The sequence below is a fragment of the Tyto alba genome, unplaced genomic scaffold (genome assembly GCF_018691265.1).
Source record: "Tyto alba isolate M040663 unplaced genomic scaffold, T.alba_DEE_v4.0 Super-Scaffold_13, whole genome shotgun sequence".
Classification (NCBI taxonomy): Eukaryota; Metazoa; Chordata; class Aves; order Strigiformes; family Tytonidae; genus Tyto; species Tyto alba.
In genome coordinates this window covers 18044688-18111650 of record NW_024881275.1, presented here as the reverse complement: position 1 = coordinate 18111650, position 66963 = coordinate 18044688, and the positions used below count along the sequence as shown (strand labels likewise).

Here is a 66963-nt window from a genome sequence, read left to right as displayed (position 1 = left end):
GGTTCGGCTTCCTAGGGTTAAAAAATTGTCTTCACTCAGCAGTTTAGTTTTAGAAAGTCAAGATTTAGAGGGGACTGACTAGATGCCTCATTAAAGCTTGAAAGGATGAGGAAGAATGAAATACATACTTTTACTTAAGGGGGAAGGTTAAAATATGCTAGGTAGGCAGCAATAAAGAAGCACAAGAACTGCTGCCAGGCACTTCACTAAAGACTATCATAAAGCCAAGATTTACTTTAATAAAGTGTGAAGAAAGAAGAACCTCTGCTCAGTTGTGATAATTATCAGGAAATGGAAACTTGCTAATCACATCCCCAGTTTCAGTCTCAATTGCATCATAAACCCATTTCCTATTGCAGCGACATTCTGGTCCACATTTCCTGGAACTGCATTTGGGGCAAGGATAGAAGCAACCCTGGCAGTTCACATCTAGGCAATCACACAAATCGGTGTCATTAGAAAGCAGCCTGCCATGTTTGTCATACTTCTTTGTAGCTCTGCAAAAGAAAAGAAAAAGTGGTTCTCAGAAAATGCTTGAAGATGTTTGAAGACTAAACCAAACAAGTGTGGAAAACACCCAGGAACAAATATTTCCTCTTTAACAACCTCACAGCATAGTGAAATACTGGCATTATATCTTAATTGCAACAGCCACTGTTCTTAAAAATGAAAGTGTGCCAAAGAAGTAAATCAAAATACTGTTAAGTCACACAGAAAAAGCTTGTTTTCCCAGCACAGCTTTCATGTGTAATAAGAAATCTCTCTGCAAAATATTAATAATTTTATTTTCATCTCTATTCAGTAAAGAACATACCAGCCATTTTTTAAAGTAAAATATATAATAAATTAGCACATCTTACTTCGACTTAGAAAAAAATTGTTTCGGCCCCAACACATGCTTTTTCTTTTTCTCCTCTCTAATTCCAGGATTGAAGTCAGCCACCTGAGGTCTTGGACTTTGGAACATTAAGTTTTTGAATTGCTTCTCGTCTTGCACCTATAAATTAACAAACAACAGAAGGTTTATAATTAGTGCAATCAGAACAAATATTTATTAGCTGCCAAATGTCCTCACTGGCTTTCAAATTACATTAAAATTAATATTCTTGATAAATTAAAGCAACATAGGTAGGAAAATAAAGCAAAACTCAACCTAAATTAGGATCATATTGTTTGAAATGTTTGCTTGTGTAACTGTTAATTGAGTATTCCTTTGACCAACTGTTCATCATGACAGAAGAGGGAACAACCATGAGTCTGAATACATGACTCTGCTATAGTGGCATGGAGTTTGAAAGTTGTCTTGTGGGAGGCAGAGTCATGTATTTTTTGTCTTCAACTTTATTCATAATGTAAAAACACGCACTATGATTATAAACATCTCTAACTGGATTCACCTTTATTTTCACTGTTCCCTCAGATGCCTAGAAACCACCTTTGTCCAAACATCCTCAGGGCAAGAAAATTGTCTGGAGGATCAACTATTGCAGGAAGGAAACATTTGCACAAGTGAGAAGTATAAAAAAAGCACAGACCATAATAAAGAAGCTGATGTAAGCACAGTTTTTGAGAAACAGGAGGGAGCATTTTCATGCCTATTTTATGAAATTCGTGTTTGCAACTAGATGAAACTGCCAAATAGTTCTGGAGGTTAAAACATCAGTTTTGTGTATTGCCATTCCACGTAGCCCATGTATGTTGACAGTCATGTCTAAAGTCAATGAAAATAAACATGACTGGGGACACTGAACATACACTTGCCATTCATTATGCAAAGACACAAACGTTCATACAAATTTATCTTTTCACCTCCTAGGTAAATGGAGGTGACATGCCACCCTTCAGCTTCCCTGGAGGGTGTTACTCCTTCCAGAGTTCACAGTGATTTTTCACAAACAAGTGAGTGCCTTCATTATTTCTCATGGGGAAAGCAGTGGTAGTTCTGTCCAATCTGTTGATACAGTGATTTAGAAATATCTGTGCACTTGAGTTCACGTATTAATGAGGTGGTTGATGCTGTGCATCTTCAGTTGCATCCTCCTGAAAACCTATAAGGCAATCTCATGCACTGAAAATATTAAGAAATTTCTGCTTTTGAGTCTCGGGTAGCTTTTCACTGCAGAAATTATGCTTCAGCATCATTATCCGTGATCATAAATTATGCAGTTTCTAGTTGGAAACAAATAATAAGTTATTGAGACAGTCCTCCCTCTAAGAGTACTCTTCTATTTCCGTACTTACTGTATAATTTGAGCTCAGCAGTGCTCTTAGCCCGCTAAATCATTGCACTCCAAAGTGGATTCATTTCACAGTTGCTATTATTGATACTTCCCTATTGACTACATCTCTTTATTTTTGTAATTATGGAAGAAATTGAAGGCAGTGATAAGTATTTTGATAATAAAAAAGTACTGGAGAAGTCATACCAGTTGGTTTTGTCCTACTGAGCTGTCCTTTGCAGGAGGGACATTTCGTCCCATAGATGATTTCCGGGCAGTATTCTTTTTCTTGGAAGTTTTTGCCGCCTGATCACCCATTTGGCCACCCTTGTGAAATACATACATATGTGTTAAGACATATACAGAAGTGTGTGATCCACAGACATTTAAGTGAAGGTTTTAAGGTGAGCCAGTGATATCCATACCAGGTGTTTATGTATTCTCAAGCAACAGCAAATGCAGAAGAAAATGTGAGTCAGTATCTCCCTCAATTTTAAAACCGTATTAAAATAATATAAGTAACATAAACAAAAGCTGTATCACCAAATCCATTCTATAATTCCTTAAGCAAATATCAGAAAATCTCTAGTGTCTGAGTAATACAGAAATTGAAAGAAATGCTGTCCTCTCTGATTCTGTTACTGACACCACCAGATTGTCACCTTTATTGTAAAGATGAGAAGTGGTGCTGGCACAGAACACACAGAAGCAATCGGCCATATGCAGTGGAAATGAAGGCAACAGCAAGCAGTCATTTCGCTCACCAGCAGGTGACACTGTTGTCCTTGCTGAATTTCTTTGCAAGGCTCCAAAAGCGAGCGGCCGCGGGCGGCAGGAGGGGCCTGGGCACACCGGCTGACAGGCACCCAAAGCCTGTGTCAGAGCTGTGACCATAACAGCTAGGCTATTCCCTGCAGACTCACAGATTTCTTCCTGAAGACTTCAACTGATGGACTAAAAGTAAACTGCCTGTCTTTTAAATCTCAGTCAGTCCTTAGCTCTGAGAAAGATTTTGTGTATAAACAGAATGTATAATTTGTAGGTTTAATAGGAAAAAGTGCATCACTCGCACTGATAACAAAGCACCCAGGGAGGACTATGGGCTCTTTGAGTCTGTCCTACTAATGCTACCCATCACCTCTCCCCTGTCACACAGAAGTAGTGGTGGCAACTGTTCAGGATGGATATTAGTTACTTCTTATCCATCCTGTGGAGATACTTAGTTAAAACTTTTTATGCAATATATGCAGCTCTAGTGCCTCAGACTTCAACCCCAAACACCACCAGAAATACTGAGGCTTTTTTGGAGTTCCTCCAACCCTTCCCCGGGTGCTGCCCAGCCTCTCTCATTGCTTCTGAAAGCTAGTGCAGTGGTCTCTCCCAGGTTTCCCTGCACTTTGGGATTGTTGTCCACACCCTGTCCCAGAGAAGATCATTTCACCACTGCCAAAGGGCTTTGAGAGAAGCAGGAGAGAAGTGAAGAAATAGGTCTCATCTCTTGTAACTTGTTTCCTAGAAAACTGATAAACATGATGACAGAGGAGTGGCCCATTCTGTGACAGAAGCCTAGAGGAGCAAATCCTGCCCTCTCCCAGTAAAAGAAAATAAATCCTCATGAGTCTTTCCTCCCAAACCCGGGGCCTTTCTGCTGTACCTGGAAGTGAGGGATCCTTTAGCTAAAATCTAAAGAGATGATAATAAAATCATGTGCATCTTCTAGTTGTCATGCAATAGGCAGAAGAGATCTGCCAGACTGACCTCCTGAAAACCTGCAGTTCTGAAAGGCATATGTTCGGTTCAGAGCAGATAGCAAGACAGAAAGGAGGTTCTCCAGAATTTTAAATTGTACTTACCAGAGGAAGGGACTGGCTCTGCTTAGGTTTGCTGCTGCACAATTCCTCTGATAGTGGAGGTGCCTCAGCCATGGAGTGACTGAAACAGAAGACAAATAATCAAAATAGTGCTCCCCAGAGAAGCAGGCTGAAGACAGTACCAGGTAACCACCTTAAAGGACCTCACACTTTCTATCTCGCTAATTATGGTTTTTAAACAGTACTTAGCACAAAGAGTAAAAATAGAGAAATGATACAGACTGGGATGAAAGACCTCATTTATTACTTGCATCTGTGGTATGTTCACAGAGCAAATGTATTTCTGACAGCTTTTTTTCTTAAAAGTAAGTAAACAAAAAAACTGTAATAACTACTGCATTTTACAAAAAAATGGAGGTGGTTTTTTTTTTTAGGACATGGATGTCGTAAAGGAATATTTCACCGCTTTAGACAAAACATTCTGGAATCTGTTCATCTCCAGCAGTCAAAAGTCATCAAATAAATATGATCCCCAGTAGCTAAAGGGACGATGCAACTTCATGGCTCAGCTTGCTGCCTGTCAGGATTGTTTGTTGCACTAGTGGAGACAACTCAGTCTCCTCCTGGTACCTCCAGATGCCAATTTCCAGCATGCTGCAATCACTTCTGACTTTCATTACTCTTGCCTAGAACACAGCTAAATCCTAATAAACATCTAAAACTGTCAAGTCTTATAAATTCACCTGTTGTGCTTAGACAAATAGTTCAATGTGTCTTTTCACCTTCATCAGCTGTATGCACCCATTCTCTGAGGTATTTCACAACCCAGTCTGAAGGCAAGTAAATTTATTGTTTACCATACTATTTTCTTTCCCTCCAAACACGTTTAAAACCAAAAGCTGATGTAACATTCTAGCAGCAGACCTCAGCTAGGTGATTTAAATGCTGCTACACATACCATCATTTTGTTCCACAGACTGTTTTTCTTGTCATGAAAAATAAAACACAAATCCCTCAAGGGAAAAAAAAATCCACAATCTCCAAGGTACTCATACAACATCAAGCCACAAACAAAAACCTACAACCTGTTTTATTCTCCTATATTTTTTCCAAAGTTCCTCTTACTTCTCCATATTCTACATAATGGAGGAGACAGGAATTATTAACTCTATAAATAAAAAATTTATAATTAAACCACCTTATGCTTAATATCTCCTTTTCCTTCCATTTTGCTAATACTTACACATGTATATCTGAACATTTTCTGAATTGTCTGTACATGAATTATGATACTTGCTTATCATGGCATACATGATAACATTCAGCCTGCGAGCTACTCAGAATAATTTTTACTGTGTGGGTGTTAAGCTATGACAATGTATACATGGAATAAAATCTTACATGACATTTAGTGAGATTGATTCTGATGGTGAAACTCCTAACATTTCCTACAGGGACAAGTTTTCCTCATCATGAACAAGTGACTAAGTACGCCTTAGGAGATATGATACAAATGTCCCTACCGTGTGGGGGGAGGGATGGAGAGGGCAGGGTGGAAGAAAGAAAAGCAGAGAAATGGTTACAGATTCATTAAATTTCTTTTGGCTATTATCCAATGTCAAGCTAATTGCTTCTTGTACACCTTAGTGCACTCTGCCGCTCAGCGTGCTCAGTAACCTGCCACAGCCAGTACAAACGGAGCAGCCGAAGAGAAAAAAGTGCATTTTTCAGTGTTTAAATTAATCTGTAATATTCTTATCCCATGGGGAAACAGTTCTTTGGGGCTCTATGATTTCACTCTTAAAACGTTAACACAGAGTGAGGTCTTAGTGGTGTTCTTCCCATTTTGTAATTAATTCCCCCCTCCTCCTCTTCCTTCCACCTCCATTTTTTCTAAACTGCTAGGGTTATCGTGTGTTTCTGCCTTTTTACCTTTCTAGGTGTTCAAATCAGCAGTGGAGGGGAGTGGTGGGGTGGGAAATGAACGGACAGACGGATGGGACGAGACCCAGCAGAGAACTGACAGGGGGAAAAACACATGAAAGGCAGGGAGATGATTTTAGTGGATGAGATGCCACGGAGAAAAGGCTGTGAAAGGCTTGTGTGAAGCTCGAGGGGAGAAAAAAACAACTTTCTCCAGAGAAGACTGTAAATCCCCCGTGTTGACCAGCCTGGTCTTTCGCTTATGGGTGGCTGCTCACTCCTCTCCCCCAACATAATTTCTTGCTGTTCCTCCCCCACTGTCCCTCCTGTCCCATATAAGTTATAACAGCACTCACTCTTCAGGCTGTATCTCCCCCTCCGTACCGGGTATGTCCTGGCGCTGGCAGCAGGATCTGTGCGGAGGTCTGCAGGCGGAGGCCAAGGACGCCTCTGTGCAGGTCACAATGGTTCCAGTCAGCTGCGGGACACTCGTGAGCTCCTCAGCCAAACTGGTGGCACCTCGGAGAAAGAACACTTAAGAAAGGGCAAAAATGTCAGGTGATCAGAGGCGTCTTCATAAAAAAAAAAAGGCACAAAGTGAGAAACAGTGCGAGCACCAAGGTCAGTGAGGCAGGCGGGGGAGGAGGTGCTGTGGGCACCAGAGCACGGGCTCCTCCCTGCAGCTGTGTGAGAGGACAGCAGCAAAGCTGGTGGATGTACCCTGAAGGAACCATGGCCTGTGGAAGGGGGACCGTGCTGGGATGGCAAACAGCATGAGGAGGAAAGAGTGGCAGAGAGAAGCAGTTATGAGCTGACCTCAAAACTCATTCCTCCTTCCCACTGGGCTGATCAGGGACTGGAGGTGGAAGATTTGGGAGGGATGATGAACGTGGGAAAGAGGGAGGGTGGGGGGGAAGGTGGTGTTTTAATTATTGGCTTTGTTTCTCACTATCCAAGTCTATTTTATAATTGGCAATAGGTCAATTTCCCCAAGTCAAGTCCATTTTGCCCATGATGGCAACTGGTAAGTGATCCCCCAGTCCTTATCTCAACATGAGCTTTTTTACCTCATTTTCTCCCTGTGTCCTGTTGAGGAGTGGAAGAGCATCAGGATGGGTGTTCTGCAGCCCACTATCCCTGCTCAGCTCCTTGCCTCAGAGAACATCCTATCACAAAGAATGACAGACCAGAGCCCATTGTTCCTCTACCATAGAGAAGATTCTGACCACTTAGAACCACTGCCAAAGGTAGCAGCAACAGTGGTTTTATTGAAGGAAGAAACTGTAAAAGTAAGACTTAACAGATGGCAATGTTCACTCTATTACTTACTGCACAAAGGATGTAGTAATGATTCAAAGTTAACAATACAAAATCTTAGTGTACTATAATACAAGGTTATGCATGATATTGGTCACTTACCAGACATCTGCAGTTGGTAAGGGGTCTTTCAGCCTCAAGGAGCAACCCTGAGAGGTGACCCAGATGAAGGGGAGATCACCACCATGCAGCCAGATGCATGGCTGGGGGACTCAAAGAAGTCCCACTTAAGCTGTCATATGTATGGAATAAAGTAGCTGGCTTGCAGTCAAATTACATGCGATGGAGAAGGTAAGCATGAGACTCCTTGTACACACAACTTCCTTTGTTCCTTGACAAATGAGTCCTGGAAGAGCCACCTGCTATTCTTGTGTTAATCACATGGTCAGTGTTCCAGTTTCCAAGCTCATATGCATCAATGCTCACCATGTCACCCTGTTCCTACGTGGGCTTTTGGAGAACATGTTGGAGCTAGATAAGTTCTTGGCCCAGTAATGGCCTAGGTCTTTCAGGCCTTTGGAGCCTGGTCCAAACTACCACTAGTTTGTTCAAGGAGTCAGGCCCATCCATCACACCCAGCTCCAGAGAACCCTCTGCCCCTCTGGTCCAAGAGATGACGAAATGACAGCTCTTTTTACCCTCTGTGAGTTACTGCACAACAGGACTGTGATGAGGCCACATCTCTGTTCATTTATGGCACTTTAGGCCCTGTCCCCTTTTCCCTACCCCATACTCATCCTCCTGGGACTTGCAACAACCCTGTGAAAGGAGCAGGCTGCTCCACCAGCCTCGCCTGTGTGTGCCATCAGTGCAGACAGGTGGCATGGGGCTCGCACCTTGACCATCCAGGCCCCACAACCAGCTGCTCTCTCTTCACTCACCTGGGAGGCTCCTCGCAGGGCCAGGGAGGAAAGGGGGCACGGACAGAATGTGCAGAGGAGCGGTTGGCTGGTGCTCTTTGACCTTGGTCTCTCCTGCTGGGAACAGCTTGACTTGCAGTGGCGGAGAAACTGGCAGGGAGAGCAGATGGCAGCAAGAGGGCAAGCAGTGACACGGGATTTCCTAGTGCCAGTCCTGGAGTTTGGAGGAAACCTGGAAGCTGTGTGCTGTACGACAGCTGGTGATGGCAGCTGCAACAGAGACTGCGGGACTGTGTTGATCAGGACTGTCAGGGCTTAGGGAGCAGGAGCTTTTGGTGGGCCAGGAATGGCCCTGTGCCCTAACAGCTGTGTCTAGCTAGCTCACAAATAGACAAAACCAGAACTGCAGCCAGCCAGGGGAAGACGTGGTACCACTGCTCAAACATATTTAAGAAGGAGCAGTAGGGGAGCAGGAGAAAATTAAGGAAACTACCTGGCCAAGACATGTGGAAGACATTGGGGACACAGATGGAGATGCACACTTGGGAGAAGGTGCTTGATGTCAGAGGAAGGACACCTCCAAGGTGACTGTGGCCTGTGGGCAACTCGCACCAGGTCAGAGACACTGGTGAGGAACTGCTGATGACAAGCACTGGGGCAGGAACACACCTGGGAGGGTATCAGCCCTGTTCTACATGAATGACACAGGATCCAAAAGAAAACAACATAGTCTTTCAGAATACCCCAGGTAGAGTTTCTTAGGGGAGAGGAAGCAGAGCAAAAAATGCACTTAAGAGGAGCCTGAACTTCTCCCTCTTTACACTGTTCTCCTCATCCTCCTTGGATCTTGCCTTGCCCCTGCTGCTTCCCTCATTTGCTTTTTCATCCTAACTCCTCTTTGGACCCCTGGCCCTGTCAGCTTTTTGCATCCTCCCTTCTCAACTATTCTAGATTAAATTTCCCATAACAACATTTTACCCGTAAGACCAGGAGTCCAAACCATTTCCTTTCAACCATGAGTAAATACTCCACCTCTTCCTGAGTTCCTAATTCTTTCTCACTCCTTCCACTGCACAATCTCTTCCCCATCATTGCCAGCAGACAAGTCTCTTGCCCTGTCACACAATCCTGCAAGCTGTAAAGGCAGAACAAGTGTAACTTTTTGACTTCCACACTCTCAAGGCAAAAAGCTGGTCTTTTCCCATCCTGTCTACTCTTTTTTTTTCCCTCAGGGATTACTAAATGCATCCTACCAATGACATATCTCCTCTCACTGGAAATTGCCCCGTACACACACAGGTCTTCACAATTACATGCCCCATAACACCTGCACAGTCTGTGTAAGTACTGTAAAGGCTCATTTCCTGAAGTCCCATCCATGTCCTCACACTCATTTTGAATTAATGTCATTTCACCTGAATTCCCACTGCAATAAAGCATCTTTCCCAGCTTGCCCTGGATTCCTCCCATGTACTCTCCTTCTCTTGCTGCTGCATTTCCCCATTGCCATGCTCCAAACCTCTGTGCTCAACTTGTACTCAACAGCAGCAAGAACTGCCATCATACAGCTATTGATGTTATATGCCACCAAGTGCAAATGCGTGGACTCTGGAAACAAAAGTGATTCAGATCTGCTCCTACTCAAGCAGCTTGCCTAGCAATCACCCTCACCATTTGCCTCTGCCATGAAAACTGTGCTGCTATTCTGCAATACAGAATGTGAGGCACACATTAGTCAGAAGCCATTATTTGAAAATAACTTCTTAATTTAAATTGGTTTAGTAATTGTTTATATATTGACATTTCTAATTGAGAGTTTTGTTCAGTAGAAAGAAGAAACGTATAATAAAAGAATAATAAGGAAGAGTGGTTAGAAAGGAAGAGTAGTTACTCATGGTTGGAAGAAAAGGGTTTGGATCTATTGAGCTTAGAGTTAGAGTGTTGTTACAGGAAGTTTAATCCATAAATCCTGCAACAATGACTTTCCTGATCTTTGTTTAGTCCACCCGAAGAGGCATGCAGAGCAAGTGACTAAGCAGAGGGAGTCACAGGAAACGCTGAAGCAAAACCCCTCTAACTCATCACAGCCTCAATGTTTTCCTCCACTTTCTGAATCAGCTTGATGAAGACTGTCAAGAATGCATACAATTTTCTTTGGCACTACCCTTAACTGGATCAAATGCTCAAGAGGTCAAATGACTCCAACTGCTGCACCAGCTGGTAATTCCCACACACTAAAGCGATCCTCAGGTAGTCCCAAAATAATTACAATTTTTCTTTGCAGGCATGGTGAGCAGAGGAGATTCATTGCATCCAAAATGGCAATGTTTTCCTTAAATATATTTAAATGTATTCCTAGATAAATTTAATCCAAAAAGAATCCAGTTCACACACTCCAGGACTGTACTGCAGGTTGAAGCATGATAACAGAGACAACTGAGAAGGTCTCTTCGAAAGCATATTCCTAATCAAACACAAATGTGAACATAGACACATTAAATACAGATCTATTAAGGGAAAATAAAGTATGAATGACAAGACATTCATTTATTACAATTAAAATTTGAGGTTTCTTTACTCCTTTCCTCCCTACAGCTCAGAAGCCATTCTCAAGTTCACATTTCATGGCACTGTTTTAAATGATTGTCCTCTTCGTAAATTACAAACACAGAGGTGGAGAGAGACATAGTGACTTGTCCAATGTCATAATACAAATCCTAAACAAAACAGAATATAAAACTTTTCTAGCTTCCTCATGTGTATTTGCCATAAACTTGTACCACACATTTCATTCTGATATTCAAAAAAACTAAAGGATTAGGACTGTATCTATATGTTAGATTATTATTAGCAAATGCATCCTCACTAACTACTCATCCAGTAGGAAATTAATTTAGATATAATATGAAAATATATCTCTCATTTCTTTTGCTGAATCTTTCTTTTCTTTGTGAATTATTTTAGCCCGACTCTCCAGTTGGGAAGACAACCACAGGACTCATAAAAATGTGCTTTATCTTTAATTACATATTAAAATGGATACCAAAATGATAGTGAATCACACTCTAAAATATACTGGAAATTTACCAAGTCAATCATCTACATTTTTCTGTAACCAGTTGGCAACTTTGATTAGCAGTTCCCTCCTTTCCATATTTTCATCTTTTGTAAACTCCAGTAGTAGAGTAGCAGCCACTCTTTCATCCTCTTCCAATGTAGCATTATAAAAGACTTGCAACTGCAGAAATAAACACATGATCTTAGTTCACATAACTTCACCTGCAGCAAGCAACTGTGTACCTGACATGCTTTAGACAGAAGGGTACAGAAAAGGAGGAGATGGCACAGACTATAGGCAGGATGGGGAAAGCTTTCTGATTTACACTAAGGTAGGAAAGCTCCTTGCACATCAGGCATGTGTCCTTTTGCTGTCCCTCTAAAAATCCTTTCAAATGTAGCCAACTTCACTAGTACTGGTGGTAACATACAGTGTCTAGGACTAGCTGGGTAGCTGTATCCTCTTGTGCTGCCTGTTCTACAATGACAGAACAAGAAATCTTTCCCATCAGTCTAATGAGCAGAAAACAAGAGAGGACTGAAGAATAGGAAAAAAAAAAAATATGGGGGGAGCAGGAAACAAACAATAAGAGAAATGAGAGAGATGTCAGCATGACAACCAGCAACCTAACATGCCAGCAGCCCAACTTTTGGTACGTTTCCTGTAGATGTTATGGCAAAGTTAATCTCTACAGACAGATTTTAAAGAGAAAAATGAGACAGCTTTGGTAATATTTATTGGGACTCAGTTCCAAACCTGAAGGTTAATTTAAAGGCTGGCACTGGACTACTGCGTTTGCCATCCTGGGCAGTTAACTTGTCTCTAAAGAACCAAAGATGAAAAATTTTCATGAATGTTGAAGAGAGATTTCTTTGATCTTAGGAGCTCTCTTCATTAAGTACCCCTTCTCAGTTACTTGCTCTACACACGTATCAATCAACAGCAAAAAAGGTAAGCAAAATTTTTCCTCTAGCGACAGATTCTAGCAGTTTGGGGCTGGCACAGAAATGTGGATCACATGCAGACAGCACAAAATCTGAGCTGTTTATAAAAGAAAATGATATTTTGGGAAAGAATATGCGGTAACTTGGACTGGAAATGAAAGAACAAGAAAAGAGTATGAAATGAGAAGTGGTAGTTACTAATTTGTCACAGGCAGTAGTGTGTATTATTGTGGAGAATAAAATAAAACAGCATACATCCACCTGCCACATATTTCCACCTTTCAGCAGGTTTCCCAAAACCCATCCTTTTTTTCCAGATGCACGGCAGCCCAATTAGAAAGCATTGTTCATGGGCTCATCTGGGCTGCCATGCAGTCAAAAGGAAAGACCTGTATCACACGTGTAGGCCATCTGTTCAGCACATGGGCAGGCATCCTCTTACAGTGCAACCATGCAGAGTAGGACAACATCCATCCCTGTACAAAAGCTGGTTTTCATGCCATGGTTAACAACCAACTGCAAACACAGGCTGCAGGGCTGTGGGTTCATGTTCATATGCTTATTTCTCAGACGAAGAAGTATAATTTTTCTCAATGTCTCAACACAGAAACTTCATACAATACATTCTGTGATTGCTTTAAAAAACAAAAGATTTTTAAAACTGTTTTTAAAAACTGGCAATAAAGTGAAAACAAACTGCTTCTCTGTCTTACCTCTTGGATCTGTACATCTGTATTGACAAATCTTCCCATGACTTTTAATACATCGTGTAATAATTCCTTCCCATATCTGTAAAATTAATATAAAAGTCCTTCAAACAGCATGTTAGCAAATATACTAAAATTAATCTCATTTGAAAATACTCCCACTATTTATTTATTATTTACTATATTGGGGATACCAAGTAAGCTGAAGTTTGCAATTGTGTACTTTTTTCCCCCTTTTAAAGAAATATCATTGACATTCAATGTAGATATTTGAGCAAGATGAAACACACTAACTCCTCTTCATTTCCATGTCCCAGTAAGATATGGTATTTCTACTGTGGTAACATGAATTCTTTGCTTAAAACAGATAATATGTGTGAGCCCATACAGATAAACTGAACTAGAAAGGCTAACCAATAATGATTCTAACAACTTGGAGTTTCTGTTGGTGTCTTGAGGATGGCACATAAATTAATGGCCACACTATTCTTTTAGTTTGAAAATAACGAGTCTCCCTCCCAGCAAATTTCTCAACAGTATGGAACACAAAAAATCTCTGTAAGGGAACAAGTTGGTGTGACACAAATCTGTCACAACTTGACTTTTCTAGTGTTAGCAATGAAGATACACATTTGAATGCTCCCAGATGGCTGGTCTTGGTTATGCTGCCACTACTGGTTCCCGATGGGCTCCTCTGCCACCAAAGGCAGCAGGAATGTAATCTGTCACAGCCCTGTTGCTTTTGACCATTTCCAACTAGAGAGGGAGTCTTCAAACAAATGTCAAAACACTTGCTGTTCTTGAGACAGGCAGCCCAGGCTAGTCTGCAGTTTACCTGCATCAGCGCGGGTGGGCTGGAGATGGGTTAGGACTTAAGTCTGGGAATAATACTGTAGTTGGTCTCTGAAGCACTTGTAAACCTGTGTGCTCCAATCCCCCATCTCTCCCTAATCTTTGGAAAAGAGGTTACAATCTTACTCTGGCATTTTACATCCAAGCTTGTGAAATGCTAGTGGATAAACCTATCTCTAGAGCCAGATTTTCCAGGAAATTTAGCACTTAAAAGCACTGAAAAATTCATGAACAGGCTAATTTTTAAAGCATTCTGTGTCTGACATGAGATCTTCTTTGACATTAAGCCCTGACTAGAGCTGAATCCACTGAAAACCCTGCTCTGTATACTTAAAGAATTGCATCAATCATTACAAAAAAGCCACCTCTGGAAGGAAAATCTGCACCTGGATTTTACAGCTCAAACATAAAAATGGAGGAAGAAGCCAAAGAGCCACAGAAATAAAGGGAGCCCAAAGCTGGTTGCTTACCATACCTTTCACTTAAAAGTGGCCAATTTTCTGTAACAAATTCCCAGGCTATACGGTGCCCAATATCCTTAGTCACCACATATAAAATGATGATTGAAGTACAATTGGAAGAAAATAATGTATCACTGAGTCCATACTGCAAGTATCTGTCAGGAAAGAAGGTAATAATTGTACCTATCACTTGCTGTTTAACAGTGATGATCTGGAAATATCATCCAGTTCATGAAAATTCCTGTCTCAACAAACACCAAAATGTGGAATGTTATACCAAAGTTGGTGTCACTCTGAGCCACATATTCAGCTTGAGTTTTGTCCTTACACTGGTGAAATCCCCTGTTCTTGCACACTGACTCTCCACTTCTCAGTAAAATGAGGGTGTAGCACATTAGGTGGATATATGTGCTTTTCTTAACTGTATTATGGAAAGATAACCACTCCTACCAGACAACCCTGTGGAAGGGCAAACTCTTCCTCAGTTTCTGGAGACTCATTTCGCTGTGACATAGATGGAGCCTAGAGAGTAAGACAGCAGTGAGACACTCTTATGCAGAGGGGACCTGTTTATAGGGTATCCTATAACAAAACCCAATAATAAGGGGTCTTGGATGTTTTCTTGGGGCTAAGTCATCATTTCAGAAGTCCTGTAGGAGCCACCTACCAATGATGTCAGTGGCTGTGAGTCCTGAGTATCTTGAAAAAGAAACTAGTTATTCTCTTTTTTGCCTCAGTGTATCACTGTGCACGCTCATACTTTCAAGGGGCGCTATTAAAAGAGTTACCTTTTCATAAGGTCTTGCAGGCAGCTGCTTTAAGGGTAGAGTAGATAAGCTGGGCTTCTTCCATTTGCATGCCACCACCATGCTTAACAGAATGGACAAAACATACTGAGGGCCAGGAAAAGCCCAGCTCAACATTCCTCACCCCAAAAGACTTTCAGGGTGGCATTCAGAAAAACAGATTGGCTTATAAGGCACAGGGAGGAAGAAGGTCATCAGAACCCCCTGAGCTTTTCAGGGACCAGTGCTAGCTGGTGCCAGTGACAAAGTCAATAAAGGACCATATGATAGGTGGAAAATCAGCATAGCTGATTGGACATTCTTCACAACCCATCTTGCCTTCTTCTCAGACATATTTATGCTGTCTTCTCAAATGACTGACATCTCAAGACTAGGTGGCTGGTGAGAGAAATGTCTCTGCTACTGTTAGAGCATTAGACCCACTGAGTTTATGTCATTTCTTGAACGATCATTCTTTAGGCCATCACTGGCAAACTTCTTGTCCTTTGATGAATCCTTTAGGTTACGTTGCCATGACAAATTAAAGAATTCACCTTCAACATATCTTTAAAGTGAAAAGACTTTATACAGATGCCAGTGAAAGATAATAAATACAGTATTCCAAACTGTGTTCAGGAAGTGTTTGAAAAACATTCTTAGATATATGGCTTAACTTCTAGTTTGCCCCACATGCAGTCAGGAGTTAGACTCTATGATCTTCATGGATCCCTTCCAACTCAGGATATTTGATGATTCTATGAAGCTAGAAATTTTTGGAAAATTACTATTCAGTGTGAATCTGCACTTCAAATGGTGAACAGCTTGCTAGTAAGCCTATTCTCTTTTTGCCTTTAACCTGGCTGATTTGGCTTCCACAGAGAGGCTAAATAGACTATGACACTTCCGTTTAGAAACAAAATAAGCAGGGGAAAAGGAGTGTAGGAAAATTATATAAAATCATAAATGGTAGGGAAAAACATCAAACCAAATTATGATAATTACTGTTTCTTATAGTGCAGAGATTAAGGGCAGTCAATGGGTTCCAGGCTAAAAAAAAAAAAAAAACCAACATAAAATAGGCTTAAAACAAACCAAAAGGAAGTATGTTTTTATACAACATGCATATATATTATGGGATGTGTTGCCATAGTTTGCTGTGAAGCCTGAAGGTATCATTTTAGTTCAAAAAGATCGCTATATTGACAGAAGATGGGCCCAGTGTTAGACACGACACACTAGTTACCAGCTCAGGAGATCCCTTTCTCAGGGATTACCAGCATCTGGGATGTTATACTCACAGGAGAATCATTCGCGTTTGCCCTGTTTATCATGCTTTCTCCATAAAAATACTCTTAATATTCTTCCATTGGTCTGTAAGACACATGCTTCTGGGGCAGGCAAACTTCCATCAGGTTTGCACAAAACAGTATTTGTGTTCTTATGATTTACTTCCATATACATAAAGCTATACTTTGATCAAGGTCACCTGTAAAGTAACCACGAGTCTCTGGCACAGCTCATGGCAGAGAGCAGGATGTCTTTATCTTCCTTTGTAGAGTCGGTATGGTTATACATTTCCCATGCAAAATTCCATTCTTTATCACTTCCCACTGCAACACCATAGCAGCAGACTGTTCTTCTAATTAAAAAGGGAATTCTGCAAAGCAAAATATGATTAAAAGGTACTGTATTGTTGTAAAGTCAAAACCAGCTGTTAATGCATAACTGACATTTACAGGTAAAAGATGCACAAGAAATGAAATATAAAATAGCAATCTAAATTAAAAAACTAAGAAATTTGATTGCTTTATTAATGATTTGAACATTTAAAAAGCATGCAGTTTAAAGGCAAACCAAAGATGTTTTTTAGAACAGTTGGACCAAGCTATTTTGTGTATGTACAGTGTCAATGCCACTCTTTCACATCACAGCCTAGGGCTTGGATCACACCATTAAAGAGTGTACAGCTGCATATAAGCATCATCCCAGATAAGCCTTTTCAAAGTTTCTTCAGTGAATGTATACAGTAGAAAGAGCCATGTGCAGCACAAAAGGAAACAGAAGGGACACTTCTCCATGCAATAGGCAGCCTCCTATTACTCCCACCCCAGGGGAGAGTCCTCAACATGGCAATAAATTTCATAACAAAAACTAAATGCAAACATTATCAAGTATAATAGTCCGTGTGTAAAGGCTGAACAGAAAGCTTCTCCCATGGCAATGATGTGATCCTGATGTTGAGACATTGTCAACACTTTCCAGTGACAGAAATGTATTCTGCTATGCAAGCTATCTGAAAAGTTGAAAATAATGGTATTACGGACTAATTCTCTATAGGAGAACGGGTCACATTGCTACAAATGAAATGTTTAGCTTCCTAATGGCATACTGTTAATCTGCTTAGTGTTACATAAAACCAAGATTGTAAGTAGAGCTGTAAAAACTATCTTGCATTTAGATCAGGAGATAGACTTGGAAAAACAGACAAGTTTCCGATCACAAAAGCAATTCTTCAGGACCAAAACTGGAAGCAGCAAATTCAAATTTAAATATAATTTGAGAAAAAATCCTTTGAGTTTCAGTTGATCATCCTAGAGAAAATGGGTGTGATACCAGCAGAAAGAGAGGCAGTATTAGCCAGAAGGAAGGCTATATGACAGCAGTCTTCAAAGCAACAGGTAGAAATGAGTAAGTTATAAACTCTGGAAACTAAGGAGTAGCAGGAATGAGGGAGAGTTGGGTGTTTTGCACGACAGACATCACTTGCTAATAAGTGAAAATGCAAGATGCAGGGATTTTGATAGTCCTGTTGTGGGTGGGGGACTTCACTAACATAATAACAGAAAGGGTGGGCATGTTTTATATTTACTGCAAAAAATGGATTCATTTACCTGAATATGTGCTGGAACATAAGAGATATGCTACCAAGAATGATGCTTATTGAGACTGAGTGGTTATGTCAAGGTAAAGAGTAGTCCTGTGAGGAATAATTTTATGACAAATCTTATTTGAGTTACAGGGTCTAGTAACATGTTTAATAATCATTTCATAATGTTGTCAAAAGAGGTCACAGTAGGGTGATAACAGGGTAAAGCTGCTTTGGCTGAAATATAGGTATTTATTTTGCTACTGCAGCTGTTCCAATAGTTTCAAGAAAATGTTGGTTACTGAGTGTCAAGTTGTTAAGGGTGAAGAGTAAATAGACAAGTTTTGTGTATCCCTTGGCTGCAGCTCTGATGTCCAGCATTCAAGGCAGGCTGTATAGGCAGCCTGCTGTGGGACAGTGGTTTACGGGCTGGTGGCACCTATGGTGGCTCTGAAATGGTTTATGTTGTATAGTTCACAGAGGAAGTCCACTATAGTTTGGAGGGACTTTGGAGTTTGAGGTTACATTAGATGAGGGTGGGGCTTATTAATCTTGATATTTCATCTGGACGTGGTTGTGTGGTTTGATATTACTGGACAGCCAGGATTCTCTCATTTCTGGATCTTGGGGAAGATGCAAAAAGCTGCTGGGAAGAAGGGTGGATTATTTTGCATCATTTTTCTGGAGCCAATGAAGAAGTGACATAGTGATTTCTTAAATTTTGAGGGCTACAGCAGTATATGGTTCCCTTCAGTAAATAACTAAAATGTACAGCAACATTGTCCCTCCCTCAAGAATTATTTCCTTCTTTCAAAAGAAGACAAGCCAGTAACAGGACCACAGAGAACACATTAATTTAGCTAGCTCCACTTCACTCCTTTAAGCAAAAAAGAGTAAAACTGAGAAACTGGCTGGGAATCATGGCTCTTGGCTTGTTATCTCCACAGAACAGATAAACATGCACCGTATCAAGTCCAGTTAATCTTTGCCAGGAACTGTTTGGAAATGTTCCCCAGAAAGTTGCCACATCTGAAAGGGAAAAACACTACTTGCTTCCACACATGTGAGAATCGTACTGGGTTCCACATGTGGCAAAACATCTATAGTATGCTCTTATGAATTTTGCTCTCAGAATGGGGAACATAAGAGTATCTAAAGGAATCTGTCTGTGAAATATGAGTCAATATTTTTATACACTTATAGCCATGTGAAGTGTGAGACTGTGAAGTCCCTCTGAACTTAGCACAGTGCCAGGAAGGACAGTGAAATTAATCTTCTCCACCTAATTCAAAGCCATATTATCTAATCTATTTCACAGACCCTTCAGCAATTCAACTCAGATAAGGTATGTAGTATTCCACCAGGAAAAAAAATATTTCAGATGCTATTACTGGGGGAAGATAAGTGACTCTTGAAAACATCCGGAGAATTCAGAGTAGCATTGCTGCTTTCAGGGTGGAATAGTAAGAATATTCTTTCTGGAGCATAACAGAATATATTTAGGCTATTTAAACTTTTCAGTTTAACTGCAAAGCACAATTTGATTTTTATAAGGATAATTGCTACAAAGCTATCTAAAAAAACACAAACATAAAAGTTCAGTTTACTTAGCCAACTACATGTATCAACAGAGATGCAAGTAACAACAAAATATTTATTACAGATACAACAAATAAAAATTATAATAAGCTTTAAATATTCACTCACCAGTGCCAATACTATGTGAGTATTGCACAGAAAAATACCAAAAGAAAGAGGGAGGAAAAGAGAATAAGAGTTTCAATACATTTTAAATCTTTAACAGTGCAATAATACAGAAATACCTGAATACAGAAAGTCTGATCCTGGTAGAGCCCAGACTCCATCCTCACAGTCCCAAAACCTGACCCCTAGCCTCCAGTATCAGATTAAGAACTCATAGCTGTTCCCAGCACCTACTTACATGAATACAGAACATGCAAGACAATTTGATGGGCTCACCATGGGTAGATGCCTCTATCATATAAACATCATTTCACTCAGTATTGCTAAGAGAAGCTTAGAAACTGAGTTGGTATATATGACAACCCCAAGGATGTACTGCAGTAAAGGGACTGGGATGATAGTCCTAATCTGAGGTTCACTTGTTATGTGGCTAAACAGATTTTGGTCTTCATGGCCAAAATCTGCATCCTCCAGCCTGTAAAGTCTACATAAAAAGCAATAATAATGCTTTGGTTCGGGGAACCAAATTGCTCATAAAGCTGTGGTTTGGGGAAAAGTGGTGGGGGCGGGGGGTGTTGGTTGGTAAAGATAGGCTTAAATTCTATCTATTCTATAAAGAAGAGCAGCGGTGTACAGGAGCATTTCTCATTCTGCCTCACCTATGTAAGAGCCCTTTAACTTTCCACCTCACGTACACATGCACACCTCTAAGAGTACATTATCATTCTTACTTGTACTCAGGGTTGTCCATCCACTTAGCATACAGTTCAGATGACAGGTTCAAACAGTCTCGGAGGCCCAGCCAGCATGCTGTTGCAAAAAGTTTTTCCAAATACACTCTTGAAAGGAAAGCAAAATAGCAAGAATAAAAGATATGTAATCCACATTTGGAGTACTTGAACTGTGGCGGACCAGCACAGCTTCAGCACGTGACGCCATTAACCCAGGAGAACTTCTATTAGAAACAGTTGAGGTTTAATAACAAGAATAATAAATTAGACTACCAATAATGGGTTCCTGACATCAATATTCATGGATGTTAGTGAGGCCACCAACGTACTATAATTTTTCTTATTTTTTTTTGTGTGGTTTATATCACACTTGGTAGTTTTAAGAGACTAACTGCATCTAATCCAAATCACTCTGACATTCAAAATTGTGGCCACAGTGGCCTTGCAAATGAAGTATCTTAGAGCTCTAGTGATTGATCCATAAATCACATCTGAAGTTCATCGCTATCAGTTTTTCCCCAACTAGCAGCAGCCTGTTGAGCCTGTTCTCCAATAAATAAAAGTTATCAGTCAGATCATTAAACTATCATCTTTTATGCCCCCTAAATAGACTGAAAATATCCCAAACTATCCTGATACTGCAGGTTCATTGGATGTGTCATCATAAGTAACACACACTTATAGGACAGTAAAAATAACAGTTCAATTACATTCAAATGAGTTAGAGCATTTTTCCTGTATCTTGTATTTAAATTTACAGAGGCAAACTGCAGTGTATCAGATCCAACCACATCAGAACAAACTTTTGAGAAAAGCAGAATACTTACTGAGCAAAATAGTCATCTTCCAAAGCATCAACATTTTGACGAATAAAACCTGCATAATGATGGTATATTGGCAACATTCTCTTTAAAAGGTATTTCTTTTAAAAGAAGGGAAAGAAAAATTACTTTAATTTAGATGCAAGTTTTTATTTTACTGTATTATTCTTTTCTTACTCAGATTTATCCTAAATATTTACCTCTTAATTTATTGACAACACAGCACATTAAAATAAAATATATAAATTGGGTCTAAAACTGTACATCCATTCAAACTGAGAAGTTACCATTTTATATCACTGGGACCTTTAAATTCATTATGAAAGAAAACAAATGCTTATTCTCAGAGAAAAAGACAGAAAAAGAACTTCTCAATGGAAAATTCTTTGTTCTTCTCAAATATTTTAAAAATACACTTATTTTTAAAACTTAAGAGAACTATTATTGTGGGAATGTACTTTAAACAAAAGTAAAATCTTTTTCAAATAGAAGTCAAGGAAATAAATAAGACAGTATCATCTGAGATAGCTCAAATATGGGAGATGATTATCTCATCTAGTATTCAAATTCAATTCCTTCTTTCTCCCCATGAAGACAAATTGGAAGGCAGCACAAACTGCAGAGCACATACATACTATATGCTCTTTATACAATGTAATGTTACTCCCATTACTTGCTATTGACTATTTACTACTGACTGATACTTGTATTTTCCACACCCTCAGTTTTACAAAAACCTAGGATCAAGCTTAATATAAAGAATGTGAATGTACTTCAGCTTTACAATAATAATTGTTCAAGATTCAATATTTATCACTGACTAATATATACAAATCAGGACCTCCTCCTATTTAAAAAAAAAAAGTTGACAAAATCATGCAAAGGGAATGACAAGAACTATGACCCATCATAGTCATCATTACATTCCTGACAATTTAAAAAGCATTCATTTTAGTCTGATTTGTTTAAATGGTCTAGTATCTTTGCTAACTAACAAAAAAGGTGATACCTTTAAAAGGGGATATACTTCATAGTTCTTCAGAGTACTTTCCAAATTCTCAGGTACTAGGTTTAACAATACCACATTCCATATGAAGAGTTCATCTTCTCTGGCAAGGTACTTTGTTAGTTCAAGCGCTGTTTCAATCTGAATGTAACCAAACCTATTTGAAAATAAAAAACTTCATACTTGAGCATACCTATTCACATTAATTACCTACTACATATATCTGTTTATGAAACTGACAATGAAACATCAGGGTACTGCGTTGAGAGTGACCTAGAAAAGACATTGGAAAAATAAAATAAATATACATATATTTTTAAATTATTTGTATAAATAAATCTATAATTGGATAGAATCAATAATATAATAAACAGAATAAAATACATTCAATATGATATAATTATTATAATTGTGATTTATATAATTCTGTCTAATACAATACATTATTAAAAAGAGCAAATATATACTTAAATGTAATATAAATAAATATGTATTTTTAAATGGTGCTTTTAATAGCTGAATTCTCAAAACATTTCTTACAGAGCACAGTGCCACTATCTAAGTTACAGGACAATCATGGCAGTAAGCACGGCAATATGCAGACTGTGTTCTGCTTGTGTATGTGGAATACAGTATATGCAGGTTTACAGCATACATCAGTCTCACTAGAACAAAATGAAGGAAAAGAGCAATGTTTTGAGCTATAATACATTTGTATTTTTATTGCTAAATAACATATTTCCATTACAGGTTCTTTTTTGGAATATACATTATTTTAATAATCAAACAATTTAATTCACATGCACGCTATTTCTGGAATTAACAACTTCAGCATGGCATTTCTGTGCCTCAGTGTGGAATTAGCACCAATTAAATTTTTTCCAATAAAATTCCAATTCAAGTCCCTCTCCTCCAGAACAGAAACATTTCTAGTGTACTTACACAGGAGCACAGTTTTAAACTTCACAGTTACATTCCTTGTTAAATACTAATTTTGAGCTCTCTTGTGAGACATTTGTATGAGGGGAGGAGTGGGAATTCCTACTTCCTCCTCTCAGAGCTACCTCCACAGGGTTTGAGGGTGGGCAGTATGCTTTGACCACCTCCTCCCTGATCTCCCATATCATAGGTGTCTGTGTTTGAGGCACAGACATACTTATTGCTTCTTCAGCTCCCTACAATACTGCTGACCACTCTAGCACCACAGACATGAATAACCAAGTCATCCTTCAGCAAGGGAAATGAAAGAGGTATTAAGAGTGCTGCAGGACAGCACAGCTGAAATAGCCCAGAAAAAGTAAAAGAAAATTTAGAATGTTCATTCAGAATCTTTTTTCTCTTACATCAAATACAATTAATCCCTAAAAACCTAGTGCAGTGCCATTGTTTAAAATATTTCCCAAGACTTGGAACACAAGTTAAAATGACATTTTGAAAGAAATCACTCAGCACTGGCAGAAGAATGGACTTAACTCCCCCACCATTTTGTGAAAAGAGCTGCTGCTCCTGTGAGGCACATATGAATGAAGCAGAAGTAGGAATATTGAATTAAATCATATAGTTTAATCATTTTCTATGACGTATTTGAAACATACTTACTGCGTCAATGCAAAAACATCATCTATCAGCTGGAACCTGCTGACAGCGGGAATAGCCTGCAGAAATCATTCATGTGGCATTAATAGATCTAAACATGTCATTAAGAGTTTAAAAACCTTTACTATGTCTCAGAAGGATAAGAAAAGTGCCTAACACTTTTCCTAAGCCAAAATCTTATACAAAACATGATAAAATAGATCCTGCTTTTTAAGCTGAAATTATGTATGTGCTTTTAGGGATGTTTATATATATAAATATATGCATATATACATATATGCAGTGACATCATATATTTTTATACATATACAGCTACAGTACATTAAACATGGAATTTCAAGACCCTTCTTACTTGCATGCTGCAATGAAAACTAAAATATGGAAATGCTACATTTCCTAAAAATATCCCAATTGTATCATTTTGGTACATTTTTTCCTTTGGAGGCTCCAGTTCAGAATACGCACTCAGCTTAGGCCAGAGCAGAGTGTCCAGCACTATCGTGAATTAAATGGCCGAGGCAGTGTGGGTGAACCCCTGCCTACAGATCGTGCTCTCCTGGTCCCTCCTCGTCTCCTCCATGCTTCCATGCCCCCTTGTCTCAGCTGCTGCTCAAGCAAACCTTCCCACTAACGTGTGTCAAAAAACAGCCTCAAGTGACCACACACTCAATTTCCTGCTGACAGATTTGCTGTGAAAGAAAAAAGCCAGTGTGTGGTAGAGAAGCTTAACTACACTGCATGCTCTGATTGGCCTCTTGTCCAGACCTTCTGGAGAAGTCATCTGACTGCACATACTGCTGTTTTGCTTGAATTTGCTCACCGTTGTTTCCAAAACCAATGAGCTGACATTACCACTGGAGCCTCTGGCTCACTTCAGGGTTAGGCAACATTAAATACTATGCAACCCCATGTACAGCCACATGTATAGGCTGTTTCACTTTCAACCCATGCTGTGGCAAATCAGAAGTGAGATTAAATCTAATCTGAGTTACAGGGTCTATAGAGGACTGAAAGAGCCAAAGTAGAACTGACTGAAGCTTCTAAGAAAAATCTGCACCAAAAAAAAAAAAAAAAACCAAAAAAACCAAAAACCTCATGTCTGATGTGTTTTTTTCTTTAAATGTCACTGGCAGAAATATTGTGGTTTGAGGAAAAGTGGAAATTAAAAGCTTTCTCCCAGCTTTCCTTCTCCATGGTTACCTAATGAGCAGATAAAGCTCAGTCACATATCCATACTGGTAACTGAGACAAATTTAAGAGATTGGAAAAACCACAAGCTGTTAAGACAGCTTTGAAGACAGAATGCCATATCATGTAAAGTCATTTTTCATGCTTATGTGAAACTAATTTGGGCCAGTTCCAGTTCCACTATAGAAGGCTGCCAGTGACTTTAGTGGGGCAACAGTGCATCATTTCTTCTTATGCAGTACGTTGAGTTTCTCATTATTCCAGGTTTTCACCAGTGTGATTACTGATAAGAAGTGCAAGAAGAAATGCTGGAAAGTATCTATTTATAAGCTTGAGAAAACAAATATGATCTTACCTTTGGATCTTTTTCAAGCAAGCATGCTAATCTTCTTAAGTTTAATTGATCATAGTTCACTCTATAGTATCCACTTAAATTTACATTTAACAGAATCCAGTCATATTCTGACTCCAATACTCGCATTTCAGGAAACACTTCTGTAAAGTAATATTAAAATGTATCATTTCAGTTTCTGCACACTCCTAAATTTTCTTGCATTTATAAATACTGGGTTCAGTGGTCCTCTGAGATCAGATACAGAAGTTTGAGGTTGGACTCAAAAGAGAATCCCCCAAAAGCTCAGTGCATTTGTGATCTCTGTTCTGTACAACAGAAAAACTTCAGCAGCTGATTACTTGCTCCTGACAGCCGACAGTACATCTGAAGGAACCAGTGCAGCCTCAGAAGGCTCTAAGCTGCCTCGTCAGAAGAGGATTCAAATGCAGCTTTAACTGGCTACAGTCATCCTCATTTAAGAAGGCAAACTCTCTTAAGACAGTAAATCAATATTGGTGAGTAGTCTAGACTCAGCACTGCTTTACTCTGAACAGAGGACTAAGATTTCAGTGTGTTTTGACAGGGCAAGTACTACAGGATTCATCCTCAGTCATCTCCACAAATTAAATAAAATGTAAAAGTGGTACATGACAGATCCTGGCTTAACCATTTAAAAACAGTGTGGGTGGCTAGAATATGGCACTAGCAGTACTTCCCCTATAATAGTATATTGGTTCAATGTTCTGCTAAACATCAAGAGAACTTTTAGATCCAGCTAAAACAGTAAAACTATGCTACTCCACTCCCCAGGCTGAATGAAACGTTCTACCATAACAGCACCATCCTCCAAGTGTGTCTTTTTTGCTGTGCAGATGTCACACTCAAGGACAGTGACCAACACAATTATATTGGCAGAAGCTAAGTATGTAGCCATTGCCTGAGGATCCTAAACCAACAGGACAGGCTTTTAACACTGTACAGTGCAGTCCTGAATGAACACTCTTGACAGCTGGTAGCAGCCCAGCTTGGAGCTTGGAGTTTAATTTAACCTGTTTAGAAGTAAGATAAATTAGCTCCCGCAGAGCTTTCTTCAGCAAAAATACACATAAGCAAAATCACTTTTGAGATGTTTGATCTTTATGTATTGTTATGTCACTGCAGCAACTATTCCCAAATTCAAGTTAAAAGTGCACTTCTGTACTGGTTTCAGCTGGGATAGAATTAATATTTTTTTTTAGCAGCTAAAATAGCGCTGTGCTCTGAATTCAGTATAATGTTTGGTACAAGAATGCTGATAACACACTGATATTTTCAGTTGTTGCTGGGGGATCCAGGGCTCTCCGACTCCCCGTGTCCTGCCTGTGTGCAGCTGCACAAGGAGCTGGGAAGGAGCACAGACAAAACATCCGACCGAAATCAGAAGCAATATTCCATAGTGCATGACCTCACGCTCAGTATCTAAAGGAAAAGGACAGGGTGGCCAGGAATGAGAGGGGAGGGGAGGGGGGATGGGAGGGGGGGCACTGGGGTAGTGGGAGTGGGGAGGGACGTTCTCGCTCGCTGCCGGCATTGCAGTTTCGGTATCTGGGTATTTCGGGATCGCTAGCCGGGAACAGGCTGGGTATCAGTCAGGGGGTGGTGAGCAATCACATTGTGCTTTGCCCGTTTGTATTTCCTATTGATGTTATCGTTCTATTTTATATCAATTATTTAACTGTTTTGTAACTCAACCTATGAGTTTCCGCTTGCTTCTCCAATTCCTTCCCCCAACCCCCAGGCAGGAGAGCGTGAGCAAGCAGCTGCGTGGGGTTTGGTGCCAGCCAGGTTTAAACCACAGTAACTTTGTACCAAAACACTCATTTTCATTTATCAAAACCATTCTGATGAATACCTCTGAGTCACAACATAACAGTTCTCCAGCAAAGACATTTCAATCTCACAGGAACAAAACAGTAACTGAATTTAAAATTACAGTTAACATTTCTACGTTTGTAAGAAACCATGTAGTTTATTTGTGCATCAAAAAGTCAAAATTATAAATTTTAGTTTTAAAATATGAATGACAGTCCCTTGACTGAATAGTGCCTGGGAGGTTTGATCCATGGCTTTCAAATACAAGTGGAATGTGTTTTAAAGACCACATTTCTACTTTATTGTAGTCCCTTCAGGAAGATGCAACATGATGGAGATTTTCAATAGTTTCTGTAACTCTTAAGCCACATGAGGGGTGAAGAAACAGAATCGGTATCACTTCAATAATACAAGCTTAGCATATGACACTAGTCCTTCAAAGCAAATGATGCCTAACAATGCTTTTCCACAAATTTTCTTATTTTTCACCTTAGCAATAACTGGTTTATTTAACTTTAAAGCATTCAGAAGAACAAACATCCACTGTTTGCTTATTTACTTGTCTATGTACTGTGAAATGATCACTCAAGCAATCTTATTGCCTGAAAAAGAGGGAAAGTAGCTGTTAACCACTGCAAATAGAGGGTGGAGAGCTGCAACATGCACACAGCGTATTGTAGTTCTGCTCTTAAGCATTCCACAAACACATCAATCCCTGCATCTCCTTGTAACTGATTCAAAACCTGATGGGAGTTCAAGGCTGACTTGCCAAAGGAAAATGATTACCCCATTCTAATGATTCCTTTCCTTCATTCTCAAAAAAATATAGCTGTTTATTGGAAAGTACTGAGATGAGAAAGAAATTATTTTTTTATTTGATTGGAGATGCCCATAAACTCACTTTTCTACTATAAGACTTTAAAAATTTATAAAATCCTAGTCTTTGGATAAGACTATTTTTGCATTTCATTTTCATAAAAAAATTAAATTAAATGGTGTTGAAAATATTAATTTTCTGTTTTTACAGCTACCCATATGTGACAATCAATGTTGGGTCACGTCACATCTGGTTTTAACTTTTTAAGTCTTGTATCTGCTACTTGAGCTGATCATTTTCTGATCATTTCACAGCTCAGATCCTACCTATCTCAAAAGCTGTCATTAACATCAATGAGATCTGCTGGGGTAAGAATAATACAAAAGCATGAGGAGCTAAGAGTTTAGATTTGTGTACAAAATGACAAAATCAAAATTACTATGGAAATGTCTACTCATAACATGCATTCTACCAAATTAAAAACATACACTGAAGTTTGATGCAACATAATAAAAACCAATATATTAACGTATTTGAAAATCTATTGCTATTGTAATACAAAATTAGCATAACATAAACATAGACATTTCTGTTATAAGGTTTCATCTCCCTATTCAATTCAAAAATATGCTCTGTTTATAGAAGAGTTAGGTGTATTTTTATCAGCTTGGTTTTAGCATGTGTGAACAAATACTTACTGCTGCTTTTATCTAGCCACATTAAGGGTTGTAATGATCCATTTCTCATCCAAGAAATAGGAATAATCCATGTGTTACTTAACAAAAAAAAAAAGAGATAATATAATTAATTCTTATGCTTTAGAAAACCATATCAACTGATGCTAAACTACATTGCAGATAAGTTCCTTCTTACAAGAATCTCCATATACTTTCTCTCCTCTCTAATGCACAAAACCTTATCAGATGGTGGTACTTATGCTGGATCAGCACGTAGGTTCATCAAAGCTAAGGGAGTTTTCGCATGGCTTTAAATAGGCACTTATATCTAGAATATTGTTCGATTCTAGGTATCTGAACACCACTGTATCTCTATGCGTTGGTTTTCCTTTTTCAGGAAATAATTTTATTCACCTCACTTATTACACTTCACAGTGTTTTGAGAGAAAGAAAAGCTCTTTTTCAGAAGTGTATCCACTGAAAAAGGCCCCAGGCAAGCAATACAACTAGAACTCTGACATCTGTAATTTCCTTTCTGAGAGAATGTAAAGCTCCTGGTGAAAACAGATGAAAGCTTCAAAACCTTGAAAAATTCTGTAAAACTTGTCCTGGAGTTTCTTACATTCACATGATATTGCCCCTTGCTAACTACAGTAAAGGGCTTAACATTTGTAACTTGGAACACCTTATCTGAGCTAACCAAAAATGCTGAATGAACTCTACAGTTCCTGGAGCTTGGGATCAAAGGAAAATGTGATTCTCACCAAAATTTCTTTTGGCTGTTTGTATGACCAGCAATAGAAGCCAGGGGAAAACTGCTTTAGGTTTTGCTCCCCTTTATGCTTTTTCCCCATGTGAGAACTCAACTCATGAGCCCTGTCCATGCATCCCAAAGCTTATGACATCTGCTGAACTTCATGAAAGTTCAAACTGTAGCCATGAGTTTCCAAAATGGGTGAGCAAAGGCAACTCACTCTATCACCATTTTTAGGCATCTAAGTAAGCAGCACAGCCTTCAAAAGCACCACTCAGCAGTGCTCACTGACAGGAACTTTAGAACTGCATGTAAGGCACTCATCACTTTCTGATAAAGGGATAATTTATATAAGTACTTAAATGCATCTCCTTTATCCTTGCCCAGCAGAAGAGACTGGGAATATGTGCACTGGAAAAAAGCTACAGCATGGTTCATTCAGGTCTCCAGTCCATACAACTGAGGGATGAGGAAAGAAGAAAAGGCCAGGCAAAACTCCTGCCCTGTAATCTATTCACAGCCTGCATCTGTCCTTACAAGGCTATTATGTGGCTGGAAAAGTCACTACTTCAAAGGAAAGCAAACTTTTGGCAAAGCAAGAGGCTTGCAGAACTACTGAAAACTCCGAACTCAAACAGATTTTACTTGACAGCTTTTGATGAGAAAAAACATAACATTAAAAATCAGATGGTCAAAACACAATGTCCTAACTGAAGAGTTCCCTGCAAAAAATAGCATATAAACATACAATAAAAACACAAACTAAACATACTTGTAAGAATCAGTACTGTTTTCATTTTTTTTATTAAAAAATTGTTCCTGACTGATTGTGCCAGTGGTTAGATTTAATGTTAAAACTGGAAACCCATTTTGGCATGTCCAGGAATCCATTATTTGCTTTACAGATGCTGGCAACTGAACTTCATCCTGGGCATCTATGACCTGAATGAGAAACAGGAATTAGAAGTATTTACGATAAACAAGTACTTACTGATACTGTGTCAGCAACACTCTGGGGTTCGTTCTAATGTATTAGAGAAAATATAACTCTTCACAGACCATATAACTGCTTAGCACTTTGCTGGTCTGTGATTCAAAAAATCAGTATAACAAAGTCCAAGGGACATTACTGACATTATAATAAAGACACTCTAAGCCCTTTTGGAATTATGGAATACTGAGATGATATGTCTCATTCTTATAACCTGACTGTTAACCATTCTCTTTTTAGTGTTAATATACTTACACCACTGCATGGCTATGACAGACTTGATTTGTTAACTTATTTCAAATAAAGCTACTAGAACATAAAGATTTTTAAGTGACTACCTAATAAACAAACTGAATAGTAAAGATAAATTGAGAAATATACTAAGCTAGAGTCCCAACTAGAGTGAATTGGTACAGCCTTTGTTGGCTTGAAAGATGTGACGGCCTTACATGTCTGAAAATCTGGCACTTTCACTCTTAACCGAAGTCTGAGTCTGCAACACAATGGAAGTCTTCTTCAGAAGAGTAAGAAAGTGGAATTTCTAAAAATAAACCTATTATTATCACCTGTTTTCTTATTCACATTTCTGCCCAAACCACTAAAGGGTGAAATGCTGAGCTATTGCTCTGGGTATAGACTTTGCTGGATCTGTGACATATGAGCTTCTTTGAGCACCAAGCCCAGAGCATCACACACTCTGATCTGGCAAAACTTAAGCTCCAGAAGAATAGGCTATGCAATTTCATGTAGGTTTAGGTAATCTCCATGAAACCCAAACCTCCACCTGGCCCTGATTTCCCACCTCATCTCTCTACTCCTTGGACTTAGATCCACTGATCTCAGGTGCAGTAAAGCAGCCAAATAAACACTTGTGAAGACATTAGCCAAAAGACCCAGCAAAGCAAATTTTATGCAAAAGACTACACCGAGGATAGCCAAATTCCAGTACGGTCTTCTACAAACAGTATATGCCCTAAATTTGGACTGTGACAAACACCAGAGCAAGAATACTAGAGATAAAATGAGTACCATCTGTACATGGGTCCAGAGATCATCTTGGTTAGCATTTGAGAAGGAAAATTCTTTCAGATATGACTGTACGGAAACAAAAAGAGAAGCATTAGAATTCATGAGAGTTCGATGAAAAAAATCATCAAAGCAAACAGAAATTTGGGAAATTGTCATTTTCAAGCTTATAAATCAAGATGAAGGCATTAGTTTTTCAAACTTACAGTAAGTGATCTGATAAACAACTTCTCAGTCAGGAAACCAGAAAGCATCCAGGTAATAGAAGCCCCCTGGAGTACAAAAAAAAAAAACTATGAGAAAAGATTAATTATTATTCCAAATATTACTGCAATAATTTTTCAAGCTATATTCCAGAGAAGTTAGTCAGGCTACTCCTACGCTTCATATTTCAAGAAAGTTAAAAATGTTTTCACCATTTCTTTCATAGCCAAATAGATTCGCAACATCCAATAAATTTGTGTATGCAGCAGAAACAAATTTTGAATGACAAAAAAATCTACAAAAAGTATTGTAATTCAGCGGTTTATCTCAAGCCTACTTTTTAATATCAGTTTAGAATATACAAGAAACAGGAAGAGTTTTGTATTTTTTACCTTGTTATACGTGATGCTGTCAAACAGAGACATTAAAGAAAATGATCCTTTGATCTTGTCTTCACTTTCTGACAATGATCGAACTCCTATTTCATTGTCTTCCCTTAAAACAGGTTGTACAACATGATCATAAAATATTTTATCCTGCAAGAAAAAGACAAATCTAAGTGATCTGAACAAAAAATACTTATTTGTAGGAGATAATGTAGATTATGAGATTAGCACTAATAGAAATAGTCTATCAATAAACAAGGAACGATCCTTTTCCCCCCTCCCTAACTTTCCCATGAAGTAAAAGGGACTGTATACCCAATCCTAGCATTTTCCACATGCAACATCAATAATCAGTGAAAATTTTACTTCTGAGAAGACTGTGGGCTTGGGCCTGACAAACACTATTACAGTGTAAACCTCAGGGAAAAAATAAGTCAACTATATCAAACAGCAAATGAACAAATACTGAAAACTGAAAACCTGTATCTCATTTACATCTGTATGTCATTAATATGGTAGCATTTTCCTCCTAAATTCTGTTTCTCCTGTTGCAACCCTGAGCAATAACCTAAAAATTAAGCTGCTGAGGGTAGCAAGGCTTAACTATGCAGCATCTCTGCTGTCACCTGGTGAGAAATATGGAGGGAAAATGGCTCCTTTGGTGTAAATTAGTGAAGTTCTCTTTTTGCCAAATGATGGTTCAGTTTCCTCCCAGCTGAGTATCTGTCCTAAGGCAGGATGGAGAATTCCGTAATTAGAAAGGTAAAGAAAAAACCCTAAATTTACAAAACACTGCAGGGTACTTTGAGCACTTCTACTTCTCAAGGAGAGGAGTACAGGCTTTCAATTAAGGGGATCAAATCTCTTCACCAATTATTCACCTTGTAAATAGCCAGTAAATTTAATTTTCAGGGTTCAATTTGTAATTGGGTGGTGATCTGTGGCACAAAGTCTAGTTGGAGGCCAGTGACTAGTGGTGGACCCCTGCGGCATATATTGGGTCCAGTCCCGTTCAACATCTTCATTAATGATGTGGACGATGGGACAGAGTGTACCCTAAGCAAGTTGGCAGATGACACAAAACTGGGAAAAGTAACTGATACACCAGAGTTGTGCTGCCATCCCGAGGGACCTGGAAAGGCTGGAGAAATGGGCTGATGGGAACTTCATGAAGTTCAACAAGGGGAAGTGCAATGTCCTGCAGCTGAGGGCACTGTGCACAGACACTTATGATTGCACAGGCAAGTGCACCTCATCTCATGGATGTAATTAGCAGTACCTATCCTGTCTCAGATTTTAATGATGGATGGAGTTTTCTAATATGCTATGGGATTTATGCTTATTCCCATTTGGGTGGAATGGGAAGGAGTTTTACTCTGCTGTCAGATTATCTACGTGCATTATATTTTCCTTTATTTCAGCCAGACATCCATGGACTCAGTGGGCTAAACAGACTCAAAACAGCCCAATTTAATCACTGCCTGGTAAAGATACCTGAGGTATGGGATGCTTGGAAAAGAGCTTGGATAGGCACGGAGGCAAACTGTCAGCTACAGGACCCAGGAGAGAAACCTGGGTTTGCTACATGACAGATCTAGGGCAAAACACCAACTCCTTGTCACCGCAGACTCACAGCTGTCCAGCCATCCTCTGTGCCAGCAGCCAAAGAGCTGGGTGTGATCACAGTCCCCAGCAGATGGAGACCCTCCAGGAAAGAATCAAGACTTGCTGGTCTTTCCCAGAGGAGTTACGTTACTAATACCATGGCTTAATTAAATCTCATTTCCTGCACCTTCTTTTCATTCATACACGCTGGAATTTTTCTACTTTAGCCTACTTCTGTAAGTGTTAGTACTTACCAGTGGAAGCTTGGGTTCAACAAAGGTAGCTCCCAGGTACTCAAAGTAAGATGACAGACCCTCGTTAAGCCACAGGTCATTCCACCAGTTCATTGTAACAAGATTTCCAAACCACTTAAATAGAAATAAAAAATATCTCAACATCTCTTTGGACTGCTGCTTTCATTTCTGCAGGTTAAACACACATATCTATGCTGAAGTAACTTTATTTAATGTGTACACATCAATGTAATAAAATTCTGGATACTCCTTCAGATAGTGAAAACTCAGTAGAAGAATAAGTACCTTGGAAAAAATCAGAGGTTCAAGGCAGTTATTTTTTAATTGCTTCATTTACAAATTCGTACCATGAGTATGGATGTCTGTGCTTTAAGTCATTCTTTTATTCTCTTTAATTTTAAGCACTTCCCAATAATATTTAAATATCTAAAAGATCATATCAAGCTATGATTAAAAGTAGGGCATTTATCAAGCAATTACAAAAACATTTTTCCATCTTCTTAAAAAAAGAAATTGTCAGGGGAATGATAAACAGAACTGGGGAAGTGACCATTTCCAAAATCAGCAAATCCCTATCCTGGCAAGCAATAAAACTTTCATAACAGCTGCTACATACTCATATTTGGTAGTTCGTATTTTACAAAAAACTGATCGCTTGCAGATTAGTATTTTATTTGTTGTTAGAAACTTGAACTACAACTTTGTTTTAAAATAGAGATTAATTAAGTACTGACATTTGTTTTATTGGCCTGCAATAAGAATGCTCATCTGAAGGTCTGAAAAGTTACAGACCTTGTCAGAAGGGCATACAAGTGCACCAGCCAAGTTAAACTCTTTAGCTAACTGTTGACTAAGCATAGTTGTCGCTCTGGCAAACAGCAGTAAATTAAACAGTCAATAAAAAAGTGAAACTGCAATATCATTTCAAATCAAACAAGAAAAGTTTTTAAAATCTCTATGAAAACAGCACAAAAGTCCTGCTACAGTGTAAAATGTGTTCGTGTTAATTTTGTTGTCTCATACCATAGGTTGCTTCTTACAGAAAAACCAGTATCTTCTGCAATATGTACATGCACTGACACTACAGTAGAATACTTACGAAGTCCATTAATTCTCCCACTGAAGTACTAAGTATATTGCATATAGAGAGCACTGGGTCATCCCTACAACCCTACAGTATTTTCTAGTATGGCATTCAGGTACCATGTGAGAAAAAAATAAGTAGTCCATTAAGAGTTTTGTATCAATGAGTCCTGTGCAGTCAGTATGCAGTCTGTAATATGACAGAATCTACTTTTAATATTGATTTAGCAGCAGAACATATCGTCTTCCAATAGTTTCAATAGTCTTTAAGTACTGTAGTGCTCACACCCCCCACTGTCAAGTTACTATTTCTACCAGTGACTGCATCATCATCAACCAGAAGGAAACAACCTCACAGGCAAATGAATGTACAGAATTTTTTACCACATGCCTGGTGTCCTAGCTCATGTGACACAATTATGGCAATCATTGCCTTTCTGCTTGTGAATTTATCACTTGGGAGGTACATCAGTGATGATTCTTGGAAAGTCATTAGCCCCCAGTTTTCCATAGCACCTGCTCCAAAATCAGGCAGTGCAACCAGATCTAAATTGATTCAAACAGAGAAAAAAAAAAAAAAGGTATCTTTAAAATTTTCAGAATTAAAATGCTCACATGACTTTAATGCTCACACTGGTTCAGTGTGCAGTTAAAGGATACTATAGTTTAATGGTTCTTTGCAGTATTATGGCAGCACTCCCGCAAATGGGCTGTGAAATTTCTTCCTGTCATACTTCTCATTTATGATTGACACCTTTTCATGGAGCCAGACCTGTACTGTATCTTGTACATACAAATGTTTCAAACAAAATGAAAGCTGTATTCTATCAGTGCTAGGAGATAATATATTCACTTCTGGCTCTCAAAAGTCTTCCTCTGTACGAGTTTCTTCTGTGTTTGGGAAAGATCATACTTACCTCTTTCTTCAGCCTAACAGCTGATAAAAAATATCTTGCTTCTTCAGCTCTGTGAGTAGAAGGATTCTTTCCACTCTTAGATGAAAGGTGCCTTAGAAACAGCATCTCTGTTTCCACATTATGGCTGTTACCTCTGTACTCCCCTCCTGCCTAATAATGCACAGGGAGCAGTTTTCCAGTTCAAATGTAAAAGTTGGACGAAACATCAAGGATCTCAAAGAAAGATAATACTGTTTGAAGTCGCAAACTTTGCAAAGAGCAAAATTTGGAGAAGATATACAGAACATTTTGGAAGCAGACACAAGCTTGTACTCCAAAGCAGTTGACCATCAGCTAGTTCCAGTCCGAAAGCTAGGCAGTTAATGTAAGCATGGTGCTGAACCCAAGAAAAGCTAGGCTGCACATCAGCAGGGCTTATCACCTCAGGCTTACAGCAAATGTATTTCACTTTCAGTGAGGCAGCCCTCATCTAGACAGCTTGGGACAAGAGAGATCACTTATAACTGCATTAAAATCAGGTAAAGACAAACCCTTAAATATCCCTGATTTAAAATGTCTTTATTCATACTTTCATATGTTGAGTTTGCATTAGAGATCTAGCATTTACAAGGAGCTATTCTTGGTTGATCTAATCCTATTCATTTTTAAGCAAAGCTTCAAAGACAGTGCAAAATGCAGTTGGTGTGGCATGACGTTACAGTGGGGATTGTAATGGATTTACAGCATTCTGTGAAACTGAAATATTACCTAACAGGAAGCCTGTAATACCATTCTTCTACTTAAAGTTTGTAATATTTTTATACTAATGAATTAATGAATTGACATTGCTGCTAAACAGAAGAACACAAGCATGAAACAGAATTGTCTACAGCCCTTGAGTAGCTTGTATGATTACTAAGACAACAGAATTTAAAGAGGGAACACTGCATGTATTACATTTTCCATAAGAAGTGTAGTGAGTAATTCTGCAAGTTATTCTAAACACACTGGGAGATAATACATTTACACAGTTGAAAATTTATTTCTTTCAAGTGCCAAAATAGAGATTTGACATATCAACAAATTACCTAGTCAAGAAAGGAGGGAAATTCTTCCCCCACAATCCTGCAATCTGCTAAGATAATGGGCAGGTCCAAAACTAATTTTAAGTATGCACTGCCTTCTGTGCTCTCAATATCCTACCAATTTGTATAAAAGCACACGTTTTCCTGTGATATTGATACTGAAGTCCCTGGCAATCCAAGTATAAGTAGCAGACAAACTGAACAGTGGAAGTACATGATGACACCCTTTTTTCTTGACTGAAGCTTGACTTAACTGACTTACCTGGTGTCCATTTTAAGTAGAAACAATCTTTTCCCTCAGGAGTCTTTTTTCTGGGGATGAATGTGCAGGAACATACAGCCAACTCACAGGTAATCAACATATTGAAGAAAGCAAGGAATGCTTTGGGAAGACATGGGTTACAGCAAGCATTACTAGGAGGATGTAGGGACTACAACATCCTTGCCTTGTATGGTCTATGCATCCCAAAAATAGCCACGTGACTGAACAACTCCTTTCTATTCACTTTCTAGTCCCATCTGCCCCTTTATCAGGAAATTATGATTTAAAAGTGGGATGTGAATGTAAGAGTGCTGAGTTATGGCTTAAAAGAGCCATGATTCAGAAAGCAGAATTCAGTGAGTTAAAGCTTAGGGGGTTTATTCCGTTAATGTGGTAAACTGTAAAAAGAGAATACTGCAGAAGAATCAACTGCTTCTGTGAATGTTAAACCATCAGCAGCCATCTCTGGGCCGTTTAAGAAACTAAGTAATCTCACCTGTCTTTGGTAGAGGGTAGCTGATGTTAAGTAAATCTTCCAGAAATGAAAGTATTGGGCCTGTTACATTTAAAGCATAGTCAACATACCCACTTTTAACTGCCTCTTTCCGAGCCCAAATACGTATCTGTAATAAAACAAGGAAGTGTTATTTTAGACAACCCTCATATTTTCATTTTCTCTGCTTCTCTGCTGCGAATCATTGTTTGAGGATGCTGTCTGTTCACACCAGACCATATAATGAAGCTTTTAATAAAAAAAATCCCAACTCCATTTTTGCCGGACCTAACAAAGTATGGCACAGACCCTAATCCTGCTAAAACCTAGGAGAGTTCCAGTACTTCAAAAAGTCCAAAATTCTAATCCAACTATACATTGCTGGAACAAATGGACTCCTGGTTTTCTTTTATTAAATGGGAAATTCTGTAAAACTATTTAGAATTACACTTCTTAAACCAATATTTTCCAATCAGTGAGCCTGCGTGACAAACTTTCTTTCACACCACCACTCTTTCCCTGAAGAGAGATAAATGGATCTTCAGAGAACATCTGCTGTCCAAATATACACATCTCTTCTCTTGAACTTTCTCTCACAGCCTGCAACAGACCACTGGCCTCCCACTGCTGCTGGGGAGAGCAGATGACACCTATACCTCCGAGTAACGGAGACAGCAGCAGCAAGCAAAGCTTTCCTGTGCCCATTTGGTTTGTCACGTTACTGAAAAGGGCAGCCCAAGGTGATGGATTAGACTGAGAAAAAGATTATGCTGCCGCATAGCTCGGGATGTGAGACCCCAAAGGTTCCTAGCAGCTCAAAACCCTGGCATTTCTTGCATCTAAATGCAATGCAGTCTTACAAGGAGCTGCACAGCCAAACCCTAAGAGCACAGTTGGGAAGCATCAAGATTTAATCTACAAGGGAAAAATTCAAGTATATTCAGTCAACAGAGTACCCTCAGCCTCTGAGCCCCTGTTTTCAGCCAAGACTTCAGAGGAGATTCAAAGACCAGATCACTTAATTTTACAAAACCTAAACACAATGGGCAGACTTAAAATCCTAATCCTAGTATGAGCTTTGAGTTATGCTACCAGTGTTTCAGGTTGTAAATTACTTACCAGAAATGACAAAACAGACACAACAAACATGTTCACAAATACTGTGGAGGCATAAATCTGTCTAAAACCAAGGGGCAAAATACCCTCTCCCCTCTACCCTACAGATCACAGGTGGTATACAGAATATACAGTACTAGTATACAAAATGCATAGAGCACTGTATTGCTCCTATTGATATTGCTCCTCAAAGGCCCCTGAAGAACAAGGCACTGAACTGCAGTGGTTCATCACAACAGTGGAAATGGATATTTTTTTTCCCACCAAGACAGCTAAGGAGATAAGAAGTCCCAGAATTATGACCAGTACTTTCTGCAGAGTAGCTGCTCCTGAAGTTTTAACATACAGAGCCCAGACCTGTTTGTGGAACTGTATGAAACCAACAGGACAGGACAATAAACTAATTCTCCTAAAGGAAAGCTTTCTGCAGAAATATCTGCAGAATAAACATTAGTAGTTTTGCCACACAAGTAAATGGGTGTGGAATGGAAAGAACAGTTAAAGTCTGTGATATCTTCTAAAGCACATGATGCACCACAGAGCCAACTTCTGTTGTAAACTTCTATAATGTGCTATATGCAGCATCATATCTACCTCATTTCCCCGCTCGGTTTTGGTGACATAATCAAAATCACAAATCACAAAAGCAGTCAAGTAAGTTGACATTTTCAGCGAAGTGTTAAACGTGGTAACAGTCCATAAGCTTCCATTTTCGTCCTTCATTTCAGATACATCTAGAAAAAACATCAAAGAAATATTCAAATCATTTTTCCTCCTTAACAAACAAGGAATTTTGTGTTTTCTGTGTGGTTTTTTACATGCACTAACTTCATAAGTTTCCAGTAGAAGGCAAGCAGCCAGACTCACTGCTAGTGCCACATATCAGAGTTGTGACTTTCCATGCAAATACCAAAAATCCATTCTTGAGCTTCTTAACTAAAGTCTTGGAAGGATATCAGACTGCATCAGTTTTAGGATGTGGGCAAACTGTGGACAATTTATCCCATGCTGCACATCTCTAAAATGTCTGATCTATCATGATTCAAATAGTGGTCATGCGTGCCCAAGAATTATGAAATACTTAATCAGATACTTTCCTTCTTATGGCTGAAATTTATTTAGGTGAAAAATAAAGACTCATGGCACTAAACAGCAGAAAAAAAAGTCATTAATACGGAGGAAAGAGATCCAACGGATTTCTGTAAGAATACTAGTTTACAGAATTTGTTTGGAATCTTATACCACACGTGCATCCTACACGAGATCCCAGCAAGGAACAGGAGGAGCATCTCCAGTGCATTATAATCCCCTCATCCTTATTCTGCCCATACACTGGAAGCTACAGTGTATCTGCCTGGTAAAACATTTTTTTTTAATGCAGTAAATATGTCCTAAAATCTGCTTAGAAATAAAGAAATCCCTTACTACCACAATTGCAGGCTTTGCATACTGGGGCTGCCGTTTTGTTTTAAGCAGATGTCGTGCAGGAAGACAGACACACTGACTAAGCACTAAATGCCAGGAATCAAACCCTATGCAGTCTCCAGCAACCAGAGGAAAGCACATCACAAGTAACAAAACTATGCAATTGTTGCCATCTGATACATGAAGTATGAATAACTGTCTCCAAAGTTTTAAATTCATAGGCACAGATTTTCTGTACATTTTCAACACATTAGCACATGGACAACAGAACACTGCTGTATTGGATTATATACTCTGTTCAGATAAATTATACCCTCTTTAAAAGTAATCCAGGGAGAAAAACAAACAAACAAACAAACAAACAAACAAACAAACAAACAAACAAACAAACAAAAACATGTTTACTTGCTGTTTACCTACCAATAGCAGGCATGTTGGAAAGAGCCACATAGCTTGGGTCATGGATAATTCTGATATTAAATGTGGCCTTCATGGCAGGTTCATCAAAGCATGGGTAAACTGTCCTGGCATACGTTGGTTCCAGTTGGGAGGCAATCAGCATACTGTATTAAAAAGACAAGATTAATCCAGCATGCTACATCTGATCAAAATCAATATATAGTGCAGGAAAAACACCAAATCAGAAAAAGCAAGAAGTGAATAATATAGATATGCAGATTTGGAAAAGTTCTGGTTATTGTTTAAAGCCATGATTAAATCCCTGCATCCAACTGAAAGTTCAGTTTGGATGCTTCAAGAGAAAAAGAGTCTTTTTAATTTTCTTTTTTTTCCCCACAGGCTTTTTTCAGATATCATATTTTAAATATTTGAGCCTTTCTAGTTTGTTTATTAAGACAGAATGAAATAATGCTTTGCACACATCACACCAGTGCTCAAGGGTGGTACAATGCCTAACTACAATTTCATAATTAGGATCTCTCTGTACACCTGCTCTTCTCTCTAACCCGTGCATTCTTATTTCAAACGGCACATTTTAATAAAAAATTGCGATAACTGTTATGCAAGGGGATACACATGCACTTGCACACTCCTGTCAAATCACATAGAGAAGAACCCCTGAAAAAGCAGCACCAGTGCTGTCCCAGTGCACTGGCAAGCCCAGGAAAATATCCAAGAGGATCCTTTTCTACTTTACACTATGGAGCCTTGCCTCACTTGGGGCAGATCTCTGTGACACACTATGACAGATGCACTCTTCCTGTTCAAACTAATTGAACAGTGGTCCAGACAAATGCTCAGCAATTAGGCCTAATCAAAGTTAATCCTATTGTGTGAGGCTATTAGTGAGAACTCAGCACCAAACCCAAAAAACAGGTTTGGCTGGAGACTGGGCTGGTAAGCAGCCAAAACTGCATTAATAGCAGAAAATCTGAGTACAAATCAACCACTTCACGCTATAAGTATCTGCAGCCATCAGGGTCCGTTGAGCTCTCCCTCCATAGCAGCTGGCTGCACAGCAGTGATTGCCCCTTGAGCAGGGATGCCTCTCAAGGTTACCCCTCGAGGCTGAGAGACCCCTTACCTGACATAAGCCTTCGATGGGTTGGTGAGTGACATTTTTTGCATGCATGTAAAATTTAAGATATGTACAGTAAGTTTACACGATAACCTTTATATCCCACACTCACTTTAACCATAGTCAATAGTAGAGTATTGACCACCAATCCATCTGTACTTATTTAATATTTTACATACCTAAATTTACTGATTAGATCTCAAAAAACTAACTACACCATCAGATCTGCCTGAGTGATCTCTGACTCTTCTCCTGTGACACACATGGGCTGGAATCAAAAGATAAATCGCTATGTCCCATGGCCAAAGTTTCAAAGAGCTGTACATCTGGGCTGCTCACATTAGGGCATTTTTACAAGGAATTAGTAAAAATACGCATTCAATGGTTCTCAAAGCTCTACACCTGTCAGCCAAGAAGTAGCCAGCAGCTGGGCACACAAGAATAGTATAATCTCCTGTTTCAGTGACCTCAATTCTATCACAGGGCTAATATTTTTCAGCTGTAGTTGAGGTGTTCCCTAACAGTGTATTCACACCCGGTTCACAAAGGCTTACGCTGAGCACAGAGACATCCCAAACAAGCCAGAAGCCATTAGGACAGCACCCATACATTAAGTATCAGTATGTAACGAGTACGTGGAGCACTCACAGACTAACAAGTCAGATCTACCCTATAGGCACAGTGTGACTGTGCCTGACTGTGATCTGTAGCCCTGAAACGTGTCCGAAACCTAAGGCTGCATGTTTTAAGATTCCCTTTCCTGATTCTGTACCACTGAAGAACTTATGACATTTAAAAGAAGCCATGCTGAACACGTTGTGACTACTGGGACCACAACACCTCTTCTGACATGAGGAATGGCTTGAGAGAGAGCAGCACAGAGTATTTGACTTCTTGCCTGTCAGTGCAAGAAGATTTTCTTTACGGACCTGATTCCCTGCAGTCAGGTGTGTGCCTTGCTGAATGCAGCTGCAGCTTCAGGTGAGACAGAAGTATCACCTTCTCTCCTCCTTATTCCTGTCCAATGACAGAAAGTGACTTAAACTCCTGCCAGTGCTCCAGGCGAGCAGCAAGGGTGACAGGCCACTTCAGTGAAGGAACCAATCTCCTCCTTTCCTGTGCAGCAAAGTATGCTTTGGTGCATTCAGTTGTGCAACCAGCCGCAGCTTGGGTCAAGGTAACACTGAGCAACCCCCCACAATGGCAAATTCTCCCACTCCAGTGCAATTGCTGCCCCAGGAGGCTCTGTACCAGCAGAAACTGATGCAGACACTTAGCAAATTTACCCCCGAGAAATTCTTGTTCAAGAATACATATTCTTGTTCAAGAAACTGACTCAGACACTTAGCAAATTTGCCCACGAGAAATTCTTGTTCAAGAATACAAAATAGCATAGATTGGGCAAAAGCATCATGATAAAAAATATGAGAATGGATTAAATGCTATTTTCCACCAGGACTCCAAATAAAATGTTAATAAATGCAGATATGTTATATCTGCAATCAGTGGATCACCTTTGACTTATTTCAGTGTATGAACACCACTGGCATCTCTTTAGCCAGATTGTAGCCTCACATTTCACTAGCACTTCGTGATGAGCCAAGAATGAAATGCAACAATTGTCATAAATCCTCCAAACAATTGGAAATTGAACCATATTTTAATAAAATAAACATTATTTTAGTGACCTAAAAACTTTTTTTCTCGTTTCCTTCTGTGGCAGCACAGCTGACAATAACTTTTTTTTCAGATCCTCTGAATTTTACACAGTTTGAATCAAAAAATATCATAGTCAAGTTCAGTGTTTCTTCGGTAGCACTTGATTGATTTAATACCACAGCAGAAAGCACACTGATACTGTATTAAGCAATTGAGTGCTTGTTCCTTGCTTACTTATTTGGATTTGTTTTATTTATATAAACTAAACAAAGTGTTCTAGATTTTCCTTAACTTCAAAAACAAACAAACAAACAAACAAACAAACCTGCATAAGTTAAATTTTACATATATCAATCAAGATTTACACAAAAGCCAGCAGCTGAAAAGCCAACTCACTGTTGCAGAAAAAAACACACAGTCCTCCTCAATTTCACGAAAAACTACCAACTTTATTTTGTGGCTTCATATTATACTCCTCATGCAAGGACTTGAATGGATGGATTTTGCAGGTAATCAAAAATCACCTGCTTGAGCGCAAAGCCTATGAACTGCTGAAATACAGTTTATTTTAGTGGACTCAGCGATAGGCGGGGAGCAAAGAACACTTGAATTTTACTTGATTGCCAATCCTCAGCAATTCACTACATCTTTAATTATTTAAAATGAAGTAACTTTAAAACAAACTGTTTGTCTGCCTCTCCTTTCAACACCTGGTTTGAGAAACTCGTATTCCGCTCAAACTATTTAAATGGTAATCTTGTTTCACTTTTCTTTAGCATGCATCTCATCCAGAAGTTTGTAATGCAATTCACCTTGAGAAGACTTGCAATTAAAAAAAAATAAATAAATAAGCAAGCGTAATTTTGAGGGTGAAAACATGTGTTAGATGACTGACTGCTCGATAAGCTCACGCTGCCCCAGTACCGATTTTGCAGCTCAAAAGAAAATACAAAGGGAAGCAGCCGAAGAGCACTCTCTAAGGAAATCATCGGTTGTTTGAGGACAGCCAAACACCTTCACATGCAATAGCACCTGTAGAAAGCCCAGCTGCCTAAAGCGGCCACCCACCCCACTCCACCTTCCTTCCGAAACGTTGAACTCATGCTCAAATGCACATCCGAAATCCCGGGTTCTAGATGGCGACACGCTCCCCACAGACACAGGTGGAGGGCCTGAGGAGCTGCCGGTGCCCCACGGGCATGTGCGGGGCCAGGATGAAGACGCCGAGCTGGCCCGCAGCTCCCAGGAACGGGCTGTAGCTGCTGCCTGACCCCTTGCTGCCAGCCAAGGCACGGCAAGAGACAGTCGAACCTGCCTCTGCCACAGGCGGGTCTCTACCTGTCGGACCCCCGGGAGGCCCTCCCGGACTGACTCCGGAGCAGCAGCTCCTCAGCAGCCCCTGCAAACCAGGAGCGCTTGGCATAACGCCTCGGCGCGGACCGTCCCGAGCGTAAAAAACTAGAGGTAAAATTAGTGTAGTAAATTTTTTTTTTTTTTTTATGTTTTAATAGTGTAATTTTTTTCTTTTTAAAAATTTTTTTAAAAGCTCTTTTTGCAAGTGTAAAAAACTAACGGTAAAATTAGTGTAGTAATTTTTTTTTTTTATGTTTTAATAGTGTAATTTTTTTTCTTTTTAAAAATTTTTTTAAAAGCTTTTTTTGCAAGTGTAAAAAACTAGCGGTAAAATTAGCACAGCAATTTTTTATTTTTTTTTTTTAACTAGTGTAATTTTTTTTATCATTATTTAATTTTACAATTTTTTTCACTGGCGTAAAAAAAAAAAAAAAAAAAACCAAAACGAGAGGTAAACTTCCAGCGCCCCCCCGCTGCCAGCCAGCGGCTGCCGCAGAGCCAGGGCACCCCCCAGCCCCAGCCCCAGCCCCAGCCCTCCGCGGGGCGGGGGGGGGGGGGGCGCAGCCACCGCCGCGGAGCGCACGGCGCCGAGATCCTGACCAGCGGCCGCGGGGGGGGCGCGGGTGTGCGCGGGGCGGCCGGGCCGCCGCGTACCTGCTCCGTCCCTGGTCGGTGTAGCGGGTGAGGAAAAGCCCGTCGAGGTCCTCCTCCAGCCGGCCCTGGAAGCCCAGCTGCAGCACGTAGCGGCTCCCGGCCCGCAGCCGCCCGCGCAGCTCCAGCACCGCCACCTCGCCCGCCGCCTCCTGCCGCAGCCCCGCCACCTCCACGGCGGCCCCCGGCCCGGGCAAGGGGCCGCTCACGGCGGCGGCCCCGCGGCTCCGCAGCCCGGAGCTGTGCAGCACCGCCGCCTCCGTGTCCCGCCGGCACAGCACCGTGATGTTCACCTGCCCGCTGAAGACGAACGGTCCCGCCTGGCCCGGCCGCACCCGCGGCCACAGCTCCAGGTCGTAGTGGAGCGGCAGGAGGTGGCGGGGCAGGCGGCGGCCGGGGGCGGCCGCGGCGGTGCCCGGCGGGGCGGCGGGGCCGGGGGCGGTGGGCGAGGGCGAGGGGGGGGGCGGCGGCGGCTGCCGGCAGCGCCCGTAGAGCCCGGCGAGCGCCAGCAGCGCGGCCGCCAGCGCCAGCCCCAGCGCGGCCAGCCCCGCCGCGGCCCTGCGCCCCACGTACAGCCCGCGGGGACCCATCCGCGCCGCTCCGCGCCGCCCGGTCCTGGCGCGGGGGGACGGAGCGGCTCTGCGGGCGGGACGCGCCCGGCCGGGCCGTGCCGTGCCGGGGAAGGCGGGTGTGCCGTCCGCTCCCCACCCCGTCCCGGGGAAGCCGCTGCCGGGAGGGCTGCTCCGACGGGGCGGGCGGACCGGGGACACCCCTCCCCGTCCCCCCGCCGCGGGGAGCGGGGCGCGGCGGGAGCGCAGCCGGAGCCCGGGGCCGCCCGCGGGCTGTCCCCTTCCCGAAGCGGTGGCTCCTAAAGCCCGAGGTGGGCCGTGATGTGGGGTGGGGGCCGTGCCGGGGGACCTCTCGGCCCTGAGCGGGAACAGCACAAACCCATCGACAACAACAGCAGCAAAACCCAAAATACGAATACCGGGAATATTCATGCTTTCTCACCACCGTAAGGCAAGAGAAAGCATGAGAAAATGCGGGGGGAAGGGGGGGGGAGGAGCGGGTCCCTGCTTGAAGTCTACAGTGTTGTGGTTAGAACGGGTGGGCTCTTGAGGGTAATCTACATGGTAAAAGATTTGGGACAAAGTTTGAAAAATCTTTGGTACATAAAAACAGCATGACCAAAAGTGGGTTTCTGATAACCAGTCCTCATTTAGAGCCTCACTTCCCCGCATAGTTCACCTGGGGCTATAAACATCACCATGCCGGACATACATAGTTGACCCCATTAGAATCAATAGGAATAATCCTGTGTTCTCAGTTAAACACATACTTAAAGGGTTTGCTGAGTTGAGGCTGGGTTGCCAGTGAAATTGCAAAATTAAACCTCTGTCACCTTGTAAAACATGCCCACTGTTTTTTCTCAGTTGCAGCTCCTCTTCTAAATCCCGGTGAGCCATGCATTAGCAGCAGCAGTAGCCAGGAACAGTGGCCCACGCGTGCCATTCTCTCAGACAACTCTTAATCTGGATTACGAAACAGGTTTTCCCCCTCCTTTCTTTTTTTTAATGCACTTGCCAACCCCTGCCCCATTCCCTCATTGTTTTGAACCCAAGTGGATTCCCTTGGACTTGTAGTTTGTACAGAAGGCACCCTGAACACCAAAGAGCTCTGGAAAATAGAGTTATTGGATTAAGTATTACAGTTTGTTTTGTCACCAGAATTAAAGCTAAATTGGCTAAAGTAAATTCACCTCAATGAGCTAACACTAAACCTTATCCCTCTTGCTAATTTATTTCTTAATTCCGAGAGATACCTCTTCCGTGATCTGGTACAGAATACAACTCCCGCTTTGCTCGTGCTGGGCACGCCGGCCGCATCAGATCTGGGGAATAACTCTGAGCCACTGAACAAAGAAAGTTTCTGGTTCCAGGTGAAGATGGTAACCTGTTGTTTTCCTGTCTCTCGAGGGATGGAGGGGATGCCCTCTGCCAGCCTGTCCCGCTGGTTGCGGGCTCCCCCCACCCTTCTTGCCTCATCCGCCGCCTGCCCCAGTGCCTTTGCGGTTGTTACCCATTAACTTCCCAGCCAGCTGCCTTCTGGCACTGGCCCATCCCCTGCTGTTTTCTTTCACAGAGTTTCACTTTTATGTCTCTGTTTCTGTGCTTCTTTTACCATCTTGCTCTCATTTACCTAAGGGAAAGGGTGCGGACTGTCTTCCCCACCCATGCCTAGGGACCTCTTTCTGTTTCTCCAGTTCAGGCCCCTGTACTCCTTCCAACCTATCATCCTTCCACTCCTCTGCCCTTGCACATGCCTCACATTCCTTTAATCCTCATCCTGCACATTAGGAGCTTCTCACTTTTCTCCTAGCATGTTTGGCAACATCCATTATAATGCTATCACATTAGGACTTGACAACAATCTCTAACAAACTTCATGGAGGTCGCTGGACCTGCAGCCACACAGCAACCCTGAACTTACTGCCCTCAAACTAGTATGACCTGCTGCATGTCACTCAAAAGATTTCACATCAAATGTTTTCAAGTGCATAGGAAAGTACCTTTTCCCTCTTATTGTCACTGTAAATTTGGGAAGCAGATCCTTGTACCAATCCACAGAGTTGCTCCATCCCATGGGAGTGCTGATGCGCTGTGGAGACTGGGCAAGATGAATGATCAGGAGCTTCCAGAAAGATCAGGAAATAAAAGGCAGTGCTGCAAAGAAGGAAGTGATGGGAAGGAGAAATCACACACTATTTCTAAGGCAAGACAACAGTGTAGAAAATTACGGAGGATTTAATTGCCCTGCTTTCCAAATGTTTTTTATACATCCTTGACATTGTTCAGTAAAACCATCCTCATCCACTCACCCCATCAAAACAAGGCTCAGGCAAAATCAAAACTGTGAGGCATTTTATCCCATGTCTCTGAAAACAAGCAGAACTGCTCGGTAATAAGCCTGTAAATAGTGCAGAACCCACGGGAAGGTTGCCCTTCTTAATGGTGCTGGATGTGTTTTAAAGTTTACAGTTCATCTCCATCAAATTGACGTTATTTTCTCTTGTTTGCAGTAGAGAATTCAAACCTGCTCCTTTCCTCAACTAACACATAATAAAAACAAAGTAATTACAACAATAAATATGTTAAGAAGTGTTGTTTAATTGTCCTTTCCTCCCAAATAGTTTATACTGGTTACCTTATAAAGCAACTGCTGAGTGAAGGCTTTTATCAGCCCACCACTGCGGATTCCCCTCCTGCTGGGAACACACAGGCTGACTTGTTTGAAAGAGGAAAACACTTTGCATACAGTACAAAACATGTGAGTAACTTCTGTTGACGGGATCACAGTTCGCCGTCCTGCTGAACCGACCTGCGGAGCTAAGATGTCTAAACGACACATTTCTGAGGCCGAAGCTGCAGGAGGTCCTGGGCCAGGACAGTCACTCCAGCCACAGCGTGTCAGCCACAGTCTTTTGCTCAGGCCGCAGCTCAGCGCCAGTCCTGACCTTGGGTGGACACAGGAGGCTTCTATTTAAGTCAGCAGAAGCCCCTAGTACGCATCTGAAGGTAGAAACAAATCACCTGTTATAAAAGAAGTCAGACAGCCCTGTCACTTGGAAGGACATCAAAGCATCTGACAAACTTTACACTTTTCTTCCAGACAGAGGTGTCTGTGCCATGCTCACTGACTGTTCAAAGTCCCATTGGTGTCCACTGAATTTTAAACAACAGAAAATGACAGACACATATGACAGCATGAGATCTACTATCCATTATGGTGCAGTAAGGTAAACGACACTTGATGTGACAGCTGGCCAGGAAATTTGTAATGCACTTTTAATTAGCAAAATAGTACAATGACCCATCCTTAAAGTGTATCAAGATTTTCAGGTTCATATTATTTTTTTCATAAAAAGTACTGTGATATCATCCTAAATCATATATATTGAATGCTAAGAAAAATTATAATTGCACATTTAAGCAAGGTCAAATAACTGCTAGGCTGAAAGATGTTTCCCTAAATCACATTATTAGTTATTTGTCCAACTGAATTTGAGAAGTTCTGAGTGATGGCATATATGGCAATTTCAGCAGCGGGGGTTGGGGGTGATCAGCACTCCTGAAACTTTGCTTTTAACACGTTAGATCCTGTTTCCTCTTCAGGTTTTGGGAAGGTGCCTGATTTTTTCTGTATTTACAAAGTCAGACTAATGCTCCTTTCAGGCATAAGGGATCCATGTGCACCACCTACGTCCATGAAATCTGTATCTTTTTTAGCTTGGTCTGCTTGTTTTATCTACTGTAATTTGCTCTGCATCATTTTTTCTCCTTCTTCAACAGCGTCAGTAACATATCAGAGCAGAAAATGTTATTACTGGAAGTCTTTGTGGCAGGAGCTCTTCCATAGGAGGTGCTGAAGTTGCAGTCTTATTATTTCTCTGAAGGTCTTATTTAATGGATATTTCAGGTTTCCCAGCCACCCAAAGTTAGAAGTGTGAGCTATAGCTGGACATACAGTTAGCATAGCTGCAAATTAGCGCAATACAAATGAGCCAAGCATGAGAAATTGAGGACTATAGCTTCCTATGGACACATCAAAGAAATCCTGTCTTCCTGCAGGCTCAGGTTTATTACTTTATATTCTCCTTCATAGAGTATGTATCTTCAACATCAAAGTCAACACATGTGGTACTTTGTTATGGTTACAAAGTAAATGGAATTAGACTTGAAAGAGTGAGCTTTCCGTTCCCCAAAGAATAAAATAAAAACCAACCAACCAACAACAATCAAAAAACCCTCAAACAACAGAAATCACCAAAACCTTTCTATCAATTTTTCTGTCCTAAAGAGATTTCGTACACTGCCTGTATAGATCTGTCGGTTGATACGAGGTTTACAATCTGCCACAGTTGCAACTGAGCAGTGATCTGTATTTGTACTGACAAGGTTGTCTTAACTGGCCACTACAGTCCAGTACAGAAGGGCAATGTGGAGAAGACTTCAAATTTAAAAAGGTCAAATTTGACCAAGCACTGGAGTGTCATCAAGAAACGCTAAATTGAAAACTCAGCTTAATGATTTGGAGTGAGGTGTCACTTCATGCTGATCATTGGGTGAGCAAGGAAAGTGCTTTCACCATAGAGAGTCATGGATCTAATTAAAAAATCGTACATAGGGAAGCATGCTTGAAATGTTGCCATTATTGATTATGATGTCTGATACTGTGATTGAAGTAATTGGTCACTAGTGCTTTAATGAAAAGATGTTCCTCAGTGTTTCAGACCAACAGGCCACTCTGACAATCCTCTGTCTTGCAGACTACCAAACCATGCAAAAATTTGTTAGTAAATTCTATTCTCATTTGATGCACCAGCTGCAGACTTTTTACCAGGGCCTCGCTGACTGTCTCTGTGGAGCTGTGTGCCCATGCGATGGTTGTGGTCTACACAGCAAACGGTGGGTCACAGCAACAATTCTCACCAGTGGAAAAAAGACAGAAACTGGGGCAAAACCAAGTTGTTTATTTGGGTACTTCTGCTTGTGGAAGACAACAGAGTAATCCCTAAATGATATGGGTAAAGCAGGGTAGTGATGAGCCATAAAACTTGGTATTAACAAAATGATCAATGTGTGCAGTGAGCAGAGTTGCACTCAGAGCTGGAGAAGACTTCCTCCAAAAGGTTCGGGGTGCTCAAAGGAGCAAGAGAGGCCTGCAGCCCTCTTTGAATTTCGGATACGTACGAGAGCCACCTCCTTGGAAGGCAGGGTCAGGAAAGCAACCCCAGGGAACTGCAGGAGATGCACAGAACAATATGGAAAATAACCAAGAAGTAACCACAGCAGGCATGAAAACCTCTATCCAGAATACGAGCAGGAGATGACAATTATGCCCAAGCTGGAAATAAGGAGGCTGCACTTTTCTCAGTAATTTTTTTGTGTGGTTGGTAACTCTATCAGTTGGCTTCTAAGCTGTAGCAGGCAATCAATAGGATTCATAAACCAAGTCTTGAAACTGAGGATATGTGGGAAAGAAGCGTATCACATTTTCACCAGTTTGTCTAGCAAGAAAAAAACCTGTAACAATGCACTCTCAATTGGAATGAAGGTTTTTTTAAAAAAAAAAAAAAAAAAAAGAAAAAATGATTTAATAAGAAAAGGATGAGTGAATGCATGAATCATTTTCAGCATGTGAAAATTGGTTCCAGATGACATTTAACTTTTCTGAAGTTTAATGTTTTCTGATTGTTACTGCACTTAAAAACAGCTTGAATAGGTATCAGCCTTTCTCCAAGTATGCCAACATTTTCAGGCCTGTGCATGGTGAAACTGCTTGAAAGTGAGGAAATATCTGACCAGAAATAAGTTACAAGTGGATTTTTTTTAATGGCATGAAATATCAGGAGGTTGATATTGCTTCATAGGATGAATGGTGACATTTTCAAATGTGTTGTTCCTTTTCATTAAGTGCTTTGCTTTACAGGCTTTCAGATGCGTGGTATTTTTCTGGAAGCCTCACTAAGATGAACCAGGAATGTGGTATTTGGCCCCTGACTGCTAGTCTTGCTGAGATTTATCATCTCTCTAGGAGGAATAGCAAGTTAAAATTTGAAGAATTGACATATTGAGGTACTGTAAACTATTTCTCATGTGAGGAGTTGGATCAATGGAGTTGGATCAAGGACACGTGTCTCCTCTCATTTCATCAGCTTTTATTACAAGTAGGGCTCTTGGATGGTATGCAAAACTGAGATTTCAACAGCCAAATACAGGAAATGCTTCACAAAGCTTACTTCAGCCATAGAGCTTCACATGGAGCTGAAGGAGAAAGAAGCAGAAACTTAGTTATCACAAGGAGGAGAGCAGGAGAGAGAGCAATGGCTCTTCCTGCTGGAAATAACCTCTTTAGCCACTAACCTGAAGTTAGCTCCCTGAAAAGCATATGCTTTGAGGGATGAGCTCTCTGTACCAACTGCTTTGCTCTACAGATTCACTCACTCTTTTTGGGCCACCCTGTCTGTGTGTCTCAACCTTTCATGCCCTACCATTTTGGGAAACTGGCTGCTTTTTTGTGCCAAGAGTTAGCTCTGCAACAGAGTATTAGTACTGCACATCTACAGCAAGCACCCCTGGCTTATCATCATCTAAAAAATATGTATATACTTCAGGTACTGAAAGATTGTTTCTAAATCTGTCCTCTTATCTTATAAACCGAGACGTTTTGCTACATTTTGTGACATGCCAGATTTTCCAAAATTACTGAGAAATTAGGACAATTGCTTCCTCACAGATTTTTTTTCTATTAAAATCTTCATTAAACTAGGCATACTACAGAACCCCTGAAAATTACTGCTGCAAATTCACATGTGAGCAGAGTACTAAACACCCAAAACTTCAACAGCTTTAAAGCTTACAGGTAGTCTTTATTCCCAGAGCCTGGCTATTATATTTTGCAGATACACTTCTTGAATAAGGTCACAAAACACTTCCAGAATCTTTATCAGTCCAACAAACCTGCACATCACTGCAGAACATGGCCACATGTCAACCTGTGGTCAAATTGGCCAGAGCTCTGTGTATCCCTACAGAGTCTAGAGAGCCATTTTCCAGGGCCCCTTTCTGGCAGACCTTTGGCAGAAACATGCTAAGGCTTGAGCCTGATTTATGCGTGGAATAAAACAGGTCTCCAGTTTAACCCCTTCATATGTTGTTCTTGCATCACAGAGTACTGTGTCTGTTTAGCATTCTTGCCTTGGTGCATCCTGCAATCCCACTGCAGTTCTCCATTACTACTTGCCAGCTTTGCTCTCACAAGCCCTAAGGCTGATCTCACCTGATCCCTGAATGCTCTGACCCACTCAGGCAAAAAAGAGGAAGGTCTCTGCTGAAGTCTGGATGATTGGCTGGCAAGTAGTTTCAATATTTTTGGCAAATCTCTGCACTTGGTGGCACGCAAAATGGCACAAGAAAGCCTGTATGTGATAGAAGTCATGGAATTGTTTCAGAATGCATGAATTATACAAAATAATTCATTAATATTCTGTGTATATAGACCTGGGGAAGGTCTGTACCCTGTGTTGTTGTACAAACTGTTTTCCTACAGAGAATGTGACATAGAATAGTATACGGAAATGGGACATCCTTTCTCACAATAGGTTAGGAATTAAGTTTACACCTAAAATTCATGTGTGTAAAATAATGCTGCTGGCTACTATACCCTGTCTTTGGTCCAGAAAAGATCCTAACAGAATAAAGTATGTGGATCAATTTCTGAATGGCTACTTCTGTCAATAATAATAAAACAACAACAACAACAACAAAAACAAAAACAAACAAACAAACAAAAAAAAACACACAAAGCCCACAAAAAAAAACAAAAACAAACAAACAAAAAACCCACATCTGTGCATCTGTCTGTGTTTTAAGAACTGTAGTTACAAAAGCCTGAGATTCTTACTTGACTAGTGATGTAGTAGATGCCTTTATCCCAAATTCTTCATGTCTGCTACAGGAGTGATGGAAGCAGAGTGCCACCACAAAAAAAAAAAAAAAAAAAAAAAAAAAAAGAAGTGACCAAATCCTAAGGCAAGTTCAATCTGAGAAAGTTTGGGTCCATGCGACATATGTTATTAGTTTGTTCTGAAAACAGAAAGAACAATGTCAGTAAAGTACACAAATGGGCTGCTAGCCACACTCTTCGCTCTGAAATTATCAAATCTAGCTGCAAGGCAAGAAGAGAAGGAAGGCAGGCAGATCAACCAAAACAAATACCAAGGAGAAATCAAGTATGTTCTGGGAAAGTGTTCAAAGAGTCAGGCTGTGGAGAGCTCGAGGCTGACACTGGGGAAGAGCACAGTTTTGTAGTGCTAGCCACTCAGAAGAAGGGTGGCCCCAGGATTCTTCCCACCCCACCACCCGGCAAGCCCTCGGGAATATCTGCTGTGGTGGCTGGACCTCACGCAGTGACCCAGGTAGACAGGTTTTAGAAAATTGCATTCTTGGAGTTGGCATGGAGAAAAAGAAGCTGTTAAATGACCAACTGGGTAAACCACCTGTCCTTCTCCTACGGTTTCTCTACATCACATACCAGTATTATTTCTGAAATTGTCAGCTAGTCACTTCTGGGAAATTCTATAATCCATTGATTTACTTGGAGAGAAAAATGTTTGGTGTATTTCTGATCAACTTTAGTCCTTAAGGCACTTTTCTCACAACTGTCTCAAATTGGTTTCACTCATATCTTAAAGATCCTATTTGATTCACTATTCTTCCTTTACTGCTCTGGTATCATACTGGCTCAGTGTCACATCCATTTTTAAATACCAGCATGCCACTAGATCTCTCTCTTTTTCAAGGATTTCTTGCTAGCATCACACACCACTCTTGGCCTTACATCAATCACACCTGGTCTGGAGGGACCATGGCACAGGTCATGCATTTCCTTATGGTTTGGGGCAAGAAGAGGATCACATCCTGATTTATCAGCATCACTGTAATGCCTGAACATAGAGGACTACATTGGCAAAATGAAGAAAACAGATGGAGGCCTGTTCAGGGGAGGCTCCAGTTCTGTGACAAAAGGAAGAGCTCTTGCATGAAAACAGTAACGAGCAACAATCAGACATGTGCATACATTTTCAGTTTCTGCCCCTAACATCATGACTGAATCTTATTTTCTTCCCTGGGGTCAATCCTGATGGGAATTTACCCTACCATCACAACTGCAATTTCAACCAGAACTTCAAACCTGGATCCCACAAGATCCATGTCCTATCCCCTGAAACTGACCCTGAGGAAAAGATAAATTTCAAAGCCCAAGCAGATGTCCAACATACCTATACCAGCATTATCATGGCCTCACTTACAAAAAGGAATTTTAAAATAACTTCTGCTCTGCGGTCCTCATGGGAAGCTATTGGAAGCTTTTTAATCAAGCTCAGTTTTTATTATCAATCCCACACCCATTTTATGGATGCTTCAAATGATGTCCAGGATGAACAGTCTGTGATTTGTAGTGTTTCCTTTTCTGAAGTATTAAACCCTCATGGTTTTGATTACCCCTTGCAAGCACACCCTCAATCCATCTACTCATTTAATATTCTCCAAGTCCCTTGTTGCATGACTTCTTCCCTCACCACATGCTTAAAATGGTGCCTGCGCCAGTAAAATGTGAACTCTGAAGTGTTTATTTCTGTAATTTAACAGTGTGTTTTCTTTCCCTTTTAGATGGCTACTGTTCCATACTCCACTTCAGTTGATGGCATCTCGGAGGCTATAAACAGACACTTCAGAACAAAGGCTTTTTTCCCACTGTGGTTGATACACGAAGATGAATCTCAGCATAGAGAGTACATGGATTCACATCTCAGCAATATCTTGAGTTTATAGCCACTTTGAGCCTCGATGGGTTATTTTTCCATAAATCAATACATTTCAAAATTCAGAGGAATGAGTAACATTGAAAGGGAAAGTATAAAAACACAGAATGGTTTTGGCATGAAACTTGGAAGGCAAGAAAGCCATTCCAGGGCTGGCAAAAAGTAACACCAGCACTGGCCTTCTCCTGCAGCAAAGTTTTGGAGACCACTCTGTAGAGTAACTTCACTCATATTTTACTGACATTCCTATTGTTTTCTCTGAATCTTGTTCAAACAAGACATAACATATTTCAAAGTAAAGATGACCCGCCATATGTAATTGGGACACCCCTATTTTGCATGGATTACAGAAAAGCATGTTCAGCAGACATTTCACCAAACATTGCACAGGCAAAGGCTGAGACATCTTACCTACATCTTGCCTTACGTTCATTCAGACATATGTATTCCATTTACTCCATCAGATTAATTCCAGCTCTATACTGTTATGCAAGAAGAGTATGGATTTTGTAAAGGATGAATAAGCACTGGTCAAAAACAATCACTTTTGTCCACTACTCTTTTCTCTCTGCTCATTTCAGTGTGTTTCTAACCCAGGGGTTAGGCCCTGAGAACTTGTTTAGGCAGACAGCTTCTTATGAAATCTTCAGAGGCACCATTTGCTCCGTATTTGTGTGAGGAGACCTTTGGGATTCACAAAAATCATAGGTGGAGCTGAAGAATCACGTTAACATGATCCATTAGCCATGATCTGAGAAACACCTATGCTTTTCCTCTAGATTTCTTTACTGGCATCATACAGTGTGAACTAGCCATCACAGAAGTTTCTTCAACTCCCAGCATGGCTGACTTTGCAAAACATTCATAACCCCGAGGGGAACCTTTGACCCTTCTGCCAAATTGGGCTTTATTCTCCTTCATCCTTACTCCCCTTTTCGTATTTTTGTAGTAAGGGCTGTGAGCATTTTCTTTCTTAAAGTTGGATGAAAACGAGAGTACATTTGAGCCCAACCACTTACAATAATCTTTCCGATCTCATTTCAAAAGACATGGAACTCTCAAATGTTGAACCCTAACACCCTGTTTTTATTTGGATTTGGGAAGCACAAAAGCCAAAGCACAGACCCCTCCTCAACTGAGTTCTTTCCACAAGTCTCTGGATCATAATCCTTGGCCAATGCTGTCTGAGATACAGAGTGGGTGCAGGCTAGTCAGGAAACAAGTAGAGGCAGCAGTTTCATTAATATGGCATTATATGGATGTACAGTATTTAACCACTGCTGCTTTGGGCCAGGAAGATGATGTCAAATGGAAAAGGCAACATAGAGGACAGTGGACAATACACCTTCCAAAGAAAGATCTGCCCTCAGCTTACAGCTTTCATTATCCCTTCAGGAGCTACCTCTCATGATACCTGTCACTTTCCTTCCCCTTGGTAATTAAGTTTCCCTTAAATAATTCTGTTTGAATGGTAATGCACACGAATTTACTGTTTCACTCCATTCTGAGTTTCTTTACTTCCCCATGTTCACATTCAGTATATTATGGAATCAATCCTATTTCTAGAGAATCTTCTCAGACAATGAGTAATTCTTTAAAATATCAGGGGAAATGTCCCAAACAAACTTGTTGTACCAAATGCAGTTCTACAGGACTCTATCTTTCAATAGAATAACTGCATATATTTACTTTCGTAGATTTTATTTCTCAAACTGGAAATACTTTCAAAGTTTAGTTACCAAAACTGTATTTAAAAAAAAAAAAAAAAAAAAAAAGTGAGTCAAATCCCTGCCAGCATGCCACTTTTTTTACACTACTTAATCATTCTCCTCCTTCACTCTCGCTATAGATACTTCAGTTGCATAAACATACTTTGTTGTATCATAAAATGACAATCTGGGATTGCTTCAAATATCTTAATGCTTCCCAGTTGTGGATAGCATCTAGCATAAATAATGAAGCTTGAGTGCATCCAAAGAATGACCTCCAAATTACTCCCCAAATTCACTGTGATAGTTCCCTACTATCACAGCACCAGATGGCTCAACGGACCAGTTTCTACCACACCATAGGGGAGATAGGGCCAAGCTAAAAGGCCATCGAGGAGACATCTTCCACTTGCACAGCCATTAGTTTTCCTTGCCTGAACTCTCAGCAGAGCATTGCTTATATATCCAGTACTGAAAAGCAACACAAAATCTTTATTCTAGAATCACAGAATGGTTTGGGTTGGGAGGGACCTTAAAGACCATCTAGTTCCAACGCCCCAGCCACGGGCAGGGACACCTTCCCCCAGACCAGGTTGCCCAAAGCCCCATCCAACCTGGCCTGGAACCCTTCCAGGGAGGGGGCAGCCACAGCTGCTCTGGGCAACCTCTGACAGTGCCTCACCACCCACACAGGGAAGAATTTATTCCTTAGATCTAATCTAAATCTACCCTCTTTCAGTTTAAAACCATTACCACTCACCCTATCACTACACTTCCTCATAAAAAGTCCCTCACCAGCTTTTCTGTAGCCCCCTTTAAATACTGGAAGGCCGCTATAACATCTTCCCAGAGCCTTCTCCAGGCTGAACAACTTCAGTTCTTCCAGCCTGTCCTCATATGTTGGAAAGAAGTGTATCACATATCACATTTTCACCAGTTTGCCTAGCGAGAAAAAAACCTGTAACAATGCACTCTCAATTGGAATGAAGTTTTTTTTTTTTAAAAAGAATTTAAGGATTTATTAAGAAAAGGATGAGTGAATGCATGAATCATTTTCAGCGTGTGAAAATTGGTTCCAGATGACATATAACTTTTCTGAAGTTCAATGTTTTCTGATTGATACTGCACTTAAAAACAGCTTGAATAGGTATCACCCTTTCTCCAAATATGCCAACATTTTCAGGCTTGTGCCTGGCAAAACTGCTTGAAAGTGAGGAAACATCTGACCAGAAATAACTTACAAGTGGATTTTTTTTATTTAATGGCATGAAATGTCAAGAGCTTGATATTGCTTCATAGGATGAATGGTGTCATTTTCAAACGTGTTGTCCCTTTTCATTAAGTGTTTTACAGGTTGCCCCAGTACCAATTTTGCAGCTCAAAAGAAAATAAAAAGGAAAGCAGCCAAAGAGCACTCGCTAAGGAAATCATCGGTTGTTTGAGGACAGCCAAACACCTTCACATGCAATAGCACCTGTAGAAAGCCCAGCTGCCTAAAGCGGCCACCCACCCCACTCCACCTTCCTTCCGAAACTGTACATGGTCAGCGGCTCTGAATTCATGCTTAAACTTAACTTAATTCCTGCCAGTGCTCCAGGCGAGCAGCAAGGGTGACAGGCCACTTCAGTGAAGGAACCAATCTCCTCCTTTCCTGTGCAGCAAAGTATGCTTTGGTGCATTCAGTTGTGCAACCAGCCGCAGCTTGGGTCAAGGTAACACTGAGCAACCCCCCACAATGGCAAATTCTCCCACTCCAGTGCAATTGCTGCCCCAGGAGGCTCTGTACCAGCAGAAACTGATGCAGACACTTAGCAAATTTACCCCCGAGAAATTCTTGTTCAAGAATACAAAATAGCATAGATTGGGCAAAAGCATCATGATAACAAAAAATATGAGGATGGATTAAATGCTAATTTTCACCAGGACTCCGAATAAAGAAGAAAAAGGTGAATGTTTCATGCACATTACACAAATAACTGGTGTTTCAAACACTCATTACCTCATTACCTCATACCTCAGTTTTGAGGTGAAAGCATTATCATGAACTGAATTACTAGCAAACCTTTTTCTACACTGAAATTACCCACCAGGAAAGTATTTTTTAAAAAAGCCTAACATTGCCTAAGCCGATAGAAAGCGTACAGTTTTCTGGACATATTTCTTTTCTTCTTTCATAAGTATCACATAATGCCTCCTTCCCCTACTAAAACAATATCAAAGTCACAATACTTCTAATTAATAAGAAAGAAACACATAAAAAGATCTCTTAATCTAAATCTTTGACAATTTACACAGGTTTTTGGTTTGTTTTTTGGTTTTTTTTAGTTAGTGTCTAAAAATGAGGAAAGGGAAATGAGGATGAGGATGCATCCTGAACAGCACATCAGCACATGAACTCCTAGTGGATGCTGTTTCACCCCATAAAAAAAACAGCATAATTTTAAAAGAAATCTTTTATCCTCATGCAAAAAAAGGTAGTTGCTCTAATAATGCCTTCTCATTAAAATACTGTTTTCTGTAATACTGATAGCATAATAGGGCTTGGTGTTAACATGTTTTATATCTGATTTCTTCCACTTTAAAAACATGTAAGGATTAAACTGTAAAACAAAACCCGAAGCAGCCTAAAGTAAGGGAGCTTTACAGTGAGCAGAATCTTGTTCTGTGCAGTAGCTGTCCCCAACACTCTGTCTCTTTTTCAAGTGAATGGTGCTCAGTACTGACATGCAGCCCAAGAAAACACGAAACCTGTTATTTGCTTTGATTTCTGTCCCATGCCTTTGATGGTACTACCCACAGATTCATAAAAAACAGAGCTAAGAAGAACTTCAGATCTCCATCTCTGAGGCACAATTAACTGTACTGGTGCCATTCTAATCCCCTTTGCCCTCATTCTAGAAACTGGTGCGGAAGCAACGGATAAAAATCAGCACAAATACTGTGTTTGATTACAGTTCGTGATGTTCATTAATATCAGCCTTATCCAGTCAAGTATTTTAGAGAAGTTGCACGGGGCACGTGCAGAGTGGCTACCAAGCAAAAGTTTCAAAGGATTCTGAAACACTGATGTGAACAGTGACATACACCCTGCATTTTATGGTACACACCACAATCACCCTCTAACCCTGGAGTTGTATACATGAGCTCATTCACAGCAATGCAAGATCTGTATGGAGAATGGTGCACAACAAACCTCCTGCATCATCTATGTTTGAGCTAGTGCTGCTATAGAGAAGAAGGGCAAAGGTGGCTTCTGTATCTTTCTGCCTACCCAGAGCCTGTCATGTCCTCTCCAAGCTATATACAGAATACAGATAGATTCCCCATTTCAACAGGAAAGCCCTCAAGTATGTAGTGCTGGTAAACTGGGAGCATCTTTTTTAACTTCCATTGCTCCTGGAAGGACTGCAGAGATGAGCTGTGCGCTATACACAGAGTGCTCTTAGTTTTCAGAGCTCTCTTTGGTGTGCAGGACCTCGTCAGGCAGGTAGTACAAACTGTCAACAACAGTAAAAACATATGTGGTTGTCACTGATCAAACTGAGAACAATTTCCATGTTGGAAGTTCAGTGAAGTTTGGGCTTTGGTTTATTCTGTTTTACACAGAGGGGAGGTTAGCACTTCTGAAAATAGCTGTCTCTGCAAATAGCTTTCCCACGCCACTGTCCTGGGTTGATGGGGAATTTTTCCCCCATCCCAGTCCTATCTCGAACCCCAAGCCTGGCTCTCTGTCCCTTCTCATTGCCCGAGGGGAAGGGAGAGAGAGCTGCTGCGTTGTGGTTGGCTGTCAACCAGGCCCAAATCACGACAACTACCTTGCCAGTGCACTCCGGCTCAGACTTGGAGAGAGGACCAGGAACAGTACTTGGTGTCAGCTGGCTAATTCTGCCAACTTGCCGAAAGCAATGGGGATATCTGACCAAAAGAAAAACTGTTGCCAAAGCCCAGGTGGAACAAACATTTCAGGGACTTCACTTCTCTTTATTATCTGGTCGCCTATGTAAATTTGCCCTTCTCTGCTTAAACTGTTCTGAAATGAGAGGTCTCTAGTCATTCCACAAGCACAAAGCACAAAAACCACGAAGGCTTCTAGTGCATGCAAAAAATACAGGAACCTGCATGACCATTGATAAATGGCACACTGTCTGTTACAGCTGGTGGTTTCAGTTGCACTGCTGTAAGTATATAACCATTATTACTTTTATACTGGCTAATCTTGAAACAGATCTCAGGATGCGTTTGCAAAATGCCACATCTTTTGCACACGATTATTTAAGAGAAAAACATTGAATATGAGCATACACAGCTGGTTGCAGGCATTTAAAGGTTCTCTTATTCTGTATTGTAAATACTGTCAGGAAAGCACTTTTGTTTACAATTGCAAAAGAAAGAAGCAGATAAGCAGCAAGACATTTCTGGAATTTTTAAGTTAAAAACAAGAATTCCAGGAGTGGCCCAAACAGTCAGAGAACTGGAACAATAGATTTCCAACAGGAAAAAAGAGAAGAAATTCTAAACATCTGCTCATTTATTTACATTACATGTTTCAATATGCTTAGAAAGACTGTTGCCTCAAAACTAAAAGAGAAATTAGTAAAGGTCTAATGTTACATCTTTTATGCTAAAAACTTCATGCAAATACACTCCTTTCTAGTTAACCTAGAAAGTCTTTATGGTTGCTTCCAGAAGTATATTTTTTCATTTGTGTAAAATTGATTACCATAACAAAATGACTCCAGTATCAGAAAAGGCACATACAGAGCTAACTAAGCATCCTATGATACAGAGAGCACCACCCCCTCCAATAGCCTCAGAAATCAGATCTTGACCATGCAATCCACTGTGGCCATCTGGTGAAATGAAGAAAAGCTGTGCAAGTGGAGAGGTTGCTAGGTTCCAACAAAATAGTAAGTACAAAATAGCTCAGCAATACAGGCTGTAAGTAGCAAAGTAATATTAGGGGCTTGCATCTGACATGCTGGTAATGCAGTTTATTCTTCTATTATCTATTTATTTACTTTTATTCTATTGTTTCTTTGCTTAGTCTTCAGGAGCGTCTGAAAACTGAGATGTCATGCTCAACGTTGAATCCTCAACTTTACTCGTCGACTGCAAAAAGTTCATAGGTGCAGCTATTAGCACACCTACCGAAGCAAATCTTGCTGCATAGCAAGTAGAATGTGTGTGCATATTCGTCAGCAAACAGGAAACACCAATTTCAGTGAAAAATATGAAAGTAACACTTTGATTTAATATGAAGTAAAACACTTCAAAAGTATGTGACTATGTAATTTCAAAATTATTTTAATTTTGAAGTGTTTTAAATTGTTAACATTTTAACTTTACAGAGTCACTTTCTTAATATTATCTTTTAAAATATCAGTTATGAAGCAGTGAACAATACCTGAATATAACTTCCTAACCTCCATATTTAATTTACTGAAGAAAATTTAGTATGCTTATTACCAAAATACCTACAGTAATTCTAATAACAAAAGTAATTATGAACAGAACTGTAATAAAATGATAACTTAAAAGTATACACTTTACAAATAAGAAATAAAAACATATCTATAAAGCTCTAGATTCAAAGTGAAGCATTTAAAATGGTTTGGCAAAACCAATTCAACTAAAGTGAAATGAAAAATACGTAGAAGTACTGGAATTTTTCACAAGTGGGATTTATTGCTGCAGCTAGCTCTGTGCTTTCTGGGGATGTGATATATGCAGGCAAGAATGTCACCGCGTGACTCTTGTCACGTTAGCAAATCTTCAGCTCTGTGGTATCAAGGAGGGTGCAATTTCATTTTACACGTCTCTACTGGCAACACTGGTTTTAAAGTTTCCCATCCCCCTTCAGTCTGCACTATTTATTCCTACCCCTGTGCAGCTGTTCACCCCGCTCCATGCTGAGCCAATGCTATAGTCTGTGACAGCAATGGGAAAGAATACAACCCCCCCCCCAACCCCTTAAAGAGGAAATATAGAGAGGGAAAAGGGAAACGATGAAGTGTTGGTTGTGCCCTTTCCACTCATATTTAATGAATTATTTGCTTCTCTAAAGTCCAGGTAAATATTGTCAATGCCTGTACAATATTACTTCCTGAGTCACCATGTGGCATTCTACATTTCCCACTTAAAATCTAGACATCCAAGGGCTGACAAGCCAGAGCAGATCCCAGGTTAGTGTAACAAAACTGGATTCTTATCAAGAATATTAGGAAAAATCCAAATTAATGCAAGTGATATGACTTTAATTCCTAAGATCTGTGTTTAGACTCTGTTGAATTAACAAATTAATGACTTGCACGGGGGTTATACCCACTTCTTCTAGGCAGCATTGGCTGAAGACACTTGCCAGTTAGAATAACATTAAAACAAAGAAAGAATGCTCAGAGGAGAAGGGAAAGGAATTGAATTACCTTTTCTCAGCCACATCAGTATTGTTACTTTTCCTGATCCCAGAAAAGTCAAGAAAAAATACTATTCTCTTCCACTGAGCTCTTTGGCTGCTAAGCACTGTAGGAATCCTACATAAATTATCATTGATTCTTAATTTATTGTATGCTATTATAGAGACTACAATGAATACTTCATGTCAGAGAGGTTTATACAGTCCTAGGATTTCTAGGGCAAAGGTAATAAGCATGAAGAGCATTTTGCAGAATCTTTTTCAACTGAAGAAACATGGGGTAATGGATGGGTGTTTATTTTTCAATTGAAGTCACTCTAAGACAAAAGAATTTATCCTAACGCAGATATAACAGAGAACAGAAAATGTAAACCATCTGCCTGTGAAAAATTGTAAAGGATTTATGGAATGGTTGTGAGGACTTCTGCATAAAGTATAGACCAAAGCAAAATTTTGGTTTTGATCAAGAGACAGGATATACTGAAACAGACACAGACTCTGCCAGCACACAGTAAGAAAAGCACATTAGTCACTGGAGACACAATTCTGACTTTACCATGTGTTTGGAGACACCTGGTCCCAGACCTATTCACTTTTATCACTTCAGCATTTATCATTTTAGGATGTTTAACATATCTTTACCGTAGTCTTAGATATATTTAAATAAACCAGCGGCATGCTCAAACCTCTCAGAAAGATTATACAGCACATACTGCCATAGGAGCACCAGAAGGCTCCCCACCATTTATTTGGCTCTCTATGTATCAACTTGGTGTCTCTTAAAATGGATGTCACAGGACAGATGTAAAGATTCAGGGAAACACCTAAAAATTGCTCCAGTAAAATGGCTGGTGTAATCATCAGGTTCATTCATTTGTAATACCAGGAAAGACAAGAGGTCCCTTTGGGTTCAGTGATCCTACAGTTAATTCATTTGAGTTTGAGAGGTGAGAGTAAGACTGTGGTTGGAAGCAGCAGGAGATTTTATAGACAGGAAATCATGGGAATAGAGAGTCTTTGGGAGAAAGCTTAGTCCAAGATTTATGTTCTGTTATTGTTATTCAGCAACCAATAAAGCCAAAGCCATCAAAAGATAGCTGAGCTATACAGTTACAGGGCACGCTGTATTTTACAGGCCAGCAACTCTTCTCTGTGCTTTGGGGTCATGGAAAAGCAGAGATACTGTTTGAGGGCAGACTGGCATTCTCCAGATCCTATAAAAATCAGAGGAGCAGCACGAAGTCGCTGTGTTGAAATACCTTTTTGTGCTTTCTATACTGCACCTGTCTCTGCACCTCCTCTCAGGAGCCTCTTTTAATTTCCACGTTTTCTTGCAGCTGGTCTGCCTTACCCTTGCAGTTTTTAATGGATTGCTAAAGCTGAATCCTCCCAAGGCCCCAACAGAGGCAGGAGGCACTCTGGCACAACCAGGGAGCGCAGATCCTCAGACTGATGAGCAAGCTGTCTATCAGTCATGCATGAATGACAAAACCTAGGAAGAGACCTTATAAAGGAATAATGTCATGTGTTATGTTAGAATCTATCCAGTTCTGAAGAGCATCTTACGATGTGGACAGAGCAAGCAGCTGTCCCTCTCCAGGCAGGTAAGTCAAGGTAATAATGAGTAGAGGTAACAACTTCTAAAGGCTACTAAAATGGCACAATGGACATGGACGGTCCATCCATTTACCAAACAGAAAAAAATTTGGTACAAAATGAAAGAGAAGGTAAGAAAATAATTGTTTTGAGTGTTAAAAAAGCAATCAGAATTTTTCACCTGCACAGAACAGTAGATTTTGCAGTAGTCTTATTCAGAGAATGAATTGAGTATCTTAGTTGAAATAGATAGATACTTAATTCTCTCCACAATAATGATATAGATAGATAGATAGATAGATAGATAGATAGATAGATAGATAGATAGATAGATAGATAGATAGATAGATAGATTTTTAATTATCCATAATTTTGAACTCCTTTGAAGGCAAAGGGCTGTCTATTAAGTAATTTTGTCATTAAAAAAATGAGTGAATCAGAAATACATCTGATCTGTAACTGCTGTAACAGCAATTATTAAAAGTTTTTTTGTGAGCTGTAAGAAAGGCATATATAATTTTGAAATTTTGAAGTTAGTTATTTTTATGTTTCCATTATATGGTATTGTACTAAACAGCTTATACATTTGGATACAGTTAAAATAGATATGTTTTTAAACATTTAGTCTTGTTTCTTGTGACTTTATTGTAATTGCCCTAGCCACATGAAGAAAGGTCTCCCAGTGTGATCAACATGAAAAGACCTCTAGAGAATAATCAAGTTACATCACTTGCAGTGATGTGGATTGTATAAAACATAGGAGTCAAATTTTAAATCCTAGCAAGAAATAGTAGAAATTACTTCAAATAAACCATTTCCTTACATGATGATTCATAGTGACAGCAAAAATTATGGAGAATGGGAGGAAATAAATTAATATAAGAGGAATCAGAATTAGTATTCATGTAAGGGTTAAAGCACTCTTTTTCCTCTGTAGATGATCTGATGATAATAACATATACAATGTGGTTATGAGATCACAACTCCCATAAACACAATCTATTAGAATTTTTTACAAATTACTACATTTATCAATGTTTTTTTTTTTATTAGAATACAGTTGGAATGGCTGGGTGGAATGGGATGGAAAACAACTAAAACTTTCCAAACCCTAAATATATTTATTCAGTCCTAAATAATAAGTCATATGGGAAGTCAAAGATAGTTTAGGTTACTGTATTAAAGAGGGAAAAAACTTCAAGAAAAGGATATGTAGAGCTTGAATTTTGTTCTTTATACGTATATGTAATTAAGACTAAGGAACTAAGAGCAGACACGGAGTCCATTTACTAATTTACAAATGGATCCTCAAGCTCAGTGTCACAAGATGGCAGCCTGTTGGCTTTTATGCTAAACTTCATATCCTCTGAATTACCCAGATCTATTATATTATTAATTTTTTAATTCATCTGGGTTTCAGTACCACAATCATTACATGCCATCCAAATATTTCAAATAGTTTATGCTATGCTTAACAATGCTAAACGGCAAATATTCTTCATGAGTATTATCAGCATACTTGTCCAACGAAAAAACCTTTTTCAGTTTCTCCTA

General features: G+C 40.1%; 2 protein-coding genes across 4 annotated transcripts in view; both read right to left on the bottom strand.

Annotated features, from left to right (window-relative positions):
* Positions 1-6566, bottom strand: part of ARL14EPL (ADP ribosylation factor like GTPase 14 effector protein like) — a 7854-nt gene extending 1288 nt beyond the window's left edge. The window contains exons 1-5 of one of the 3 annotated variants that reach the window (XM_033000980.1): positions 6310-6566; positions 4073-4151; positions 2427-2546; positions 861-997; positions 236-497 (exon numbers count right to left, since the gene is read on the bottom strand). In XM_033000980.1, the coding sequence (XP_032856871.1) occupies positions 269-497; positions 861-997; positions 2427-2546; positions 4073-4144 (558 nt within the window). In that variant the 5' untranslated portion in view covers positions 4145-4151; positions 6310-6566 and the 3' untranslated portion in view covers positions 236-268. Of the gene's footprint in view, positions 498-860; positions 998-2426; positions 2547-4072; positions 4152-6309 lie in introns of all 3 variants that reach the window. The other 2 variants (XM_033000978.1, XM_033000979.2) reach the window with 2 other exon arrangements.
* Positions 6567-8213: 1647 nt separating this feature from the next.
* Positions 8214-45898, bottom strand: LVRN (laeverin). The gene is made up of 21 exons (XM_042787868.1): positions 45312-45898; positions 40529-40671; positions 39278-39417; positions 37571-37697; positions 35223-35377; positions 33749-33862; positions 31896-32039; positions 31506-31571; positions 31303-31368; positions 30055-30224; positions 28550-28626; positions 25205-25344; positions 23665-23720; positions 22069-22222; positions 21066-21160; positions 20239-20346; positions 16424-16594; positions 14167-14307; positions 12846-12921; positions 11234-11368; positions 8214-8344 (listed from the first exon to the last, which is right to left on the bottom strand). The coding sequence occupies exons 1-21, from the start codon at positions 45896-45898 to the stop codon at positions 8333-8335; spliced, it is 2877 nt and encodes a 958-aa protein (XP_042643802.1). The 3' UTR covers positions 8214-8332.
* Positions 45899-66963: the final 21065 nt, after the last annotated feature.

Coding starts and splice junctions, on each gene's coding strand:
- LVRN (XM_042787868.1), bottom strand. CDS start 45,898: ATGGGTCCCCGCGGGCTGTACGTGGGGCGCAGGGCCGCGGCGGGGCTG. Junction 30,225..31,302: donor TCTGGACCCATGTACAGATG/GTACTCATTTTA, acceptor TTTCTCATTCAG/GTCATAGATGCCCAGGATGA. Junction 25,345..28,549: donor GTGGCTAGATAAAAGCAGCA/GTAAGTATTTGT, acceptor ATTACTTTACAG/AAGTGTTTCCTGAAATGCGA.